The 60,948-nt window shown below is 39.3% G+C and overlaps 1 protein-coding gene and 1 non-coding gene across 7 annotated transcripts; both read right to left on the bottom strand.

Moving 5' to 3' along the window:
- Positions 1–293: 293 nt before the first annotated feature.
- MATR3 (matrin 3) lies at positions 294–38,949 on the bottom strand. 6 transcript variants are annotated; one of them, XM_061151420.1, is made up of 18 exons: positions 38,887–38,942; positions 37,677–37,715; positions 36,132–36,217; positions 35,282–35,362; positions 15,159–16,250; positions 10,305–10,366; positions 9,196–9,237; positions 8,752–8,864; positions 8,452–8,504; positions 7,893–8,018; positions 7,248–7,373; positions 6,892–7,059; positions 5,992–6,123; positions 5,286–5,329; positions 4,806–5,181; positions 3,015–3,381; positions 2,434–2,555; positions 294–1,357 (listed from the first exon to the last, which is right to left on the bottom strand). In XM_061151420.1, the coding sequence occupies exons 5-18, from the start codon at positions 16,068–16,070 to the stop codon at positions 1,307–1,309; spliced, it is 2,694 nt and encodes an 897-aa protein (XP_061007403.1). In that variant the 5' UTR covers positions 16,071–16,250; positions 35,282–35,362; positions 36,132–36,217; positions 37,677–37,715; positions 38,887–38,942; the 3' UTR covers positions 294–1,306. The 6 variants fall into 6 exon arrangements, with proteins under 6 accessions (XP_061007403.1, XP_061007408.1, XP_061007406.1 ...); XM_061151425.1 differs by lacking the exon at positions 15,159–16,250 and adding an exon at positions 26,106–26,369 and having other exon boundaries at positions 38,887–38,941; XM_061151423.1 differs by having other exon boundaries at positions 3,015–3,237; positions 38,887–38,940.
- On the bottom strand, positions 35,430–35,629 carry LOC133063007 (small nucleolar RNA SNORA74). Its single transcript, XR_009694321.1, has one exon. It is a non-coding gene; the product is annotated as a small nucleolar RNA SNORA74 (small nucleolar RNA).
- Positions 38,950–60,948: the final 21,999 nt, after the last annotated feature.

The following is a 60,948-nucleotide window of genomic DNA, read 5'->3' as shown; positions in this document are numbered from 1 at the left end:
TTAGACATGTCTAAACATGAGCTTTTGTCGTTTGTCACCCTTAGCATTTTGAACTCCTAAGGTCTGAAAAAACTGTAACTAGTCCAATTTTTAGTTATGTAACAGGAACAAGAAATCCACCAGCACCAAAAGCTTTAAAACTCAGATTTTTAGTAGTAGTTTTTAGAACAGTCTAGATTAAAAATGGAATAATTTGTTAAAGCATGCAAGAAAGTGTAACAGTAAATAAAAACCACAACTGTGACAAATATATTGGTTAACACCTCAAACATGTATAACCAATGAACATGGCCTAAGTTTTTGTTTTTTATTGGTACTCACTTAAGAAACTTGAATCCACAGATATAAGCAGTATATAACCAGAAAGTTACAAGTAAACACAGATTATACATGCAAATTTCTGTTCACAAAGGTCACATATGCAAGTATATGAATTAGAAGCGTGCGTCTAAGATTATGGCCAAACTGTTTTTAAAATGCAGAAATGTAAAATTACATCTTGAAAATACAAAGAGATGGTCTACACACTTCAAAAATCAAATGTTGCTTATACCAGATGATGTATGACAGCTACAGGATTCAAGTGACAAGCAATAAGGTCTCAAGAAATTAATACTGGTCAAAGAGAAGGGGAATATTTTTACATTTCACTGAAAATACATTGACTTCTAGAATATGAAATCTAGCAGGAACTTGGGGAAAAAATTACAAAATCTAAAGCCAATTACTTAATATTTCTTATTACCTAAACAACAACATGACATTGAAAGAAAACTGCACCTGCATTTTAATTACCAATCTCACATTAGTGAAGTTCTCCAAAAATGAAACAAAACCAAAAATGCTTCAAACTCCAAATGAAAAGTCTGCAAGGCTCAGATTAAAATGTGGAATGTTTCAGATGAAAGTAATAAAAATACAATTGGTTTTGTTCTTTATTGAATGGAATCAAAAGTTTTGACATATCTTTGAAGCTTGGAACTACTCAATTTCATCTCTCTGAATGCTTCTACATATTCTTCTTAGTGGTGCAAGTGTCTTTAGCATACGAAGTCAGTCTCTACAAAGTATTTCTGTCTGTTACCATTTTGATAAAACAAAAACAATTCTTCATTAACTTAACCGTATATGTATTTTTGCTATAACACTTAACACATGAACAGACATCTATTATCTATTATTTTTCCACTAAAACAAAAGAGTACAATAGTTTTCTTCTAACTATCAGTATTGTATTTAAAAAAGGTTAACATTTAAAAACAAAGAACCATTATTTTCTTTGAAATCATTAAGCTTCTTGCACATCTCAAACTTCCTTCTTCTGCCTGCGTTCCTCTGCCAATTTATTCAGAAATTTCTGAAAAGAAAAGAAAAAGTTACAAGGATTAAGTCACCTTAGTGAAACATAACAAATGGATTAACTACAAAACAAAATATTCTAATTGAAGTTTAGGGACCTCAGTCTAATTTAACTATAACCTTGTCAATATTTGTACGATCCAGTTATTCTAATCAAGCAGGTATAAAACTAAACTGGACACCACAGTAAGGCATGGGAAAAGAAACAGTAAAATATGAAAAAGTTACTTCAATGTGCAATTAAGACTAACTTACAAAGATGAGAAAACAAAGACCAAAATACGCACATAGAATAACTGCTGCTACCCCCCAAGAACTTAAGATTAGTTAAATGACATGTATTTAATTCAATGCCCCTTCTTCTAAGACAAAAGGACAAAATATTATTAAATTCCTGCTACCACTGAAAATAACCACTGTCCTTAATACTCTAGCAGCTTTGTATTATAAATCAGTATCATCTTTTTTAACTCCTACTTTCAAGTTCTCCCTCATCTATTTCAATACTTGGTCCTTAAGCCACTAACTAAAACACCAAACTTCGAAATATCCAAACAGAAATTTGTTATTCTTTATTATGTTGTGCTTTATTAATTTTTCCTTTTACCTGTATATCCTTTTGGTCATAAAACTTCACTGAAGTGTCATTATTAATAAAATAATAATTTAAAGTCAATGTAAAAATCATTAAGCATAAAGGGATATGGCACTTTAAAGTTGAAAAAGGCTTTGTAGTATTTCACTGGACTTTCAGGCCTCCAGTATTTTCCAAATTAGAGAAATTACAGTCTAATAATCATTTGAGAATACTCAAATAACTCTTAATTATACAACAGAATTTGTAAAAGTTTAAATCTATAAATTTTGAAATTATTGAATTATCATTTAGTTAAGCATATATTCTAGAAAGAGGTTTGGCAGATCTTTCCAGAGTTCATCAAACTGCTCAAGGCCCATCAATAAAGAATGTTATCAGGATAAAGCGTGCTGGGTCCACAGATGGTACTGGTCCATAAACTTACGTGACTTGTTAGTTTTCACAAAAGAACTCTCCTCTTTTAGATTCAGCCTTACCTTTAATTTCTGATAATGAGGAAGGCTGCTGCAATGAGTATTCTTTGCAACTTCTTCATTTGTATAAAAGAGTGAACACAGCTTACAGTAAAACCCTGTTTTAGGTATCACATAGTCTATACCTAGAACACAAACATACATTCTTACAAATTCAGTAAACTGAAGGTTTTAATAGTGTTCTCAAATCTTTTTTTCCTGTCAATATAATTTGAATGAGTTAACAATTGTGACATGTCCAATATAGCCTACACTAAAACAAAGCAAAAACCATGACATCGTTAATAGCTTGTATTTAATTGATGTTTAAGGGCCCACACCTAATCGTTCTCTTAAAAATGTTGAAATAGAACGGTGAACAAAACAAAAAGCAATGTGAAATTCTCAGAAAATTTTATGAGGAGAAAAAAGAACATATTATGGAATGGTAACGAAAAGAGGAAAAAAGAATGCTTCAAGTAAGATTTACAAATTGTTCTACATAGAACTTCATGTTATCAGAGTTTATGTAAGACCAATTTAAAAATATCTTATAGTAAGAGTTCGGGGAGGGTGAGGGGGAATAACAAAGCCTTAAATCTCACCAACAGGAACATTGGGTTGATATGGTCCAATTCTATACTCATCTGGGATTGTATAGTCCTCCTTGTTTTCATCACTTTGGCCATCTGCGTTTTCACTTGTATCTTTGTTGGGGTCATCAGCATTCTCAGCAGATTCAGCACCTGGCTCTGTATTTTCCTCATTTTTAATTCCATTTTCCAACGCTGCTTCATTTTCTTGGTCAAGTTCCTCGATCTTGTCCACCTTAATTTCAACCAAACCATCATCATTTTTGTCACCAGATTTAAATGCCATGCCCGATTTACGAAGTTTCTGAAGTTCCGAATCTTCCTCATCACCAACCTCATCTAGAGTGACAAAACCTTCCATATTCCCTGGGAAACGACGCTGTTAAGAAAGACAAATTTACTCTGCAACAATTATCCTGCAGTATCCCTTCCATTTGCTTTACTTGAAGGGAAAGGGATAGCGTCTTTGCCTTCATTTTCTCAAAAAAAAAAAAAAAAAAAAGTGTCTTTTCTTTCTCTCCCCCCAAATTTACTAGTCTTAAAAAAAAAAAAAAAAACTTAGCTTGTTTTAAAACTAAGTAATCGAAGGCTTCCCTTATAAAAGAGCAGAAAATAAATATGAGGACATTTATACCCTACTTTGAGACTTATTATGCTGTAAGATAATCAGAGAGCTGATTTCATGAAGTATCAATACATTGAATGATGTCCTTCAAAGAAGGTATCTTATGGTGCAACTCTTTTTATCACTGTGGTTTAAAAATCAAGCTCTGGAACATAACTGCTTAGATTTAATTTTTGGCTCTGCCACTTGTAAGCAGTATGACCACAATCTACTTAATTTTAACATGACTCAATTTCCTCATTCATGAAATATGGATAACAAGCATCTGTGGCATAAGGTTATTGTAAGAATCAGTTAAGTAGCACACACAAAGAGATTAGGAAAATTGATGGCACATAATAAATGCTCAATAATTATCAGCTCTTAAGAGCACAAACATAGTACTACATAACTATCATCTATTTCAGCCAGAAAAAGAACTTCAAGGCTAACTTATTTGACCAAGCCATCAAAATTTAGAGGTAAATATTAAGTTTTCTGGTAGCTGAGTCTATCTTAGAAGGAATGAATGAAAGAGGATTATAATAATCTCATTTCAAGACATTTACCTTATAGGGTTCTAAAGGCATTGTAATGCCCTAATCTTTAATGGAGATAGTCAAGTACACCATGGGTCTTCTGATTTACTATTCTTTTACCATGTATGTATTTTTATATTGCTATTTGCCTTACTTTAATATGTGACATGTGCTCTGGGAAAAAATGTTTTAAAACCCATTAAGTATCTAATCAAGGTTACATTTCTATAATAGGAAAATTCCTTAAGTTCTATCATTTTTGACATAACATTTTAAGTGTCCTGGGTCAGTCACCCCTGGGTCAGGTCAGTTAACTTACTGTAAAATCCATACCCCATGTTTAAAAAAACAAGCTGGACTATAATATAAAGGCTGCCTACTACTATTTACACACTACCACTACCAAACAGAATCATATATAGCTTTAAGTCTTTCTCCTTTGTTACTAAAAAGTTCTCTTTGTGAACTGACATTTTCCTACTGCAGTTTAGTCCTATTCAATCTATGTATTGCAGAGTTTAGATTTCAATTTTTTTTAGTGATTCCTATCTATTTCTTCCTAATATAAGTGACTAATTCTATTAAATGTGACCCTAAGATAAATAATTTGAAACACTGATCTAGTTTTCTACCGAAACAAGTCAACATAAAACCTTTTACCTTCTTAAGCTTTTTCTTTGCAGCTCCAGAAGCACTGGCATTTCCATCTTTTTTCACAGCTTTGTCTGAAGGGTCTTTTTTCCCATCAGATGCCACATCCCCTAAATTAGCAAGATCTGTTTCATCTCCCACTGAACTGCCACTTTCTAGCAGTGCTGCTGCTTCTTCTTCATCTACAAGTAGCTCATCTTCAGATTCAAGAAGCATGTTAGGCTCTTGTTCTGCCTGGTCATCCTTTGTATCTTTTTCACCATCTTCACCTGACTTCTCTTCTTGTTCTTTACCTTCAGCAGTACTTTCAGTCTTCTGGGAACCATCTGTTTTGGATTTCTTATCACTTGGAGATTCTTTGCCATCTGGAGAGTAAGATCTTTTCCTGAAACCAAAACATACACCTGAATTAATTCTACTGAGTTAGAAAACAAAGATTTAACATACTAGCGAATACAGAGACACACACACACACACAAAATGAATTACCGGGATTTATCTTTTTTGAGTAAGTCAATGCCTCTGTTGGGAATCTAAAAGACAAAATTTTGCCAGTTACATAGATGTATTATTAGACTTTGTAGAGTATTTAATTATCCAGTTAACTAATAAATGATGACCATCCTTTCTATATCAACTAACCTTATTTAAACCATACCTAAGACTGTAAGCTGCCCTAAAGTTATTAATTCATTACAACCAACATTTCAAGGGAAGTGAATAGTAAGTTTGTTGACAAAGCTTTTCAAATAAAACCTTAAGTAAAACAGATAAAAACAAAGATACTTTATACAGACATCAGTTTAAAAACTTCTGTATTAATGAAGACCAGAAAAAGAGAAAAGATTACTCTCTTTCAATAACTAAATCCTATATATGTATTAATTATTTACTTATTTCTGGTCATGCTGGGTCTTTGTTGCTGCGCTCTGGCTTTCTCCAGTTGCAGTGAGCAGGGCTACACTTCGTTGAAGTGCTTGGACCTCTCACTGTTACAGAGCATGGCTAGAGCGCGGCTCAGTAGTTGTGCACAGAAGGGATCTTCCCAGATCAGGGATTAAACCTATGTCCCCCACACCACCAGGGAAGTTCCTAAATCCTATATTCTCAGCATGTAAAAATGCTAATAAAAATGTCATGGCTTGAAAAGCATGAAAATAAGCTTTATAAAGAACCTGAATCAAACACTACATACCCTGAGGACCAATTTTTTGTATTTTTCAGACAGGTCAACTTTTACACATCTCCCTTGAAACCAAAGGGCCTTTTTCAAACAGTGGTCAACCATTGCCATTGCATCTTCTCTGGTTTCCATCTCAATAAAGGCCTGGGGCAAGAAAAAAAAGAACAAAAAATTAATTAAAAAGGAAAAGTTTGGAAGGATACTCATGAAGCTACAAAAAGGTTAACAAAGAAAAGATGCTCTACTTATCATTAATTTTAAAAATGAAATATAAACATGAAATAACTTAATCCATCTATTAATTAAATTCACATAATTTTGAAAAGTCTGTAATATCCAGTGTTTATAAAGTTCTTACAATGCTAGTATACGAGTACTATTTTTTGAAGAGCATTTGGCACCGCCAAAGAAAAGAAAGCAAGTATCAGGATCCACCACTTCAATTCTGAAATTGTATCCTTCAATTATATGCATAAATTCACACGCCACAAAATCCACAGCAGCATTAATGGCACAGCCAAAAAAACTAGCATCTCTAATATCCATTAATTAAAGAAATTAAATTCATCACAGTTTACTCAATGGAATCCTGTGTGAAGTGGAAAGTAAGTTTAATATAATCCCATTTGAAGTAAAGGGGAAAAGTATACTTATATACACAAAGGAAGATCTTTGGAAGCAAACTCTGGAAATAATATTAGCCAAACTAGAGAAAAAGATCTTTACTTTCCACTTTATTTTCTCAATATTCTTGAATATCTACTATGACTTTATGATAAGAAAGAACCAATCCACTTGGATTGGCTGCCAAATTACTCCCCTACCCCCTCACTAAAAATGAGGATGTTATAAAACAAAAACTTAAAAAACTTTGAGAAATAATCTTTTTCAAAACTTCTACATGTATATTACCTGACTTTTCATCCTCATCAGTATATAATTCTTTATTTTCCCATAAGGCTCAGCAAGCTTGAGGACAGCACTGTCAGAATAGCCAGAATGAGGTAAGTTGCTGAGATGTATCACCCGTCCAAGCTCTTGTTTTTGATCAAACTTCTGGTCTGGCTTCCCTTCAGGTTTCTTTAATACACAGGAGGGGAAAAAAAAAAAAAAACAGAGGAAATCAAATGTTAGTAAGTATGTCATAATTATTAGTCAAGATTATCCTAGATATTAGCAACAATTTTAAATAGCTGTAAGTCAGTAAATAGTAAAATGAATACATTAAATAACTGGTGATACCAATCTGGAAAAATAGAGATTATTACCTTTATTCTCTTATACTTCTGGGATAAATGAACTCTCACTGGCTTGCCAAATACTAATGCTGGGGTGGTTGTATAATAATCCACTGCAGCCTGAGCATCTTCCGTGGTTGCCATTTCAATAAATGCCTAAAATTGAAAAATATATATATTAACATTTTCAAAAAACAACCCAATTCCACACTGTCCAAAGTCTTTCCAAAAATATTTAATCATTAAATAGATATTTCTATTTTCAAGAACCTGAGAGAAAAATAAAATCTCTAATTTCCTATTTTATTAAAGATCATCTCAGACTATTACTTTCATGACACTATCATTTATTATGCCTACTGAATTTGACACAATAATTTGGCACCATTTGGGTAAAAGTTTGAAATGTTTTTCCAAATAATTATGTTTCTATAGTTCTTACTATAGCAGTAGTATAATAAAGACAATGTAACTGCTTAAGAATCCCAATTTCTAAAGTTACTAATAATCTATTAGTACTAGAATTTATTATTGATTAGCTCAACTATTGGCCCTTTCCATCATTACATCCCACATTGATGATTTAAGCTAACATTCTTTTTTCTAATACAAAATAATGTATTCTCTTTAGGATATACTTTAGTGATGAATAAATACTACACACTTAACTCATACCTCATTAATTTTATTTAGAATAAGATGATTTGAAATAACTCCAAATGGTTCCACCAGTTGTAATAGTTGATATCTCAAGTTTTTCCCTCGCTGGAAATCCATGATGTGAACAACTCGGCTAGTTTCCTATTCATTAGTAAAAAACCAAGTTAGTAAATAAATTTCTTTAGAATCAATACAAAACAGTAAAATATTAAATCTTTTATAATCTACAGTCAATCAGAACAAATTAAGCAAGTATTTAAAATATGTCACTGGGACAAGCCTCATAGTTTCAGAAAAGAATGTCTGCACTGATACTTAAATCAACTAGTTATATAATTAGATGGCAAACTTAACTTTGAATCAAGGTGAAATCTCTAGACTATGGACATATGAAAACGAAGTTTTAACTCTTATCAGAACCACATATAAAGCCTACTGGTTTTCAAACTAAAGAAATCTTTCTATAATAAGGACTACAACAGATTCAATTAGCAAGGATTCAAGTCAAATTACGTTTCCCCAAAGAACTAATAAATACAGCTAATACAGTAAAAGCAAGAGCTTTATTACTGACCACTCTGCCTTTCTGCATGTGTCTTGGTCCTTGCAGGTTTCCGTTTCCAGCACCTTTATGGGGAAAAAAATATTTTCAGTCTTAAACTTAAGTATACTTGCCCTACCAGGCTATTTTAAATGAAAACCAGACATCTCTCCAACAAGCAAAAGGACATTACAAATATATGAGTATCATGTATTCTCATGCAAATGTCATCTTCGAGTTACATTTCAATGACACTTCTTTTGCCTAAAATCATTGCATTTAATCTTTATGATAAAGGCTCTTAGGGAAAGGTAACATGAATTTCATAATCACCCAGATTTCCTCTTGGTCCAACTGCTGGTCCCCCAAGATGAAATGATGGGGGTGGAGGTCCCAGAATTCCCGGTGCTGGGTTTGTAGATTGCTGCAACATGAATGGATCACCCCTGGGAATGTGAAAACATAAAATACAAAGTATGAGAAAGAGGTCCATCGAAAATAACTAAAATTTACTGCTAAACACTCCTTGTGTGACTATGATTTCAATATATATTTGGGGGCATTTATGCATGAAGTAACTAGGGGAAAATCTATAATAAAAAAATAAAAATTACTACATAAAATAGTTTCTAAAAACTATTTCACCCATGGTGACTTTTAACAAACTCATATTAAATAAAGAAATTAAGAAAATATTGTTATGAAATGTGAAAAATTTAACCTGAATTCCTTACATTGATCTCCTTTACAAACAATAGCTTAAAAAATTTAACTTACATTGTGTGTCCTGTATCAGTGTCAGGATTCCATTCTGGGTAGCTTTAAAAAGATCAGAAAATTAACTTTAAAATAAAACTGCTCTTTTCACAAAGTAGCCTTGTTTGGCCTTTAAAATAGATTTATTAGTAAAGTTATACAGCAGTGTATGTGTTAGAAATATTACAGTTTAAAACATGTCATACAGATACTTCCAAAGGAAAACTTCAAATTAATCCAAATGAAGGAGAATTAACTTGTTCTGTACTGCTTAAAAATTTTAAGTAATGTAAATTGCAATTAAAATACCTCCCTTATCTGTTTTTTTGTTTTTTTTTTTTTTGGGGGGGGAGGTGTCAGGAAGAGTCACACGACTTGTGGGATCTTAGTTCCCTGACCAAAGATTGAACCCTGCCTGGCCCATGGCACTGAAAAAGTGCATGGAGTCCTAACTACTGAGCCTCCAGGCATTCCCTATATTTAATTCACAAAGAGAAGAAGTGCTACATGAGGGAATGGAAATATGGGTTATATAGGGAAACAAAGATTGACCACAGATATTTTTTCCTCCAACATTAAAAACAAAGAGCAGAGCTGAGTTCTGGCACTAGACAGAAAGGATAGCCATAGCACGGTGTATGTGAAAATGGCCACCCCAGTGAACAATGGGTTTCACGTTGTTTAGGTAGGGAGATTCTTTACAAATTCTATTCTAGCAGCTTAAACTCCATCACAAGTGTCTCAAAAGCAAAAAATACATCCTGAAGGGTTTTGCTTGAAAACTTGTTACTTCTAGTATAACTTCCCCCTTTTCTTCAAGGAAAATAAATACTTTCTTTATTCTTAGAGCACATATTATTGTTACTGAAAATGCTCTTATGAATCTACTGTATGTATCAATGGCGATCTTTAGGTCTCTTAAAAATTCTTTCAATTTTAAATAACAAGGTACCACTACCACTCCATCTAATATTCCATGTATAATTCCAGACCTAAACATTGCTGGACAGTGTCAACTATTCAGTAATAACAATGTGGATATTACAAGTAAAGGATGAATTCCCCGAAACCAATCAATGGCTGTTTCTGACACAGTTAACTGATGCTTTAAAGGTATTTCAAACTCCTACATTTCAAGAAGAAGCTGGCATCGACGACTGTGACTTGCTCCATTGATATGTTGACTCCACTCCTGTAGCAAAGTAAATTAGTAGAATTAACAAAACTAAGATTTCTTTTCAACCATTCAAACTCTAGGATGTTAATCTATATGTCTATATGCAATTATCATAAACTGAACACCTGACCATTCACTAACCACACTTATTTAAAACCATTTCTCTGAATCCTTGTAGCTTCATCCTGCCCTCAAATACGCCATGCACATTCTTGGAAAAACTGGTAACTTGGTTAACAAACTAACAGACCTGACAGGGAAAAGATAAGAGTTAATAAAGATGAAGAGTAGTAACTGACTTTGAGATCAGTAGGCATATTAATTTCTGCTGTAGACAAAACTGAAGTTTTATTCACATATTATTAGAATTGCTTTCACAGAACTCTGATAAAATATCCATGCTTATATCACTTTTTAAGAAAATGTATACTGTAAGTATGAATAATTAGTTAAAAAGAGTATATTTAGTTTCATCCAGCCTTTGAGGTATGTTGCAAGTGTACTATATAGCCACAGAAAGCGAAGTCGATTCAACAGGAGTGACTTTTCTAGGAAACAGTCCCCAATTTATCAAAAAAACCTAAGCTCCCATTGTATTTCCCCAAATTAGAGAAGTAAATTTCAGGAATGTCCATTTCTAAATTTTAGGAAGGAAAACATTTTATTTCTTCAATATTTGATTTATGATTATTTTAAATTTTGAAGGGATTACTTTTTCCTTTACTTTATCCAAATAAACTATCCTTTCTTTAAAAATCCACATGTAAATGATTAGCATTTTAGGCAATATAAGAGGAGTTAGGAAAAGTAGGCTTTGCTGCCAGACTGCTTAGGTTCAATTCCCAAGGTACCTACTAGATGTGAATCCTTGGTACAAGTTATTTAAAAACACTGTGCTTCAGTATCTTTCTAGGGTTTTGTGGAAAGTAAATGAATAATAAAGGTAACCTGTTTATTGGAACATTGCCGGGCACATAACAAGTGCTAATAAGAAGAAACTTTTTAATTAAAAAGGAAGAAAAGCAACTATTATTACACTGCTTATAAAGCTATCTTGTTTTACAATCCCCACTTTACAAGTATTATTGTTTCACAAATTCTCACAAAATAAGGCAACTTTTCCAAGACTCATACTACCTGAAACATTAGAAAGTCCTTAAGAGGGAGTCTCACTTAGAGCTGAATTAAAGGAACCAAATTATAAGAGATACCATTCTGAAGTTTTAAAAAGTTAATTTATAAATGGAATCTAATTTTTAAAAACCTACAGCTTGAGTGTTTACACACATTTCTTTGCCCTACTAAAATTAACTGAAATTCTGTGAATGAGGTAAAATGGAACATTTCAACAGAATGGTACTGCTAAGAACTTGGGGAGCTATCTTTCAAAGTTAGACTGTCTTTATGGCTAACAGTTAAGGAACTGGAAGAGATCTGTCCAGCTGGCTCTATAACCAAATGTTTGGGGTATAAAAACTTTCTATTTGCAAAGCAACAGACCACTGACTTGTTGGAAGCCACTTTAAAAATGGCTGTAATCAAGAGGCACCACAGGCAAAGTTCACAAAATTCAGAAGCAGGATTAAACAAATATGTTAACCAAGAATTTTAAAGAAAACTATTCAGATTTAAAATATCCTTGAGAAACAGTGTGTTCAGAGAGGAGTAAAAGTTACCCTACTAGGCATGCTTCTAATTAATAGGAGATGGTAAGGCTATCTAGTAGACGAGAAGTTATTTATATCCAATCCCCCATGATCTTTAAGGGTTCAAACTTTTGAAAGTGTGGCTGGTCTTACAAAGTACTAGAAGGAAAACCAAGATCAAAGAATCAATTATACCTCCCACACCCACCCATTATTAATCTGCTCTACCATAATGGGTTTTTAAAAAAATCTGTATCCTTGGATTCTACATTGAGGCAACACTCAGATTAATAAAGAATAAGGATTCACTTTTTGAATTCAGAAGTTCTACAGGAAAAACTACATTCACCTTAATGTCATTGAGATACCTAAATTATATAAAGAAAGGATAATTTGGAAAAGCACATGTGGAATGGCAAAATGAAGTTAAGAATAACTTAAGGGCTTCTAGAAAACTAAAAAGAAAAACATGAACTGAAGTGACAAGACAGCAGAAGGGCTGTAGTGGCCAGTTTTCTTTAAGTGAAAGGAATTTTGAGGCAAGTTTGAGGCTGTGTAGAAAAGCAACTTGACGTTCTAAAATGACCTAGAAAGAAATAAAAGCAACATCATCACTGAACGTTACTTAAAATATCAAAAATAATGTCAGATGTTTTTCCCCTAAAAGACTATTCATAGTAAGAAGAAGTTTTGATCATGTAAGTTATTTAATGTTACCACTAAGTGAAAAGAACAGATTTTCCAAGTTATGCAGCAATACCAGAGAGCAGGATTAAATGTTTTAAAAATTTTCATTATCTACTTTCACAAGAATTTTCTCTAAACTCAGTGATTCTATATCAGCTATAAATTAAAAAGATCCCTACCAAAAGTGAGCATTTATTTTTTCAATACTGAAGACACCTAGAAAACATTAGCTAAATTAAGGTAACTATATTAAGAGAATCCAGGTGTTAAAACTTCTTACAATCGGTACAATTTACAAATACTACAAATTTTGAAAATCAAAGGGCCTCTAAATTTCTAAATTTGCTAGAATACATGCATTTTTGCAGATTAAAAGTATCTTTTTACTAGGTAAGGTGCCTTACTCTTGAATACAAAGTTTCAAATATTCAAAAATGTTCTTTGGCCAATTTAGATCCATTTACTATCATTATTTATTAACTGTTCAGGAACTAGAAGGTAGTAACATCTGGTTAGAAAATAATAATACACAAAAATAGAAACTTTTTCTGATTCAAGTCCTTCTTGATTTCCTTTTGTGTTCCTTTACCGAATTGTTTTCCTATATGTAAGTGGCAACATTAAGTTACTGCTCAGTCAGGATGGAGAGACTTCCAACAGCAGCTTTTATTTTTGGATGACTCCAGTAGCAAAGATTAAGTCCCTTAAGATCATTTTCATTTGAGAAACTGTAACTAGCTATCTTCCTTGGAATTTAGAGAACCTATCTGAGAATATTTCTCATACTGTCATTTCTGCAAGCAGGCAAGAAGTAACAGAAAATATCTGGAGTCACCAAAATTTAATGGATCTTTTCATTAAATCATTTCATACCAGATCTAAACCTTGAAGTTGAATACTGAACAAAAACTAAATTCTATGATATACTAACTGTATCCAATAAATCTGAAAACAGGAAACACCAAAATACCTAATTCCCTAACTTTTATGAGTTTGTGGTTCCATGTCTTACATTAAAATTAATCTATGAATGTAAATTTACCATTTGAAATTATTTTGACATGGATTGAAGAATATTCCTTGTGTACTTAAACTATTACTTCAGAAGATTTTTGTACTATAGATATATATACATGTATTTTTAGCTAGAAATCACTCTTTAAAAAGATATTTTTCAAAATACTCTATAAATTCAAACAATATAAGAAGTCTCTTAATTATCTCAGACAAAAATATTGAGATCTAAACACAGAAAAGGGATTGAATGGTAAGACTTTTAAAAAGATTAAAAACAAAATCTCTAATGATTTACATGATTTAGTTTACTCAAAAATCAACTCACTTAAAAATGCATTTAAAGGGATAGATATGTAAAGAAAATGACCTTTCCAGATGTTACTGTGAAGAAAAAACCCTGTAATAGCAACCATCAAATCAGTTTCATGGCAGCAACATGTTCCAATTAAGTACAGCACATCAGGAAAAATGGATGGTCAGATTACAGATCAAGCTAGTGGACTGCTATAATGCTGACTTTAAGTCAACTGCACTGTATTTTGTTTTGGGAAAAAAACAGTGCGAATGATTAGCATTGAAAATGTTGAAAGAGAAAGGACAATATATTTAAAAGGGCATTTTGAAAAAGTTCCCATTTTGCCAGATGTGATAATTAAAGCAAAGGAGAATTAGATTTTTTTTCTTCAAATGAATATACCAGAAGTCTAAGTCAGAAAAAGAATATGCTTATGAGGAACACAGAACAGGATACTGCAGTAGGTGATTTTCCCAAGTCTCTAAAGGGATAGATGCAATATGGGATAATAAAAAGTGAGTTTTGAAGTATGTTTAAGAAAGTTGTGGAAAAGGAGAAAAAAAAATGATGAAAAATTTCAGTTACAGCATGAGAGTTTGTGTCAAAGGGAAATTAAAAAAGAAGAATGAACTAATCTAAAATATGAAATATACTGAAACAAAGACCAGGGCTCTACATTAACTCTTTCCCTGTAGCCACAGATAAGGAAAAAAAGAGAATTGTTCAAGAATGTATCTTTACTACATACGAATCAGTAATTAAGACAGATGGAGAGCTGATTATCTAGCATCCTGAATGGCAGAGCACATTGACTGCAAAAAAACAGAAAAATACTTAAAACAGTTCAACAAAGCAGACAAAAAAACCTGCTTAAATATATGATTAAGAAGAACATATTGATGCCAAAAACCAACAAGATAATTCCAGTGGATGACAGCTTTGTGGCCAGAAGTAATCTATGCAGATTATATTAATGTAAAGCCCTGGTTTAAAATGCTCAAAAACAATTACCTTCCAAATAAAGTAAGTGTTCTCAAAAGTATAAAAATTCTTGATCAACTCAATGTCATCAGACTACAGATTCAGAATACAAGATATAAGTAAATACAGAATAGGCACTACAATGTAAAAGAAATTAGAAGTATCTGTTGCATTAACTCACCTTATTAGAATGAACTGGCAAATCACATATAGAGCACAGATGGGGATAACCCTTCGGTAAGAGTCCATGGAAGTCTTCAATATTGCTACTTGGAGGAGCGCCCCTCTTTTTCTCAAAGAGAGATCTCTCTTGTAAGGGGCCAGGACCACGTCCCATTCTCTCATACTCACTGTCAAATTTATGATAGTTATGCGAGGTCTCACCAAAAAAAGAATCATCCCTACACCTTTCTCCATCTCTTAATCTGTCATCTTCATAATCCATTCTGTCATAATAACCAGATTCTTGAGAACGACTTCCATGGTCATAATCAAGCACTGGGTTGAGACTAGGACCACGATCATCAAAACTATCTCTTCTAAAGTGCCTTTTTTCTTCCCAATCGTCCCTAGGTACTCTGTATGGTGGCTCCCGTGTAGCAGATCTGCCATCTCTACCATAACTCAATGTAGGGCCTTCTTCAGTTCTCCTCCTTTTAAGCTGCAGAAGGATTTGGGGCAAATTCTCAGGAGTAATCTTGTCCTCTGGATAACGACTCAGTTCATCTAAGTCTCTAGCAGACAGACCAAAGCTGGCCAAAATGTTACTGGCCTGGTCTGCATCTCCACGGTGTTGAGAAGACAAAGGGAGCGGACCTCTACTTCCAATGTTAAATATAGACTGCAAATTATGGGAAGAAGTACTAGCAGAAGACAGTGCACTATGAGCTCCTTGTTGATTCAATGAAGAACTCATTCCAAGATTCATTAAACTAGCAAGGCGTGCAGTACCCTGGTTCATCCTTCCAAGAGATGCTGGCATACTTAAAGACTGGGTAGCAGCAGCAAGAAGGCCTATTCCTGCTGCAGACAGGTCACGCCCATGACCCTGTGAGTCCCTACCGAGAGATGACTGCTGGAATGACTTGGACATTGTAGAACTATCTCTTGTCTAGTTTATAGATTAAAAAAAAAAAAAATTTTTTTAAAGATGGCCAAAAAGAAAGCTCAACTAGAAAACTAGGTTAACTTTGCTTCAAAAAATGGTAACGCCAAGAAAAAGGATCAATAAGGACTGTAGAATCTTCTTCAAGCTGAGAACCAGCAGACAACTCTGTAGAAAAATAAGCAATTTTAGTCATAAATCCCTTTAAGTAGATGCCGTTTTTTTTTTTTAGAAAAAAAAAAAAAAAAAACTTATGCATCATGTTGATTTAAAAAAAAACATTTAAGATCTCAAACTTACAAGGAATTACATAACTTAAACAGATTTCAGATGTATGCAGAGCTTGCATATACTTAAAAAGTAGTCTTTCATGCTAAAGTTTAACTATTAAAGGGAATTTCATACTGAATTTAAAAACATTTCAATTGAAGGGTCAGATGTCTGAATATATCAAAATTTCAATAAAAATATAGATGGGTCTCTTCTTTTAGAAGAAAAATACACCCTATAATATGATGCTTAAGTTCCAGAAGACTAAAAACAAAACAAAAAAACCAAGGTCAGCAAGTCAAAGATGAATCAGTTGTATTGTTTTAGAAAATGAGACCTATTAACACTATCAGAAAGAACCAAGTAAAATCACAAGTAACGAAGCTTAAGTGTCAAGTACCTAGAATAAGATCTAAGACCAAACACTACAGTTGAGATCTTTATGCAGCAAAATCAAATTGAGGTAAAGACAGATGTGAAGAAAAATAAGTGACTTCCTACAGTTTACAGATTTCTGCACAAATTTAAGCCAAATAATTAACTGCCTTATTCTGCATCCTCTATCAGGCAGTTGCTTATTTCATTTCTAATCTTAAAAGGTAAGGAGAATCAAATATGGTCAGTACAGAAACAGGAGACTCCCCAAGAACAACCACAAGTACAGGAAGTATAGGTGATTTAAAAGAAGTGAAACTCCCCAAGGTAGTAGCCATGAACATTCTTTAATGCTCAGAGCTATAACACCTCTAGAGCTCAAAACAGGTGAAAATGAAACAAGATCTTGCTTACACAGATTTCTGTAAACACAGATTCTTTCACAAGAATAGCCCCATCATCCAGAAAATTTAAATTCTGAATACAATCCCTCAAGATGTGTTTCCTCCAAGATGTGATAGTAACTAAATTACTTTCATTTTTATTTTGTTATTTTACCTCAAAAGTTTTTACATAAGAATTCACAAAGCATTTACGAATGATCTCATAAAGTATTAAATGACGTACGTAACTGTCCCTGGTGAAACAATTTTATAATCACAATTACACACAGAAGTTTAACAAGTCTTAAACTGTTTGCTACATAATTCTACTATGTAGAGGCACTGCTCAGTTAACTCATAAGTTTGATCACCCACATACCTAAGCACTTAGTTTAAAACATTAAACTTTATCAACATAAAAACCAGGCAATAATTAATAGTTACAAGTCAATTATGGGACCAACTCCACCAATGACAGATTAAAGTAAGAAAACATTGGACAAAAACAGCAGAAGAACTATAAAAAAAAGTTGCAGGCAAGACTTAGTTAGATTTTACAAAAAGATGTAACAAAGTTAAAAAGACACAGAAATGCTATCAAAGGTGACTGGAATTACAAATGTTTTTGCACACCAAGAAAGATGAATTTGAGAAAAGACACCAAAGAAACTAGTTCCAGATGAGATCCATTACATAAACTACTTAGACCTTAAGATTAATAAAGATAAGAGTAAGTGAACATCATTGGATGAAGGATTCTCTGATATGACTTTTAAATACCACACAGAATGGTGGTTAAAATACTGTTGAAACATTTGTAGCACCCTCTTATGCTTTCATACATTGTTAAAAACAAAAACAAAAAACTATTAAGAGGGTTTTTTGAAATCAAAATTTCAAAGTATCTAAGTTACTATTAATTGCAGCTTTGCCCTTCATTTGGGAGTCAAAGCTTTGTATACTGAAAAGCCAGCCTTTCAAAAGAACTATTCTTTCCCTTTAGGGAAATTATACTATGGCATTATGATCATGTGTAAATTTTTAACATTGATATTTTAAGGAAATGATTGTTGAATTACAGAGATCTCAATTACTTTTCTTTGCAACATATATGAATGGTGGAGTTGCAAAAAGGAAAGGTTAAGAGAAGTAAAGGTAAAAGGTGATAACCTTAAGACAAAACAGAAAATGGATGTCAGAAAAACTAAGAAAAAGAGAAAGACAACCATGTAAATCCCATGACAACTTGTAATTTAAGAATAACTTTAATATTTTTGTGACTCAGTTTCAACTTCAGTCCCACACAGACATGAGAGTAGCAGTACTGAAAAAGAACTTAAGTCAAACTTTTGATTGAAACAAATTTCTTAAAAATTGTCTATCAGAACAAATAAAGAGAAAATACGACAAGATAGCACTGATGCAAGAACATTTATTAAAAAGTTCCTTTAGTATCTCATTTTTGGTCAATGAACATAAGATGAACAAGGCACTTTAAAGGCTCTAAGTGAGACCTACTGACTGAAACCATCACAATACTGAGAGATTTACTAAGTTATTAAAGTGTTTTTTAAAAAAAACTAGCTTCTTTTACTGTATGTTTTTTCTCCATAAAGCTGCATTTTCACAGAGTAATAAAGTTTGAAAATAGTTCCTTGGAGATAACTAATCTAAAATGTAATGTTAAAATCCGATTTACCCATTTAACTTTATACAATACAGACTCTTTCACTTCCAAAAAAAAAAAAAAAAGTGTCTCCACCCTCCCCCATCAGAAAACATTAGAAAAGAAACTTAAAAAAAAAAAAAAAAAAGAAAGAAACTAAGTAGGCTTCACAAATGCCGTTTAACTATAGCCTGATGGTCTGATATTCAAATTCTAAACGAACAAAGTGCATGATATAAATTCTATTAAATATGTTAGCTTCACATTCAACATCCGAATATGTATGGTTAAGAAATAAGCTTCAGTTAATAATATTCAACAGCCACATTCCACAAATCTGATATCCTTTATTTTCTTCAATAATTAGAAGAAATGGAATACTAAAACATTTTAGAAAACAAATGAAAGCTAAACACACACAAAATTCACAGAGAACACAGTGTTCCGTATCCAAATTTCCTGTGTAAAATAAACATTATCTATTAGTCTATTATGTATTCATTATTTCAGAGGGTTACTTAGCAGGAAATAAAATGAGCATAAGAATACTTTAGTTCTTTAAAAGATGACATAGAAGAAACCTTCAGTCTGAACTTAAAAACACTATGTTTTAAAGGTATCTAATACCACCATATGGATCTTTATACTTTTTGTGTGAAATAAATCACTTTTTAAAATAACTGATTTTAAGATAGTATAATCATAAAGGCATGCAGAGATACTTAGGAAAGAAATATCCACATGTTGACATAATAACCTTTTAATCTCATATAAAAATTGAACATACAACAGCTAGAAAACAGCTTCTGAATTGTAACACAAATGGTGCAAGAAATTTTGAGATTTTCCCATCTCTATCAAGGTCAAACACCTTTGTGATTTAACTTATTCATGTGAAAATATGCCAAATCTACACAGCAACCAACAATACCAATACATTAAAAATGTCCTAACCATGTCACCAACAGATGGCAGGGATAGTTCACTAATTTAAGGATGTACTTGACTAATTAATCTCCAACTGAAGTACAGGGTACTTCAATTGAAGTAAATATTCCTTAAAGTTCCTCACTTATTAACCTTATAATGGCTTTATAAATAACTTTTCAACATAGCTTCCATTTTAGAGTATTAAATAAATCTTCATCTTAATGTTAGCTTACATCACTCTTTTTCTACCATATTTTATAATTTGTATTTCATTTAAGGTTTTTTTTAAAATAAACTGAAGTAGAACTGATTTATACTACTATATGAGCTTCAGGTGTACCACACAGGATTCAGTATTTTTGCATATTACACTCCATTGTAAGATAATACAAGATAACAGCTATTATCTCCTGTGCTATGTGATATGTAATTGTTGCTTATCTAGCTCTATTAACTTTGTATACACCAATGTGCCTCACCACACAACAAAGAAAAACTATAAAGTACAATGCCCAAGAAGGCTGAAAAAAAAAAGAATTAATATTCCGAAGTGCTTTAAAACTATTGGTGTCAATTCATATTACTGATCTGGATTCAACTTCTAACCCACTTCTTAATCCTTAGGTTAACAGCAGATTCAGTTGCTAAAAAATCTTCATGGAAATCCATGGAAAAGATTCCTATTATTCAGACTTGAAACATTTTTCTTCTTCCTAAGTTTTTTCCCTAGTGACTTTAAGTAAATTCATACTACAGGAAAGAAAGTTACTCCATTTAACTGACAATTTTGACTCTTCATCTGACCCACGACACTAACCTAAAAGCAAATCTGTGGTTTTCCTCAAGGCATCATTCTGCACCCTTATGATATTCCCCTCTGCTTCATGATCTGCTCTCTTGGTTTCCACAAACATTTGTACAACTATTTGATTTGATATAAGTTGAGATTTTTTTAGAGCCCAAACGCCTGGATTTGAAAACCAGCTCTTCCACAGAATAGCTGCATGAACCTGGGCAAATTAATTAACATCTGGGTTTATCCCCTCGTATGTAAAATGGAAATAAAAATAAAATCCATTTCACAGGGCCTGGCATATGGTAAGCACCACAGTCATCATCTGCTTTATGCACTCCGATCCTCACAACCAATGAGAAAACAAACTAGAAGTAAAAGGACTGACCTAGAGACATAAACACCTTTCACTTGTACTGGACTATTTCATGTATCAACTATAATGTCTCATCCAATTCTATTCAAAGCCAGATTTAAAACCTGAAGGTTGTTACCAAGTCAGAAGTCAGCTTTAAAAGACTACAAACCTAAAACATCACTCATCATTCTACTCTGTTCAAAAACATACTACTCCCTACTACTTACCACATGAAGTCCACAGTATGGTTTTCAATGCCTTTCATATATATTGGTTGCATCCTACCTCTCTAAACCTATTTCCTGGCACATGCCAACACCTTAACAGAAAGTTAATTTTATGAGCCATTACACAGACTGCTCAGTACTTGTCCAAACATATTAGCTAGAATGTGTCTCTCCTTTCTCCATTTAATACTAGCAATTCTCTTAAGGTCCAACCCCCCCCCCCTCACATCACGTATTTTACAAATCAGTGGATATAAATGCCAAAGGTCAGAAACAACTTCAATAAAACCTTAGATATCTATTTCCAATGATTCTTCCTTCCCTTATGGAGTCTCTTGTTTTTAAGTCCTACCACTTAACAGACATGTATCTTTTCAGTGTTAATTTTACTTTTCTTAATTTTATACAAATGGGCTTAATATATATATAGCGCTTATTTAAAACTAATTTACACATGAATTAAAACTACATTTTCACTGTTATATAGATACCATTACGGCATACATACTTATCTGTTTTTCAGAAAATGAACATTTAGACTGTTTATAATTTCCGGTCATTACCAAGAATGCTGTTAATGAGTATTTCTTGGTCTCCTGATGCTTCAGTGTAAAATTCCCTCCTCCACTGTGCTTCTCAAGAATATCATAACCCACATAAGGGTACATAATTAAGCATTAAAATTGTTCTATTGCTTCACACCTTTTCACAGTGAGAATGTTTTAAGTACAAATGTTTGTCTTTGCTATTACTGTTCCTTTCCCAACTACTCTGTGAGTCAGGTGTTCAAACACTTGACTTTAAACTTTCACATATGTTATAAAAGCTCTTCTATCAGTGACTGTACCAAAGAGAGATGTTTAATATCCTAGTAATTTCCAGAGGGAAAAACCCATACAAATCACCTTTAAAGACCAGAGAATTATCTATTTCATTAACAACCAATGATACTACAAATCAATGGATCTTCCCTGTAGCTCAGACAGTAAAGAATCTGCTAGCAATGCAGGAGACCTGGGTTCAATCCCTGGGTTGGGAAGATCCCCTGGAGAAGGTAATGGCAATCCATTCTTGCCTGGATAATCCCATGGACAGAAGATTCTGTAACCAGAGGAGGGCTACAGTCCATGGGGTTGCCAAGAGTCGGACAAGACCGAGCGACCAACACTACTACTACTAGAAATCAAAGATCCTACTGAGATTGTATTATCAATACACTCCTTTCCAACTTGCATTTACTGCTCACCATGACATCTTCTATTGACATTCTCCTCCTCTTTGCTCTTCTTACCCAGCAGCTATTCCAATGGCAACAGCTGGGAAGACCTATGATCCCACCCCCCACCATGGGAACCCTCTTTGGTCTCCTATTAACCTGTTTCTGCCTTAAGACAGGCACTAATAACCACAAGCTATTGGTACTCTATAAAAGAAAGGCAGAGATTTGTCATTTAAAAAACTTTCCAGAAAGAGAGCAAGTTTCTATATTAATTAGTCTTAAGTTCTGGAATAGTTTTTTAAAATCTTGAAATTTTTTAAAAATTTAAAGTAATTTTTAAAATTTTTAAATAAAAAATTTACACGTAAGTTTTCATTGCTACTACATATCAATTTCAATGTCAGAGACTCCTGAGTCTTTTTTAGATAAACATTAGGGCTTGACCATTGGAGAAGGAAATGGCAACCCACTTCAGTGTTCTTTCCTGGAAAATCCCAAGGACGGGGGAGCCTGGGGAGCTGCCGTCTATGGGGTCGCACAGAGTCGGACACGACTGAAGCCACTTAGCAGCAGCAGGGCTTGACCTACAACTGGGAAAATCAATCACATGGAGATTGCAACACATCAAAGGTACTGCAACCATTCAGACCTGCCACCTAATAAATTATATTCGGGTCAGGAGAGACAACACAGCACTTCATCATGTAACTTCTATTGTAGCTTATGGTCAATACGATATGCAACAAATCAAAAGCTAAAGTACTTTAAAAGGCTTCACATCCACAGTTATCTCAATCCACTGGGCTTCTATGCTCTATTTTTTACTATCCACTAAAAGAGTTTTCCTATTTAAAAACCTTTTATTAAAACAAACAAACAAACAAACTTTTATCAAACATTCCAGAACCCTTGACCTAATGCTCCGATGAGAAGACCCCCTACATAGTTAGGAATTTTAAATTAAAGCAATTTCATGGACAGCGTTAACCTTGGAAAAACCACATATATAAAAAAATTGCAAAACTACACTGTCCACAACCCTTCCACGTCACTAACCATGCATACCTCAATCAGGTATACTGAGAAGCTACTGCCACAGTGTGGGACAATTTTAATGCAATTCTAACTAAAAGTAGTACATAAAAACAAAGCATGGACTTTTTTTTTTTTAAAAAGCATGGACTTTTAACTAGAAGATTTGCTAAGAACACCACTTAACAAACCATTGTCCAATTAGTTCTTTGATTTCGATCATTTATAAACAGCTAATGACAGCAGTTCATAGTGTAATTATTAGTCCTATCAATATTAATTTTATGTGAGAATGCCTTCAGATTCCTGTGTACCTACACATAATAATAACAAGAATATCTTACACAAGTACTTCTTTTTGTCACATTTGAAAACTGCACTTCAGATTTCAAGAAGCTGGCTCATTTCCATCTCAATACCCCTTAAACACAGGTGAGAGCCTAAAAAAAAAAAAGTGAGATTCTGGTCTTTTCAGCAGTTCTAACATTTACAAAAAATGTTTCACTTTTCTCATTACAAAATAAGTGTAACGTCTTGTGGAAATTTCAGGGGAAAAAAAAAAGGAGGAGGAAATACAAATGACCCACAAAGCCAACATTCAGGGATATTTTTTACGCTTATTTACATGATCCTTCAAAAACAACAAAAGTCATCAAATGTGCTATCAGCAGAGTTTTATTACACTTTCTCCCCAATTAGTACTATAGTCCACTATAATTTCCCCATCGTTACTCTTAAAATACTTCTAAATAGCTGTATAGATTATCACTTGATGGCCACACTATAATTAGAAGATCTCCAAATGTTGAATCCTTTGGATTTTTAATATGCTTAGTAACCAACATTAACATATATGTACACATACATTTGACACACTATTCCCTTATTTACAGGATAAATTCCTGTAAGCGTAGTTCTTCCATTTTAAGCCTATTTATTGTAACATGCAGAGGCTGAATCAAGTATCTAATCAAAACGTAAGCGTTCTAAACACTGGCTTCATTGCCATTGGTTACCTACATATAACAAGCAGTTCCTTAGACTTAAATTCTTTCTATAAAATTGGGAATTCGAGCTACTTGTTATTTCTAAAATCATGAAAGATTTTTTCTTTGCATTCTTCAGTTGTTAAAATGTCTTTATGTATCACTGACTTGTAATAAAAATTAGTATTTACACTTCCCTAAAAGCATTAGTAAAATTAGGATGTTTAAAGATTTCTTTAACATAAAGAATGCTTAGGTCAAGAGTAGTTAAATACTTTCGGATTAGTTCAAAATGTTACGTAAAAGCAACTCCACTTACACACAGCTAAGAAGAGAGATCCGAATTCTTGATTTCTAAAACAATACTACACAATTATGTCGCTAGACTCCGATGATCGAGCCATTTAGTTTTTAAAAGGTAATTCTGAACACGTATGAATATAGCCTAAAATATAGTTTCTGCCCGCAGAGTACAACTGTTTAAATTTACCTGGGAGAAAACTGTTTTGTCGACTATCTAAAAATCTTAAACCAAGCTCTGTTCAACGCGCAGAACGCAGCATCAACGCAAAATCTCATGACTACGGCCTGGGAAATCAACAACTCCCACTTTCCAGCGCTCGTGAAAGACTAGAATTTTGGAATCGCCATAACCGTTCTAGAAATATCTGGCTGGAAAACTGTAACTGATCCAATACGACTATTACACAGAATAGCGCCACAGAGCAGGATAAATACCTAGGAGATACTACTCCACTGTATTTGGGAAAAGTCTTTGTATAACACAGAACGTGGCACAGCGCTGGCAATTAAAAGAACAACGATGCCGCGACTACACCAGGCTACTCGAAACCCTTTGTCTGGAAACCGGAAGGTCCCCAGACCACACCATCCTCTCTAGAGAAGCCTAGACTGATAATATTTTAAAAAAGAGCAAAGGAATGTGAGGTGACTCTAAACAAGAACAAATCTCCTTCGCAGCATACTGCAGAAGGCTTTATTCACGACGCAACACGATGAACAAGCGTTAACGTTTCATTTTTCGGCCATTTTTACGCGATGGCGGGGGGAGGGGGTATTGCTTCTGAGGTCCGGCTAAAATCGCGCGCGCCTGTGTGTGGGCGGGGGACAGGAGTATTAGGGGGCGCTATGAAACGATGGGCGAGAAAAGGAGCGAAGGCCGCGACACCAAAAGACGCTGCTCAAACGGCTAAGCTTTTCGGAGTCTACGAAATCCTCCATTTTGGGGAACGTTTTCAGGCACAAAAGCGGGGGGGGGGGGGCAAATATATCTGGGGCTGGTGTTAGCTTAACTATCCTCCCCAAACAGCAGGCCACCCCCCTCATGGTTAGTCGGTCCCTCAGGCCTCGAGCGCTCCTCCCTTTCCCTCAGAGCGGCAGCCCGCGTGTAACGGGCTCGTCGTCCCGCCCCCGCCCACAGCCAGCCCGGAACGCAGGAAGCTCGGCCGATCAGCTGCCCTCGGCGCGCCCCGACTCTGCCTCCGCACCCTGGGCCCTTGGCTGGCCGCCTGTCTAACTCCGGGACCGCTCACCTCCGCCGCCCGAGAAGGCTGGTTGCGCCGCCACTGCGCTCCTAACATGGCGGCCGCCGATCAGGCGGCTCACATACGCAGCGCGGAGGGAGGCAGAGCGGGCGAGCGGGAGCGAGCAAGAAAGGCGCGCCGCCGGCTCCCCGCGGCCCCTGTTGCAGTCGCTGCCTCCTCCCGGCGGACGCGGAGAGCCCCCGGCCACCCCACCCCGATTCTTACCCGCTTCACGCCTACCTTGAAGAAAGGGAGAGGGAAAACGAGAGGTACCTCTCTCCAAGCGAGCGGGACGCGGAGGCTCCCACAATGCCCCGCAGCAACGGCGCTGGTAAGAGGTGGCAGCAGAGGCAGCAGCCGAAGAACAAACCCACTCTCGCGAGAACTCGCCCCAAACCACCTCGGGTCCCGTTTCTGCGCGCGCCAGGCCCCTCCCCCGGCCCGGTGCGCGCACGCCGTTCGCGCCTTCAGCGGCGTTCGTTGTTCTCTGATCTTGTAGCTCGCCTATGGGCGGGAAATGGAGAGCAATAGGTTACAGAGTTCGAGTCTCACTCCCCACAAAGGATTTTTTTTCCCGACTCTTCCATATTGTTTGGTGCAAAATTTAAATAAGGTATGCGTTAGAAGTGCGTCGCAGGATTCCCTGACTTCGACCCTCTCTGGTATTCTCTGATAAATTGCGGAGAAGTGGTAGTTCGGGGCAGGAAGTGGAGACAGATACTATTTTGAATGGTTTTAATTTCAGAAATTTTATGCAGCTCACAGAGGAAGATAGCGAAAACCCATTCCACTGAAAAGACCACCCCCGCCATTTGGTGAATTTGAATTTGAATGTAGAACACTCTTCAAGTACCCCATGAACAAAGAAATACAGCACATGTGAAAATCCTGAGAAATTGTATAGATAAGGATGGAGGAAAGGCCACTTCCCTGGGCTTTGAAGTTTAAATGCAGAGGGACAGACAGGCACCTGACGTCTGAGGTAAGTTAGTGAATAGAAGTCAGATTAATAGCCCTCAAAATTTTAAATCTTGAGTATGCTGAACCATTCTGGGTCCACTGTGAAGATAGTGGACGGGGCAAAAATGAACAGCAGACCTGTATAAAATTTTCGAAATCATTTAAGACAAAAAGCAAGACTTGATGGGATATGGAAGATGGAGAAGTCTCATGTAAGAATGACAACTGTTTAGCAGTGCTATTGAGAATGGGCGGTGGGGGCAGTAAGGCTTCAGTTTGGCATCAGCTTTAAAGGAGTTATATTTATTGACCTTGATCTTAGGAGAAAAGGGTGTGGGTTAGTGACAAATTCGAGTTAATATAAGTGAAGGAGAATTAAGAGATGAGCTGGAGATAGTATGGTAAAAAGAGAAACCTTAGGACCAAGCCTTGAGAAACTAATCTGGTAGTTAAATAGCAAGAGACCACGTTGATGGGGGAAAAAAGTAGAGGGGAAGGTACAGAAATTGTACTGCCTTGATAGCCAAAGTACTCAAAAGACTAAACGATCAACAGGGTCTAATGCTACCAAGAGGTCAAGACTAGGACTAAAAACATCTACAAAAGATTTGGCAACAGGGACTTCCAGTTCAGTGGGAGAGGATGTCAGATGGGAGGTGCTTAGTATATGGAAAGTGTAAAACAAACTACCAAATGCAGAGTAACTGGCTATGATAAGAAAGCAGGGTTGGGGAAGATTTGATTTACTATGGGAGAATTTTGGGCAATTAAAATGTTTGCAGAAGAGTTATATTAGGAAAGGATTGGTTGGGAAAGGCAGCAAGAGAAGGAAAGATTCATATTGGCCATTACTCAACAGATGAGATCTAGAGGAGACATCCCTTTCCTTTAATAGGTACGGAGAGGATGGTGCTAAATTTTCATTAGGAATTAATCAGGTGACTTAAGTTTTCTGTGACTAAGCCATCTATGGGAAGGGCTAGAGTTACATGAAGGAAAAATTTTAAATAGCCGTTGTGAATGAAGAGTGGAACTGTAATCCCACATCTCCATTATGTTGCATGCTTTTCTACAGGCTTTGAGAAGGCATTTGGTAGAATATATCAAGAGCTGGGGCATCCCTAAGGCCACTGCATAGTTAACTTTGGAATGAAATTTGTGAGTGAATATTGGGTCCTCCTTCACTTCTACTCTATGAGTCTTTGATTTCAACTGATTTTGGCTAAGACTTCACTTTATGTTCTCCCCAGATCTTAGATGAAAACAGCTCTGCTTTTCTGGATTCAGAAACATGAATGCATGCTTATTTCAGATATACACTTACCATGCTTTTGTACAGGCTATTAATGCAATTTGGTGATTACACAAAGAAGGAAGGCAAACTTTTTCAATTGAGTAATTATTTATTGAGGATCTGCTCAGAAGGTCAACAGCAAAAAGACACACTGGAAACCAAAGGTAATACAAGATTTCAGTCGTCAAATGCCTATTTCATGATGGATGGTTCGATCCCTGGGTCGGGAAAATTCCCTGGAGAAGGGCATGGCAGCCCATTCCAGTATTCTTGCCTGGAGAATCCCATGGACAGAGGAGCCTGGCGGGCTACGGTCCACAGGGTCACGAAGAGTCAGACATGACTAAAGCAACTGAGCATGCATGCACACATACAATGATGGATAAGGCAGATTATCAGCTTTTGAGAATCCCAGTCTGATGAAGACTGGACAAGGAGGCTGGCCTCAAGATGGGCCTGGCTATGAGAAGAGATGGATCAAGAGTTCTATTCACATTTGGGTTTCTATTTCACATTTGGGAGTGGGCGTGGTACACCAGTGATGACAGAGGCTACAAAGCAAAACTTTCTGCTAAGACTTTGAAAGGTTTTTTAAGTGACAAGTTTGGAATGAAACTTTAAACACCAGGATACAATCTCCATAAAGCTAATGAGTATCTTTCTAAAGTTTTGAGCGGAGGAGTTGGTTGAGGACATATATTTTCACACCACACAATCACTAAGCAGCTGATAATATAATTTTAAGAGTAAAGTACCTTTACTCTTATTTTACATAAGAGATTAAGAAGCTTGCCTAGCTAGGATTTGAAGTCAGTTCTAAATAAATCCAAACCAAGAGCATTTGAGCATTATATTAGACTGCCTTCAGCAAGGCTGTGGTCTCCTGGCTGTTATGCCCAATGTCCGAATCCCCCAGCGGGAAAAGAGAGGACCTCCACGACAATGCAACAAGCAAAGGAAGGGAAATTTATTGCTGACTCGAGTCAGGGCCCCTGCTGCAACCAACGCAGTGGTGCAAAGTCAGAAAGCCCTGAGCCCCAGTTTCCACACACATTTATAGGGTGCTCAATTTCAAACATAAGCAGTGGGTAGTTAGCGCAAGCGGATTGGTTACATGTTTGCGGAGCAATTTCATTGGTCAAACACACTTTTAAAACTTTCGCGAGCGCGGGAATTTCCAGGGGACTCTTCCAGAGGCATACTGGGTGCGTGCTGATTGGCTAGCCTCTGGTGGCCTGTTGGAGGAGGAGAATCACCCCACCCTTAGGCCCACTCCTAGCTCAGGGCGCCTGTCATGGCACTAGTCTTGACAGTCTCACACTGGCAGTTCACCATCTACTTTTTAAATAGAGATAATGCCCTGGAGGGGCTTCCCTGGTGGCTCAGTGGTGAAGAATCTGCTTGCAATGCAGGTGACCAGGGTTCAATCCCTGGATTGGGAAGATCCCCTGGAGGAGAGCATGGCAACCCACTCCAGTACTCTTGCCTGGAGAATTCCATGGACAGAGGAGCCTAGTGGGCTACAGTCCATAGAGCCACTCAGAGTTGGACATGACTAAAGCGACTAAGCAGCAGCAGCAAGGTTCTAGAACCAGGTCATTTAAAAACTTTAGGCTATTTAAAAAACAGAAAACTGTTAACTAGCAGCTCTTTCAGCAGTTGCAAGGGAGGGGAAATGGGCTTAAAAGATTTTGGGGAATTTCCTGGTGGTCCAGTAATTACAGAACTCCATGCTTCCACTGCAGGGGTCCTGGGTTTGATCCCTGGAGGGAGGATCCCTGGTCAGGGAGATTCCACAAGCCATACAACGCGGACAAAAATAAATTTAAAAATTGGCGGGAGTTTTTGAATAAGGAATACATGTAATAAAATTCAAAGCACACACAGAAGTTTTCTCCAACTGCTATTCCCTTAAAGGCAACCACCATCAACCATGTGTATTTTAAGGATTTCAAATAGTTAAGCACGATTACATCTTCAGGACTTCCCTGTAGCTCAAATGGTAAAGAATCTGCCTGCAGTGCAGGAGATGGGTCAGAAAGATCCTCTGGAGAAGGAACAGCAATCCACTCCAGTATTCTTGCCTGGAGAATCCCATGGACAGAGAAGTCTGTGGGGTCGCAGAGTCAGACACAACTGAGCGACTAACACACATACATGTTATATCTTTATAGAGTCCACTAGCAAATGATTTGGAAACCGACATATTTGTTTCCATGATTTTTTTCAAAATTTAACAAAACCAAACCAGCACTCTTACTATCCTTACTTGCCAGGGTATTGTTAAAAAGTAGGATACACCTATGACCTTACTCTATATTGGGTACATAATGACACACTGATACTAATATTTACCAGTTGAAGCTCTCTAGTCAGCTATTGGTATAATTGAGGCTGTTTGACTATATGGGAGTGAGATAAACATTTAAAAACTGGTAAATAATACCTTTTCAAAGGACTGTTAACATGGCATCTGGCTATCTAACTCTGTGGTAGAATATAACACAATGACACATAAAATGGGTGCTCAGTCAGGGAAGGTGCTATCTGAGCTGAGATATAAAAGTATACAAAGTGGAAATGGAAGATGGAATCAGAAAGGGAAACAGCATGTGCAGAGACTGAAGAAACCAACGTGGTCAGAAAGAAATCTGAAGGTGGTAAACATGACTGTGTCGTGTTCATCACATATCACCAATGTCTAGCATAGCATTCAGTTAATAAAAGCTGTAAAACTATTAAAAGGGTATGAGTTAAATGACTAATCTTCTGACAAGCTGAGCAAATAGCATAGGTTATCATCACTTCCTCAACCCTGGATGTATTATACGTACAAATAAGAGTGAGGTTAGGGCCCAAAAAAACTAAAAATGAACAGTTCCCTGGATGAACAGATCATGATTGGGCTCTACTATACAGGGGCAAGAAATGTAAGCTCAGTGTACTAGTATAGTGCCATTGGAATAGGGGCAGCATGGGTCGCACAGAAAACTCTCCAGGAGTGGCCAGCATATTGTAACCATTAGCTCCTGGAGTTCTCATCTAGCGAATTACAACTGAGAATAAGAAGAGGAAGTTCTACCATCTGCCATTCTGATGAAGTCCAGGTTCTATCTAACTCACAGGCTGTGTGCCTTGGGGATTTGTCTACTTTCCTTCAACTCATTGAAGTTGGGCCTACACTAGGGCCTGGGCTTGGCTCCTCCCTTCTCCCACCAGCTGATACAAAATTCCATCCTGAGCTCACAGTAATCAGTCATTTGGGGACTACAGCATCTACTATAAAAGACAACAGGCTCAATCACTATTCTAAATGAAAGAATAAAGGCTATAACTAAGGCATTTTGAGTATTAAAGACAACCTACAGAATGTAAGAAGATATTTGCAAATGATGCTATGGACAAGAGCTTAATTTGAAAACACATGAACAGCTCATACAACGCAGTATTAAAAAAAATAAAAAATGGGCGGAAGGGAGGGGAGATCGGGATGGGGAACACATGTAAGTCCATGGCTGATTCATGTCAGTGTATGGCAAAAACCACTACAACACTGTAAAGTAATTAGCCTCCAACTAATAAATGGAAAAAAAAAATGGGCAGAAGATCAAGGAAGTCTAAGAAGCTGTCACAGCCAAGAGAAGCCTAAAGAGACATGATGACTAAATATCCTCAATGGGATCCTGGAACAGATAAAGGACATTAGGTGAAAAATAAGGAAATGTGAATAAAGCATGAACTTTAGTCAATTAATAACACATGTACTATACTAATATGTTACTATTAGGAGAAACTGGGTGCAGGGTACATGGGATTTCTTTGTACTATCTTCATAGCTTTTCTGTACATCTACCAACTATTCTAAAATGAAATTTCAAGGTCCATTTTATCACCTCTTCCCAGGTAGTAAAGTTACCCTTAAAAAGCAGTATAAAATGTTCTTACACTCTAAAGGGCTTGTAATGGAGAATACGGATAGCCAAAGTAACAGGGTCTCCTTTGAATCAGGCCTTAGGATCCTAAATTGACAAATCTGACCTAGCAAGTGGGCTCATTAGGTGTTCCTAAATAACTGTAAAGAGCAAGGTGTTGCTAAACAGACACTGTAAATATTAGAGTTGTTAATTCAGTGAAATTGTTTTTCAAGAGAATATTACTGAATTGACAGGTCTATTAACTGAAGCTGTTCATAAAGCCCTAATTAAGCAAAAAGATTCAGAGGAGCCATTGTCACTCTTTTAGGTTCTTAATTAGTTGCTCTAACCAGGTTGTTTTCCTTAGTGTGAATTCCTAGGCCCTGAGCCACCTTTTTGTGTCTCTTTGGGGCCTGCAGAATTTATTTCTCTGGGGTTTTGTTTTCCTGATTAAAATTTGAAATGTAATCCAAAATTTCATTGCAAAACTCACTGATGATAGTTTTTTCCAACCTTGAATGAAAGGAAATAAATCATTGACAGGTGACAGACTCAATACTTGGGGCCCCCTACTCATTCTGCTTTAATTTTCCTTTCTTAATATGGTATAGGTCCTGAACTTGAGCAGCTCAATGAAAAGGGGCACTTGTGTTTACTAATTGCTAGCTATAGCAGGAGGTGGCAGCTTGGATATTTACAGACCAATATCTGCCAGTTCGATTTCAGTTTTCACTGCAGCATGGGAAAAGGGTGATGAAGAAAGAGAAGGCATGGATTTAAAGCTACTTTGAAATGTTACTTCATCTTAGACTCACCAGGAAAAAAAAAAAACTCAAGCCAACAGGGAGTAGTAGGTGACTAATTAACTTCACTTATCAAGTAGGAAATCCCATTAAATTATTTTAATGTGCATGATTAAGCCACTGAAACCTCTGGGGGTACTGAATACAGGCATAAACACCAAATGAATTTTCCTTTTTCAAGTAGCAACATAGGGGCCTCCCCCGCACCTGGGTAGCTTTACCATGCTCAGGAAAGCCATCTATATTCTAATAACTTGAGATTCCAGATTTTAAAACCTGGATTTAAAAATAAATAAATAAAGGAAAAAAAATAAAAAATAAATAAAACCTGGATTTTTTTTTTCCTGGCTATTCTTTTTTTGTTTTTATGACATAATCATTATTTTTTTTTATTCAAAGCTAGGTTTTAATTGAAGGATAATTGCTTTACAGAATTTTGTTTTGAAAGAATTGTTTTCTTTCAAACCTCAACACGAATCAGCCATAGGTGTATATATATATATATATCCCTTCCCTTTGAACCTCCCTCCCCATCCCACTCCTCTAGGTTGATACAGAGCCCAGTTTGAGTTTCCTGAGTCATACAGCAAATTCCCGTTGGCTATCTTAAACATGGTAATATAAGTATCCATGCTACTCTTTCCATACATCTCACTCTCTCCTCCCCTCTCCCCATGTCCATGAGTCTGTCCTCTATGTCTGTTTCTCCATTGCTGCCCTGTAAATAAATTCTTCAGTACCATTTTTCTAGATTCCATATATATGTATTAAAACGTGATATTTATCTTTCTTCTGGCTATTCTTGATATATAAAAATTTCCTCTTTCCTTAGGGACCATTTCTCCTTCACTACTAGGACTGGGTTTGTGATCAGGTTCTGCTGGAAACCAAACACTGCAGTTCTTTCTTAGGACCTCCTTAGGTGTACATTTAAAAAAGAGGACCATTATAAGAAACCCATTCAAAAAGCACATACAACAAACCCCAAACATAAGAAATAAGGACTATCCTACTACTGTACTCTAAAAGCTGAAGAGTTTAATACTATGTGGTAAAAGCTTGTTATAAGGCAAAGGTATTGATAACATCTAATTTTTCAGGGACACATGTTGGTACTGGCCCTAAACCTGTTACTAATGAGCTGTAAACTCCCAAGGCCTGAATTTCATTCCCTAAGACAGGGGTTGGTAATTCTGGCCTGCCATCTGTTTTTGAAAGGCCCTCAAGCTTAGAATGGTTGAGGGAAATTTTTTTCCTTCACTGAAAAGTTTATGAAATTTTGATTTCAGTGTTCCTAAATAAAGTTGTATTGGAGCACAGTAGTGCTCATTTGTTGACATATTATCTATGGCTGCTTGTACACTGCAACTGCAGAGTTGAATAGTTGCAACAGATAATAGGTAGTCACTAAGTACTGAGAGGGAGAAATGGATTTTGTCAATTTTAAATCCACATGTATTATGCAGCAGAGCTCTAGAATATGAGGACTTAGTTTAAGTCTTGGGTTTACTTATTTTTAGCTGTTCTGCACCTTAATTCCCTGAGTAGGGATCAAAGCCAGGCCCCCAGCAGTGGAAGCACAGAGTTCTAACCACTGGACTTCCAGGGAATTCCCAAGTCTTGGACTTTAAGCATTCTCCTCTAAAAGTCTAGTTCTCACCACAGTTTTTTCAAATGTTAAGTATTTCTACCTTTTAAGAAAACCTCATGCCTCCTCCTATTTTTCCTTCAGTCTCAAACTCTGGCCATACTCTCAGTGTTTTTGACACCAGATGTGTGGGTCTTGTCACCAGCTGGGTGTCCTGCAGTGTAACTCAATTCTCACACCATCTACACCTAGAAGTAACTTCAGATCTCAGAGGCTAAGGGCACAGTCCCATAAGACTGCCCCTCCTCCACTTCAGATGCCAAACCCAAGTCCAGGTTGTTAACCTGTGCTTCTGACAGAAAGGCTGTAAGTCAGAGCCTTCTCCTTGGGTTTGACTAATTTTTGCTAGAGGGGCTCAAAAGAGCTCAGGAAAACAGCTTACTATTTACTGGTTTACTGCAAAAGGATATGATAAAGGATACAAATGAACATCTAGATGGAAGAGATGCATAAGAGAAGATATGTGGGAAGGGGCATCACTCTCCCAGTACCTCAATGTGTTGTTAGCTAACCTGGAAGTTCTCTGAACGCTATACTAATGGAATTTTTATGGAGGCTTCATCATGATCATTTCCAACCCCTCTCCCCTCTCTGGAGAATGAGTGTGTATCATATGAGTGTGTCTAGAGTCTGTGTCTAGACTGTGTGTAAAAATTCCAGTCCCATTATAACAAAGACTTTCCTATCACCCAGGAAGTTCTAAGGGATTTAGGAGCTCACTGTCAGAAACCAGATTCAAAGACCAAGTATTAGAACAAAAGATGATCCTGGACCTTCAGGACAAAAGGACTACATACATTACTTATTTGGATGTCACAAAGGGCCATCAGACCCCCGAGGTCCCAATGGAGGAAGGTTTCTCACTCAGGCAAAGGCATCTAGGATTCAAAGAGGAAACGAATGACAGGCTGTCCATAAGAAAGGGTCTTTTTCTAATAGAAAAAAACTGTTTGCACCCAGACTAGGACCAACTCCACAGGAGGAGTTACTCCACTCTCAGAGGTGCAAAACGCTGCCCAGAGGTACTCCGCCACAACACCAAAACAGTGCTGAAGTCAGACCTCAATAAAGGCAGTGCTTGCTCTTCCAACAGTGTAACACCATCCGAGGCATCACGTTAGCCTGGACAGCTGACAACTGCTGGATGATTCCTGAAACAGGTTTCTTACTTGTTTCAGAAGGTATCCCCATGAATTGAACATTGACTGCAAAACAGAGGCCTGAAAGCACTGATTGCAGACCCTGCTGTCAAAACCTTGAAACAAATAGGAAACAGGAAACCCTTTCCCATGCCTTACAGTCATTTTATACAACATACATTATATGTTCTTGTATGTATATATGAGAGTTCTTGCCATGTGCTGGGTGCTGTACTTGGGATCTAGGGATTGGAATCTGTGAACAAGGTAAGATACACTATCCTTTCCGTCATGAAATTTACAATCTCCCCTCAGTTTTCTCAGATGTAATGATACACATAATCTCAAAAACCTTCAGACCAAAATCACCAAAAACCTATTCAGCCTTTTTCTGCCCAGAGGCTGAATTTATTAGGGACAAATACAATTGTTTCTGCCTTCCAGCTATTTTCTGATGGGCTCCAACTAACAGGCCTGGCATATGGTCAGAATGAGTAAGGACATTTACCTGATAACGCCACACAGGTAGATGGTCCACTTGCCACTAATTTCCTCTCTTCAGGAGGGCCATGGATGCCCTACTTTTGAGTCATCCTAAAAAGAAAAAGATTTCAGTGTTCAACATCCTAGCTTCTGAGGCTGCTTTTCTGTAGAGATGGCAACAATGCTGTCTGCCATTTATGATTTACCATAATTTTTATATCCTCAGCAATTATTTCCCATTACTTGTCTTTTTTTCTTGCCTGTTACCACTAAAGCTCTCTAGATATCACTTGTATTATGGACCCATGTGTAAAAGGCTGTTCACAATGAACATTTGAGGTATTCACACAAAGCACCCAACATTTAGCTAAGAGAATTCTTTTAAGGGAAAGCCAATCAATAGAACAAAACTAGCTTCGACAAATACTTCTGCCTCCAACATCCTCATCAAGTCCTTCTGTAGAAACTAAGATGTTACTTTTCACTGAAAGCAGCAACTAAGTCTGACCCATTGGATAACCTCCAGCATCACTCTTGCCTAGAATTGAGAAGCATCTCTTCTCAGAAAATTAGCATTCCAAAACAAAATCACTACAAAGGGGACTCAATTACTGCTCCAAAAGAGGCAATAACTCTGCTTACTCCTGAAAATCAGTAAAGTGAAAGTCACTCAGTCGTGTCTCTCTCTCTTTGCAACCCCATGGTCTATACAGTCCATGGAATTCTCCAGGCCAGAATACTGGAGTGGGTAGCCTTTGCCTTCTCCAGGGGATCTTCCCAACCCAGGGATCGAATCCAGGTCTCCCGCATAGCACGCGGATTCTTTACCAGCTGAGCCACAAGGGAAGATACCAACAAAAATCAGTAAGGTACCAAAAATCAGTAAGATACCAACAAAAAGTAGAAATCTGTCAACCTGAAGTAGAAATTAGTATTGCTGTAGCTAGGCCTAGTATTTGGAGCCCCTCAGTTAATTGCTACTTTTATATTCTATTGATGAGATAAAGAATCCTCATCATTTTAAAGCAAATTCACATCTATATTCCTTGTAAGGTATGGCATTCTCACAGGTAACTACAGTTATAAAATCCTTCTACAAAGGGATTATCCTGAGTAGCTCTGTGTTGGTAGAGGAGTGGGAGCTATGAACTTTGATTTCAGTGAAATCTGCAAAAATCCCATGGCCCTCTTTGAGCACTCGGTAGACTAAAAAAAAAAAAAAAAAAAAAAACTCAACTTTTTCTCTCTATTTATATATCCCTCTATTTCTTCTGTTTCCAAGGTATGATTCAAAGAACTTCATACTAGTCAAACCTGTCAGACCAGAACCATTCTCCACGTTAGGTTTCTCCCTGCAAAGGCACATGCTTGCAGATTTAACCTCCATGGAAAAACATTTATGCTGGCATCCTGGTATAGTTAACAACAGAGTAGGCATGAACCAGGCCCAGAATGCCAACCAGCTATCGGCTGCTGTTCTCCCAGCAGTGTAACACTTGCCTAGGTACACGGAAACCTAGGCAGCTGCCTACAGCTGGGGCCAAAGGTAGGCTAATGGAGCTGCACTTACCTGGGGCTCCATCTGCTCAAAAGTTCACAGCTGGATGCTCTGCAATCAAAGCACTCCAGGTTAGAGACAGACAACAGTTAGTGAACACTTGTGTGGCGTTCAAGACCCCTACCCTCAAAACTCCCTTAACTTAGTGAGGCCTGAACCACAGAAACAATAGTCAACAATAAAACAGCTTTCCCTTGGTTAGCTTTATTGTCCGTCATTCTTACTTGCATACCACAGCAGTTCAACAGTAGCAAATTAATGGTCTCATCAACAAGTATCAGGAAGCTTGGCTGTCACTCAACAGCCAAATGACAGTGGGCAAATAACCTTTGTACTTGTCTCATTTGTAGAATGGGAGTGTTGTACACAGGGTATTCAGGAGGTTTAAATGGAATATAAATTAAGTGCATAAGATAGTATCTGCTATAGACTGGGAACTTACTCTAAGCAAAGAGATGATGAATACTGGTGAGCAGAAGGGGAACTTATCCTTGGAAAGTAATGGGCACTGAAAATTGGAAAGGCTGGTTGAAACTAGATTGAAAAGGGCCTCAATTATGTGATCCCTTGAACCATAAAAGCAACATTTTAAAAAATAACTGGATGCAGTAACGGATGTTAAAGAAACTGGAGACAGTTAGGTTGTCAATCCTGCCAACGACCCCAACTACTGGTTGAAAACAATAACCAAAATGTTTGCAAAAATGTTAACACTCCTACCCATTCCCCCTTACAATTTACCTTGTTTGTATAAGGTGAAAGTATGTAAGACAATACTTTTTCCCAGCCTTCCTCAAATTTCACCCCAAAACGCTTCCAAACAATTAGAGGAAAAGGAAAATAGAGGGCTCATTGTCAGGTCTAAAAACGAATCTAAAAATAGCCCGTCCCTTTCGGCGCTCGGACAGAAGGAACTCAAGGAGCTCCACCCGACCACGTGTTCCTCACGAACCTTCCCAAGTCCCTGGCCCTGGTGCCTGGGGACCAAGGCTCCCCGACACCGACTCTCGGCAACTCTCCAGGGACAGCAGGGATGGTAGAAAACAGGGGGGATTCTAGGGGTACGATCCCTCAGCATTTCTTCAAGATGCCCTCCAAACCTGGGGTCACTAGGGAACGAGCCCCAGTTTCGTCCCGTGCCTCGGAAGAGGCCTCCCAACCACTGTCTCTCGCCCCTGGCTGGTAAACCTCCAAGGCTTCTCCCCACTTTGCCCTTACTCACCGGCATGTGTCCGGAGCTCAGTAGGGACACTGCAGCCGGGGCAGAGACCGCAAGGGAAAAGGGCAGTCTGGAGCCGAGGGGAGCCCCGCCCCGGGGAGGCTACTGGGCGGGCCCTCGGTGGGCGGGGCCCAGAAACCCCGCCCAGGAAAGCGTTAGGAAAATGGGAGAGCTGTGGTAGAGGTGGGCATACACAGGAGCTAGAACCAAGAAGAGAAAAGATAGAAATCCGAACAAGCGCTACGGTTATTTGACACCCACCTCATTTATACTTACGCGTGGAAAGCGCGCTGGGTTTGAAACTGCTTAAGAGAAAACTTGGTGTGTCCGAGTGGGGCGGTGCTTCCTGTCAGCCCACAGCGAGCGCCGCGGTTCCTCGCACACGTGTGTGGCGCCTTCTGGTTGCTGCAAGCTCAGCCCACGCTTTTTCCACCTCCCACGCAGATCCTCTTCCTGGCTTTCTCCAGCATTTCTGTCACATAGTCAACGGATTGCCCACGCACACAGGTCACCTTGGTTTTTGGGATCTCTCCAGGAGGTTTTCGCCTGGATTATGCTAGTCACTCCTACAGCCTGACCTGCGGGACCACATCCCTGGGGCCCTGCAGTGGGATCTTTAGCTGAGCTGCAGCAGCTGAAGAGTACTGGCTTTCTCTGCCAAGCTTGCCTTCCACCGTGGCACAGTCAGCCAAAGAGGCCATATCTTTGGTCTGGACGGGTTGCCCACCAGGTTATCAGCATTTCTTTTGAACACTAATCCTCCCCTCACTACTTGGAGTCAATATGATTCTCTCCTGCTGAACATTTTGGTGAAGCTGAGGATGAGAAAGGCAAGATCCAGTAGCAGTAATTCCTAAATCCTTTCTATAATTTTCCAAATTCTAAAGCCACTTTGTTCCTAGCATCTCCCTGCCCCCAGCCCCCAGCATCTGGTGGGCTCTGCCCATCTATTGCACCTGGCACCTTTGTCAGGTGAACCCTTGGGAGTAGCCAAAGTCCTTGTCATCTGCCGGCATATTTTATTATCTATTTCCTCAGGTATTTCATAACGGGAAAAAAATGTGCTTCCTATAAACCCAACCCTCGCAGACCTCTGCTGAGAAAGCCCAGAGTCCTACATGATTCCAGGGAAAAATTTCAGGCTCTAAGGATAGCCCTGAAGTGGCAAACACAAATTCTTCCCAGTTTGGATGGAGTTGGACACAGTCTCTGGTAGGAAAAAGGCTTACATAAATACAGTAATTAAAAATGTCACATGATCAGTGGTGGGCTGGTAGGCAGGAGATCTGCTTTGCAGTTAAATAGGAATGTGGCTGAAGACTGCTGCCCTAATCAGTGCCCACATCCAGCTGTCACAGTGTGTTCATAAAGGATGGTTATGAGAGCTATAAAATTGGGCAGATTGGGTGGATAATTGTCCTGCAGAGCTCTGCTAAAGGAGAAATTGCATTGGCATCTCATATATTTTGCTTTCTTTTGTTTCATACACGTAAAATGGAGAAGGCACAGCTACCCTGAGGATTCATGAAAAGGAAAGATGAAGTTTGTGTGAAAGTGTGGATGTGTGCTTTCAGAGCACAGACAGGAAGTAACTGGGAATAGAGAGATACGAGGGCCTTTGGAGACAGAAGGACCAAATGACTTGGAGTCAACTGAATTCACAGATCAGTCCAAGGAGAAGGCAGGATTTGTGTAGAGGGAAGGTCAGTCATTATAAGTAAGGCTGAGAGATGGGCCATGTTCTCTTGTGGTATTGAAAATGGAGTCACCTTTTTAAGGTATAGGCCATTCAGTGTCCTTTTGAGGAAAACCTAAATTATGATTTCTTCATTTTGCAGTTAAAAAGTCCTTTATAGTCTTAATCTACATGCTTTTAAATTCTGAATTCATTTTGGTGAGTTGTATTATGTGGTCTTTTACTTATAGTATCAACTACTTTTTTACATTTTTGTTTGTTTCTTATTCTTGCAAAGATAAAATTGTTAGGAATAATAATGGAATAGAAAAGGGAAAATTTTAGAAAATAAAAAGCAGTCAGATGAAAGGCAAAGGGTTAGAATAGGTCCATTAGCCCCGAGTTTGACCTCATAATTGAAAAGCTGGCCCCAAAGGACGCTAGGTTTCCAAGCTTCTTCTTTTTCTTGTTTGTTTCCAAGCTTCTTGCCTGCCTTTCCCTTTCTCCTTCATTTATCCTCTCCGTCTTCCTTCCTTACTGGACGTGTCTTGCCCTTGAGACTGCTCTTTTCCTCCCTTCTCTGGACAAGAATCACCAGTAGAGAAATATTTAATCATTTGTTCAATTAGTCAATCAGCCAGTCAACATTTACTGAACATCTACCATTTACCAGATCCTGATCAGGTACTATGTGTAAAGTCAGAGGAGTAGAGATTTCAGCCTGCCTAAAGCTTACAATCTAGTGGGGAAGAAAGATAAGTAAAATAAGTATCCTTGAGCATATGTCAGGGGGCAGCTAACCTAGCCTGCGGAATCAGGGAGAGTACTAAAGACGGCAGTATTCTCTCTGGCTAACCGTAAAGGCTTAGAGTAGAAGAGGGATCCCTCCTGCATCCCTGTACCCCTTGCTGCCGCTCTATAATAGCTACCCAAGTTAGAGTGGGGCCCTGTAGTAGTCCTTATTTCTCAAAAGTATATGGGGATTGGCAAGGATATAGAGAAATTGGAACCCTCATACACTGCTGATGGGAATGTGAAATGGTACAGCCGATTTGGAAAACAGCCTGGCAGTTCCTCATAGTATTAAACATAGAGCTACTTTAAGGCTCAACCATTCCACACCTAGGTATATACCCAAGAAAGTGAAAATGCAAATCTACACAAAAATTTGCACACACATGTTCATAGTAGCATTATTCGTTAGGGTTAAAAAGTTGAAACAAACAAACAAAAAAAGTTGAAACAAATGTCATTTAACTGACAAATGAATGAACAAAATGTGGTACGTCTACACAGTGAAATATATTTTGGCCATAAGAAGAAATGAAGTACTAAATCACAGGATACAACCTAAATGAACATTGAAAACATTATGTTAAAGAAGCCAGGCTGAAATGGAGTAGGACCCTATGGTCCTTGTTCCCCAAGTCCTCCATCTGCCCTTAGTCCATGGAAAAACATTTGTTGTTTAGTCCCTAACTCGTGTCTGACTCTTTTGTGACCCTTTGGACCATAGCCCGCCAGGCTCCTCTGTCCTGGAATTCTCCAGGCAAGAATACTGGAGTGGGTTGCCATTTCCTCCTCCAGGGGATCTTCCCAACCCAGGGGTCAAATCTGCATCTCCTGCATTGGCAGGCAGTTCTTTACCACCGAATCAACAGGGAAGCCCAGAAAAACTTAAGCCAAAGAACCAGTTTAATCAGAGAAATGCAAAAACAAAGGAAAACAGTCTAACAAGATTAAATAATAGTTTAGTCCTTAGCATAGTTAAGGACTTTAGTTGCTTCTCAAGGGCATAGATAATATTCTGGGCCATATCCTGTGAGCTGTCTTGTAGATACTGAAACCCCCACCAGGTGGAAGGCGTTAACTATATGATGACCAGATTATAGCCATGACATAAGCTATCACAACTCTGAGAACTGGCCTCAAGGAAATGAGACAACCCGACCATAGAACTGAAGATTAACTGTACCTAAAACAAGATGTCGCTGGTCAGACCACCAATGACCAATTTCAAGATAACTGTCAGAGCTGACTATACTGTTTCTGCACATGGCCCCTTCCCTCTGACTATAACAAGCTCTTGTCTCCTGATTGTTGGAGGTAGAGGGGAATTGGCCTCTGGACAGGTGTCCCTCTGCTCCCCTGGTTACTGGCATCCTGGTTACTAGCATCCCAAATAAAGCAAAGTTTCCACCAACCTGACCTCTTTATTGGCTTTTGAGCAGCAAGCAGATCTCACTTTTGGCTAAAAAACCACAAATTGCTAGGCTTCCCTCATAGCTGAAACGGTAAAGAATCTGCCTGCAGTGCAGGAGACCAGGGTTCGAACCCTGGGTTGGAAAGATCCCCTGGAGGAGGGAATGGCTACCCACTCCAGTATTCCTCCCTGGAGAACTCCATGGACAGAGAAGCCTGGTGGGCTACAGTTCATGGGGTCACAAAGAGTTGGACACAACTGAGCAACTAACACTTTCACTCACTTTCATCACATATTGCTTAATTCCATACATATGAAAGTCCAGGACAGGAAAATCTATAAAGACAGAAAGCAAATCAGAGGTTGCTTAGGTCAAGGGGGAGGGCTGTAGGATAGCTAAAAGTTATGAGGTTTCTTTTTGAGGTGATGAAAATGTCCTAAAATTGTGGTGATGGTTGCACATATCTGTGAATATAATAGAAACCATTGAATTGTATACTTTAAATGAGTGAGTTGTATGGAATGTGAATTATATCTCAATCAAGGGGTTAAAACAACAATAGAAAACATACCTGGGGACCTAAAAGATCTGCAATTCTGATTAAAATAGTGGACCTCACAGTCATTGCCAATTTTAAGGTCTAGAAAGGACTTTTTATTCTGGACCCTGTGGCCTTTCAGAGTTCCTTCCTCAGTAGACAGAGAAAATGCATTAGGGTTGGCAGCACAAACAGATGCAGACGGGTAGACTGTGCATTCTTATATTCCCCCTCCCTAGCTTGCTTCCCTGATAGCTCAGCTGGTAACGAATCTGCCTGCAATGCAGGAGACCCCAGTTCAGTTCGTGGGTTGGGAAGATCCCCTGGAGAAGGGAAAGACTCCCCACTCCAGTATTCTGGCCTGGAGAATTCCATGAACTGTATGGTCCATGGGGTCGCAAAGAGTAGGACAAGACTGAACAACTTTCACTCCCTAGTTTGACTCCCTCATACTATTTTGGTTTAACATTTATAGTGTACCTACTGCATAGAAGGTGTATGGACCTGAAACAGTTAGAGTCTCTTTATTCTTTCCAGTGTCTTAAGTTAAATTTTTAATAGAATATCCTGTATATAAACAGATAAAGGTCTTTAGAAAATAGGCAATGTGGTACAAAGAACAAGTTGCAAGGCATCCTGAGATTCGAGGCTCCCTCTATGGCATGTAGGGAAATATCATGGTGACATCAGCTAGAGCAAGACTAATTCCAAGTCCTTCTTAATTTTGAGCAAGTTCCAAGACTTGGCTCCCTCCTCACATGCTTCCAATCACCCCCTTCATTTGGTTTCTAGACTCAATTAGTTAGTCTATTTCCATACCCCTCATTTTCTCACCAACCCCACCCCCACAGTGTCCAAATTGGCCCTCCAATACTGAAACCATGTGCCGGAAATTCATTAAGCTGAACACATGGGAAATTACAGAGGAGATTTCACTTGTCACTTAGACTCAAATATAGAAAGTAATTTTAAAAGGACAGTGGCAAGAGGCTATTTTTATCTTGCTTGTTTGTGCTGAGTTTTCTTATCTTGCTGTCTCTCATTCTCTTCCTGGCTATCTCTACTCTTCCTTGCTTCTTCTTTAAAAGAAGTGTTGGCCTTTTTAATCTTCATCTTGGTTTCTCTTATTTTGCATTATGGAGTCTTTTGTCTGCCTTTGTCATGCATTTATTCATTCATTCAACAAATATTGAATATCTACCATGTAGCAGGTCCTGTGCTAGGCACTAGTAGAATACAGTGGTGAATAAGACAGACATGGTCCTTACCATTGTGGAGATTACAGTCTAAGGAGGCAGGTGACATCAGGTAGACTGAGTTCAGTCTGGGTCACAGAAAAACTTTCAGGGAGTTATTAGCACCTTTCTAATGCTAAGTTTAACCTGTAGTAAATGGGCCTGTGAAAACAGGCCAGATCCCAGCATGTTTGTGGGGTTAAAGAATATACCAAATTTATTATAAGGAATGCAAGACAATCAAAGACCCAGGTTTCTCTGTGTTATATACAAGCCCTTGGGGTAGAGAGAACATAGATTTGACAGTCAGATGTAGATCTGATTCTGACCCCACCACTTACATATTAGCGGTTTGATCTCTGGACTTTAGTTTCCTCACTTATAAAATGCAAATTGCAATCTCCGCATTTTAGATTACTGTGATGATTAAAAAAGAGAGCATATATAAGGGACCAGGCAGGTGCCCAACGTATTTGCTTCCTTTCCCATTACCTCCTTATCCCATCTTTGAATCTCACAATTACAAAAAAAAAAAAAAAAGTCCAGTCTCTCATTTGGTGGGAAATGAGATTCTTTAGTTGGTATTAACCACCCTTATGGCAGAAAGTGAAGAAGAACTAAAGAACCTCTTAATGAAAGTGAAAGAGGAGAGTGAAAAAGTTGGCTTAAAGCTCAACATTCAGAAAACTAAGATCATGGCATCTGGTCCCATCATTTCATGGCAAATAGTTGGGGAAACAGTGGAAATAGTTGCTGACTTTATTTTTCTGGGCTCCAAAATCACTGCAGATGGTGATTGCAGCCATCAAATTAAAAGACACTTACTCCTTGGAAGGAAAGTTATGACCAACCTAGACAGCATATTAAAAAGCAGAGACATTACTTTGCCAACAAAGGTCCGTCTAGTCAAGACTATGGTTTTTCCAGTGGTCATGTATGGATGTGAGAGTTGGACCATAAACAAAGCTGAGCGCTGAAGAATTGATGCTTTTGAACTGTGGTGTTGGAGAAGACTCTTGAGAGTCCCTTGGACTGCAAGGAGATCCAACCAGTCCATCCTAAAGCAGATCAGTCCTGGGTGTTCATTGGAAGGACTGATGTTGAAGCTGAAACTCCAATACTTTGGCCACCTCATGCAAAGAGTTGACTCATTGGAAAAGACCCTGATGCTGGGAAAGATTGAGGGCAGGAGGAGAAGGGGACAACAGAGGATGAGATGGTTGGATGGCTTTACCAGCTCGATGGACATGGGTTTGGGTGGACTCTGGGAGTTGGTGATGGACAGGGAGGCCTGATGTGCTGAGGTTCATGGGGTCGCAAAGAGTTGGACACGACTGAGCAACTGAACTGAACTGAACTGAACTGAAACCAGTTGTATACCCAGAAAAATTGATTACTACAAAGTGCACTATACATACAATTTATGACAGATTACTTCCTTATTCTGGGGTAATGAAAAGGCAATAAAAATAATGAAATTATACAAAAAGACTGAAATAAGGTGTAACAAAGAACTTGACTGTGAGGGCTGGAAATGTAAGTGGATGCCTGGGACAGCTACAGAATCTTTTTTTCTGAAAGTATCTCTTTAGACTGGGCTGGGGAAGGCTGCTCCAGAGGTAAACCTGCTAATCTCTTCATGTCCCATTTAACCTAGGGAATCTTTTCAAGAGAAATTGCAGTTCTTCTTCCTTTTCCAAGCCAGACATGCTCTGGGAAGATGAATGCTGCCAGAAGGCTTATTGCTCACAAGGAAAGGAAAAATGGCAGCTGCCATTTCAGGCACTTAATAAGTACACCAAATTGAGAAGCTGTTGATTTGGTTTACCTGATTCCTCCTCCCTGATAAAGAAGAAATCTCTTCAATCAGAGGTTCTTTGAAACTGGAAAGGAAGCCAGAGCTCTAACTGCGGAAATTGGCAGAGGCAGCACTCAAAGGAATAAGCCTGGCTCAGCAGGCAGCACCAGGATTCCTGGATTCGCTCCCCCGCCCGCACCCACGGGAAATTTCAGGTTGCCTTTGTTCTGCTGAGTTCTTTTCAAAGGACATTATTTTAGCTGTCCTTTCCTCCCTTTACCACCATTTTCCTTCTTCCTTCTTTTCCTTATTCTCGCTGCTTTCCTTCCCTCCTCTCTCGTGCCTCCTCCATTTCGTTTTCTTCATTCCTCCTCCCCCAAGTCTCCATATCAGCTGTTGGATCTCATCGCCTGCCCCGCTGGGATTTCGATTCCAAAAACTTTAGAATTCCTTCTTGGTCTAAAGTAACACTGTTAAGCTGCTAACAAAGGCGATGCTCTGTATATTTAGAGAGCAAGCGTCCCCCCAAGTGTAGTCAGGTGCACTCTGGGAAAACCTTTCATGCAGAAGGGCTTTCAGAGCCTTTCATGTGCTAATAAATTGTGAATGTCCATAGAGTTGGGGAGTTGGGGGCGCTTAGAATACTGGAATTCATTTTCCCAAACCTCTTGATCTTTTATTTTATTTTTTTTCCTCCACAGAGCATATCCTGGGGCAGGTGGTCTTTGAAACACATTTCAGAGACACTTAGATTTTTAAAAAATGCTGTAACATTCATTATCATTTGATTTTTACAACTACCCTATGATAGGACAGGGAAATTATAATATACTTATTTTATAAATAAGTAAAACTGAGGCTCAGAGAGATTACATGCCTGGCTCATAGTAACATAGCTAACCAGCAAGCAACAGAAAGCTAGGTCTTCTTATTTATGGGCATACTCTGTCTGCACTGCCTTGTGCATGCTTAGTCACTCAGTTGTGTCTGACTCTTTTCAACCCTTTTTGAACTGTAGCTTGCCGGGTTCCTCTGTCCATGGCATTTTTTCATGCAAGAATACTAGAGTGGGTTGCTATTTCCTTCTGCAGGGGATCTTCCTGACCCAGGGATCAAACACAGTTCTTCTGTGTCTCCTACATTGCAGGCAAATTCTTCACCCACTGAGCCATTGGGGATTTACAAATATACAAAGTATAAAGTTAAATAGGTTACTGAAAGGATAAGAAGAGAACATCAAGATGTCATGGTTGTTGCTGTTTAGCATGTCGGACTGTTTTGTGACCCCATAGTCCACTAAGTCTCCTCTGTCCATTGGTTTTCCCAGGCAAGAATACTGGAGTAGTTTGCCATTTCCTGTACTGTGTTTAAATATAATATATACATCACATCAACATATGGCATATAACATATAACATCTAAAAGACATACATACTATAATTGGTTAATTAGGGCATTCATTTTCCGCATTCAACTAAATATGTATTGCTCAACTATTACAATGTGTTTATCACCATTTCAGTTGCTGGGGACAGAGCAGTGACCAAAAGAGACAAAAACACAAATTCTTGCCTTCATGGAGCTTACATTCAAGTGGTGGAGATAGAAGTTATAAATATGTAAAATATATTTTATTATCTATGTTACATAATACATATATATGTGCTTTATAATCATAAAGAAAGAAAAAGTGAAAATGAAGTCTCTCAGTTATATCCGACTCTTTGAGACCCCATGGATTGTAGGCTACCAGGCTTCTCCATCCATGGGATTTTAATCATAAAGGCTAAGAATAAAAATAAAGTAGAATGAAAGATAGACAAATGTGGGAGTTGCCAATAAGGGGTGCAGGGGGTCAAGGAATGCTATACTGAAAACCTTACATCTGAATAAAGACCTGAAAGAGATAAATAAGTGACCATGCAGAGGTTTAGCATGGTTTATGAGGGTTCTCCAGCAGATATGAAAGCAAGTTCAAAGAGTCTCAGACAGGAGTGAGCCTAGGGTGAGGGTGAGTGGAGAGAATGGGGTGGTAGGAGATGAAGTTAGAGAAACTGAAGGATTGGAGTCCTGATGCCAGCTCTTACAAGGAAATGAAGTGATATAATGCAGATGATATGTCATATGACAGGTATATTATACTATATGACAGCTGTGTTCTGTTACTACATAACAAATTACCTCCAAACTTTAAGAATTTCAAACAGCAAAAGTTAATCTCACAGAGTTTCTGAATTGGGAGTAGCTCAATTGAACTGGCTCAGAGTCACCCATGAGACTATAGTCAGGCTGTCCACTAGCGCTTCTGTCATCTTAAGGCTTGCCTGAGGCTGGAGGATCTGCTTCCAAGCTCAGTAACAGGGCTGCTGACAAGAAGCCCCAAGTTCCCTCCCATGAACCTCTCCATGGGGCTGTTTACTATGTAGTAATTGGCTTCCACCAGAGAGAAAGTAACCTAGGGGGAAGCCACAGTATCTTTTATGGTCTAATCCTTAAAGTTACATACCATTACTTCTGTTATATTTCTTGATTGCATGATAAATCCTGGTACTATGTGGGAGAGGACTGTGAGTATGTGAATATCAAGAGATGGGGGTCCTTGGGGATCACCTTGGAGGCCGGCTACTATAACTAGTTTGAGGAAGAAAACGTCCTTAAAATAATCATTACTTCAACAAATATGTGGCAGATATTAGCATATGGCTTCTAAAATACTGGTGCTCACAGCCCTATCTGGGTTGAGGCCTGAACAGGGGCAATACAGAGCAGGAGCTTCAGAAACCCACTGTGAGTCTGAAGATCTTACTTCATCCTCCTGTAGGAGGATGTTTCTTTTCATCAAAGCCCCACTTCCTCTAGGCCTGGCCTCATTATTTCATTCATCTAATTAACAGAACATGGACTAATCTTAGTTAAACCTGCAAAGAAAAAAAATATGCTTTAAGGAAAGCAGTAGAACTTCAAAGGCAGGCTAGGACCTCTCTGGGCAATTTAACCTTGAGATGACACTGGACTTTTATGAAGACACACCTACTCTGCCACATCCTCCTGTACCTTCATGTGAAGTCTTCTTACCTGGTCTAAAAAGACTGATGACAGGGAAGAGAGTATTTGCTCAGTCCCTGAGGCCCAGTATTGAGTCTGTTCAGAGACAAAGACAGGGCTCTCCTGAGACCCAGACGTGTTCCCTGCTGACTCCTGCCATGTTCAGTTTTGGCTGTGCAGAGTTCAGCCAGTTTCCTCAGTTGAGCAGCAGATGGCATCGCAGCCTCAGGAGCGAGCGTCGCAGACTGCTGGCAAGAGCAGCAGCACAATTAAGAACTCAGACTCCTGCGTGGCATCTGGGAGTTCCTGGGGTGGGGGCCTCTGCCTCCCCAGCTCCAAGCTCAGGAAATTTTTGCTCTGTGCCTGCAGATTAGGATATAGTCAGGCTGGTATCTCAGTGAGCAGAGCCTGAAGCCCCCAGTTAGGAAACAGATGGTGAATGCAGGGTCTTTTCTATGATCTTTTCTGAAAAAGATGAAAATCAGAGGTTGCTGTGCTCAGAGCAACTGTGTTTTTCCATCACCGCCTATCTTTTGCTTGTCAGGGTGTGCACAGAGTATATATATCTTGGTTTGGGGGCTAATGGGTCCTTGGCAGAAGGCTCCTGGGATGATCAGATGGGGCAAAAGACAGTTGAGGGATCAGAGGTTTCGGGAAAGCATCTCAGGAATCCCAGGGGCTCAAAATTGAATCTTTCCCCCACAGTGACCTGAATGAGAAGCTAAGCTTTCTCCTAGCAACGCAGGGAGGGATCAGTCCTGCAGGCCTTCTGTTTATGCTTGTCTCCTTCCCTCTCCCTGTATTTCTGACTCCCCCTCCTCCACCTCTCTGTTCCACTTTTTCTGTCCTTCCTTTTTCCTCTGTCATCTCTGTCCATTGATGTCTTTCCCTCTGCGGATCTCCTTCTTTCTCTGCTCCAGGATAGAGAGGAAAGCCAGTTACCAAACTGCTCTGGCAGAGTGCTAGTAAGTATGGGGCTGCAACACCATTGCCTGTCCTTAAAGGCTGGGACCCTCTCCACTTGGCCCAACCTCCCTCTTTCCCTTCCTCCTGGCTTCTGCTGCTGCTGCTGCTTCATGGCTGATCCCAAGGAAACCTGGAAAAAGGGAGATCCAGAGGTCACCAAGAGAACATATTCCCCTCCCTCAGAGCCTATGCTCCATGCTTTGTAACTGTGGAGAGGAAAGTCCTCAGGGCTTCCCAGTAGGACTGGAATCCACTCAACCTCCTGTTCACTAGTTACCCATATATGCCACTAGAGTATGAACTTGACAGCAGGGCCTGTCTATCTTGTTCACTGCTGTATCCAAAGTGTCTAGTATATATATATACATTTTTTTTTTTTTTCACTTTACTTGATTGCACCAGGTTTTAGTTGTGGAATGCCCAGATCTAGTTTCCCAAACAGGGATAGATTGTGATATGAGCCAAATGGGATGCCAGGGGGCAAGATGGGTACAAAAAAAGATAGGAAGAGATGTGAGTAAAGAGGGCTGAGAAGAAGAGGAGTGAGTTCCAACCTGTGTAGAATTCTTCAATGGCTTCCATGGCCTATGAGACAAAATTCTCCACCAGTGCTACTTCCTGCCTACCTGTCCTGCTCTATCTCCACTATTTCCAACCTCACTTAACATGATTAAACATGACACACACTACCTATGAGTCCCAGAACATACCAGGTTTTTAAAACTTTTACATGAGCTATTCTTCTGGAGAGAAATGACTTCATACCAAATAGCAGGACGTTTTGGGAGATCTGGAGGCTTACCCTAGGAAGGTACCTAGGGTAAGTCTGTTGTGGGAGAGGCATGGTCACTAAGGGAGGGAGGAGCAGGTAAAGATAACATGGCTCACGTAAGAGGCATTTGACCATGTACATAGGTGAGATAGGGGTGGGCAGGCCGGTAGGCATGCTTGGTAGTGAACCTAAGGCTGGAGATGAGGGAAAGGGGAAGGGTTTAGGGGAGTCCCAGCACAGACCTAGTCTTCCTCCCTCTCCCTTTTCTCTTTCCTTTTTCCCTTTAGAGTTCATATTCCATGGAAGGAATTGCAAGAACTAGGAGTATTACCTGGGACTTTCTTGTTTCTGTTACAAGCTAAGGCCTAGGACACAAAGATTCCATTACCATACTATTTGAAAAGTGCCTTATGAAGATTTATGTGAAGGAAAATAGGAGCCTGGAGACACAAGTAGCTAACCCAGGCCCCAGGAAGGATTTGCAGAAGAGGGGAGCAGGGCAGCGGGGCCTGGGGCAAAGGAGTAGGTTATCAAATGCAAAAAGGTTTCCAGGTGGTAGGCACAGCTTCTGCCTGGTCCCTGTGGAAGATAAACACATTCTTCATCCCTCCCCTTTCCTCCGGCTCCAGAATTGAATTTTGCACTTTTTTCTTCCAGCCCACTCTTAGAATCATTGGTTGTTAGAGCCAAAGAAAAATTCTTGGTGACTTGTAGGTCATCCCAGTCTTTAGAATTTTTTGGTGAGGAAACAGACCCAGAGGGAGGAAGAGCTTGTCTAAGGGATCTCAGTGGATGAGGAAGTTTGACTTAGAAATCAGGGTTTCACACTCATCTCTGTTCACATTTCCTGATGCCATATTGCCCTCATCTTCCACCCTGAACCTCAGGGGAAGATTTTTTTTTTTTCCAGGTAAGGACAAAGAGAAGGAATTTTTACCTAATCCTTTATTATCCAGTAGTAGTATCTACAACAACTATCCTTCACTGAGCATTTGCTGTGTGTCAGGCACGGTTCTAGGTGCTAGGGATGTAGATTTCAATTGCATGTAATGCATATGCTGGTGTAGAGACAAGTTAAACAACCTGTTCTGTAGTAAGGACTATGAAGAAAATTAAGGCCAGAAAGGGGGTAGAGTGTGACTATAAGGAGACCTTTAGATTAGGGCATGTATTAGTTATCTGTTGTTGCATAATGAATTGCTCTGAAACTTAGAGGTTTAAAGCAACAATAAACATTTATTATCTCTCACAGTTTCTGAGGTTCAGGAGTGGCTAATCTGGGTAGTTTGGGCTCAGGTTCTCTTTTAAAGCTGCACTCAAGGGGTCAGTCAGGACTGCAGTGAATGAAGCCTTGACTAGGGCTGGAGGATCTTCCAAGATGGCTTCTCACACGGCTTTGGCTGGAGGCCTCTGTTGTTTGCCACTTGGCCCTCACTGTTTAAGTATCCCCATGGCATGACAGTGTGTGAGTCAAGGAAGAGAGCAATGAGGAAGCCACTTTTTATGCTGCAATAATTTTAGATTTAGAGACACGTTGCAGAGATGGTACAGAGAGTTCCCATATACACTTTATCCAAGCTCCTCTAACATTACTATCTTATATAACCATGGTACATTTGTCAAAACTTAGAAATTGACATTGGTACACTACTATTAGCTAAACTATAGACTTTATTCAGATATCACCAGTTTTTCCATCAATGTCCTTTTTTCCATTCTAGGATCCAATCCAGGATGACACGTTGCACTTAGTCATCACGTTCCTTTAGTCCCCTTTGATCAGTGACAGTTTCTCAGTCTTTGTTTTTCATGACCTTGAGAATTCCAAAAGTACTAATGAAGTATTTTGTGAAATGTCCCTCAGTTTGGGTTTGTCTGGTGTTTCCTCCTGATCAGACTAGGGCAATCATAATGCCTTTTATGACTTTATTTTAGCAGTCACACACTGTTAGGCCATATTCTGTTCTTCAGAAGCAGTCACTAAGTTGGGACCAACATTCAGAGGGAGGAGAACTGAGTTCTACTCCTTGAAGGGAAGAGTATTGGATGATTTGTAGGTATATTTAAAAATTACCACAGGGATGGGGTGGAGAGGACTTCTCTGGTGGTCCAGTGGTTAAGGCTTCACACTCCCAAGACAGGGGGCATGGGTTCGATCCCTGGTTGGGGCAGTAAGATCCCATATACCACATGGCAAGCCCCCCACCCCCACAAAAAAAAATCATGGGAGTCAGGAAAGGCCTCTATGAAAAAGTGACACTTGAGTAGACTTGAAATCAGCAAGAGAGCAAACCATGGACACATCAGGATAAAGTTTTGTAGGGCTTCCCTGGTGGTTCAGTGGTAAAGAATCCATCTGCCAATATGGGAGACATGGGTTTGATTCCTGATCCTGGAAAACCCCACATGCCAGGGGTCAACTAAGCCAGCCACAACTACTGAGCCTGTGTTCCAGAGCCTGGGAGCTACAACTACTGAAGCCCTTGTACCCTAGAGCCTGTGCTCCACAACAAGAGAGGCCACCACAATAAGAAGTTTGTGCACAGCAAACAGAGCGGCTCCCACTTGCCACAGCTAGAGAAAGGCCTTCGCAGCAACAAAGACCCAGCACCGCCAAAAATTAAAACCAAAAAGCACTTTGCAGGCAGAGAGGATAGCCAATTCGAAGGGCCTGAGGCAGGAGTGTATGCAGCAATGTTTGAGGAATGTCAGGAAGCCAGTGTGGTTTATCAGGAGAGAATAAGGGGGATAATGGTAGGGCAGGAGGTCATAAACTTTGAGGCCCGGAGTTAGGGAGGTAATAGAGGGCCCTGTGGAATTACAGAACTATATAATCCTATACTAGGGATTTTGGACTTTATGCTGAGTAAAATGGGGACATTCATTAAAGGGTTTTGAGCAGAGGAGTAACATGATTTTAAAAGGCTCTCTGGCTGCTGTGTGAATAGACTATAGGTATCATATGAGGAAGAACTCAGTGTTCTAGAAGGAGGCTCTTTCCATAGTCCAGGTGAGAGATAATGCTTATTGTCTCATTGAATCCTTAACTCAAGGGCCATTATAGGATTAAATGAGATAACATATTTAGGGTGCTTGGCACACAGTAGGTGCTAAGCATAACAAAGTCCAAGGAACAGCAGTATCTAGAGGGAGTAAATAAGTGAGTATCTTTGGGTCTGGACAACGTGCTTCTTATATGTCCAACATGTAGCCAGCCTCTAGGGATGCAAAGGAGAAAAAGCTGAGTTTTTGAGGCACTCAGAATCCTGTGCATTGGACATTTCTCCAAGAGATAATCCCAATTCGAACTGTCAAGCTGAGTTGACACAGGGGGGTTACGGTGGTCCTTCAAGGAATGCCTGATTTGAGGAAAGTACCCAAAGACTCATCTGACACAACTTCTGCCCCTGTCATCTGTAGTCTACTCACTGAGAAGCCAGGCTTCAGACTCAGGGCTGTTGGAATCTTCAGGCCCACTTTCCCAACCACTCTAATATATTGAAATGGAATAGGACCCTATGGTCCTTCCCCTTAAGACTTTTGCCGGCATATTGTCCTTGGAAAAACTAGCCAAGGAATAAGTTTAATCAGAGAAATGAGAAAATGTGTAAGCAAAGGAAAACAGTCAAACAAGACCAAATAATAGTTTAGTCATTAAACAAAGTCAAGGACCTTTAGTTCCTCTTCAAGGGCTATAGATAATATTCCAAGCCATATTCCTCTGAGCTGTATTGTAGATATTGAAACCCCCACAAGGTGGAAGATGTTAACTCCATCATGACCAGACTGTAGCCATGGCATATGTTTCCATGATTCCAAGAATTGCCCTCAAAAAAAATGGAACAAATGGACTCTGGAACTGAAGATTAACTGTACTTAAAATAATCAAGATGATGCTAATCAGACTACTGCATGACCAATTTCAGGATGCCTAACCCTAACTGACTTGACTGTACTGTTTCTGCATGTAGCCCCCTCCCTCCGCCTAAAAAGCTCTTGCCCACTGATTGTCAGTGAGGTAAGTTTCACTTTGGACAACAGGAGTCTGGGCCCACCCTTGGCTGGAAGCCTCTGAAATAAAGCAAACTTTTTTTTCCACCAGCCTTGCCTCTTCATTGGCTTTAGAGTGGTGAGTAGCTGAATTCCACTTTTGGTAACAATATTGTCAGCCATGTAGTGACATGGTTCTCCGAAACTTAACCCGTGGCCTTGCTGGTTATGTTAGGGGAAGCACACTGACTGAAACTGCCCACCCTGGCCAGGCACTGTAGTAACCATTTGCATGAGTTGTTTTATGACAGGAGATCCTGATAAGGAATACGGAACTAATAAGACACCACCAACCGGAAGAGTTCGGGAAAGGTCAAAAGGAAACACCGCGTGTCTATCCACTTCCCAGAATCCCTCTTGCTAGCATCCATCTTGGCTGAGAGATGCGTGCGCCACCAGGAAAGACTCTGAATTAGAATGATTGGCCAAAGACCACCCAGAAACTAATCCCATCACCATAAAACCCAAGACTGCGAGCCACGCGGCAGAGCAGTTCTCCTGGGTTCCCTTACCTACTGCTCTCCACCCGGGTGCCCTTTCCCAATAAAATCTCTTGCTTTGTCAGCATGTCTCTCCTCGGACAATTCACTTCCGAGTGTTAGACAAGAGCCCAGTTTCGGGCCCTGGAAGGGGTCCCCCTTCCTGCAACAGTTACATCCTGGGCAGAACCTGCTATGCAATGGGTTGAGGAGTTTTCAAAACCCAAAGAGAGAGGGAAAGCCAGGCTTATTATCCTTTGATTGATATTTACTGCAAGTAACACTTAAATAACACACAGAGTGGGAGAGGAAATAGGTATGTATTGGTTATGGGACTCCTATGGTTAAGGCTTTGATGAGGCGTCTCTGGATGAGGATGTGGGAATGTCAGTGTTATGATCCTGAGACCCCTCTCCCACAGGTCCACCAGCACTTGTTAAAAAAACTGCCTCATTTTTTTTTTTTTAAGTTTCTGGCCATTTTATTTTTTATTTTTATTTTTTAATTTTTTCATTTATTTTTATTAGTTGAAGGCTAATTACTTTACAATATTGTAGTGGCTTTTGTCATACATTGACATGAATCAGCCATGGATTTACATGTATTCCCCACCCCAATCCCCCCTCCCACCTCCCTCTCTACCCGATCCCTCTGGGTCTTCCCAGTGCACCAGGCCCGAGCACTTGTCTCATGCATCCAACCTGGGCTGGTGATCTGTTTCACCCTAGATAATATACATGTTTCAATGCTGTTCTCTCGAAACATCCCACCCTCGCCTTCTCCCACAGAGTCCAAAAGTCTGTTCTGTACATCTGTGTCTCTTTTTCTGTTTTGCATATAGGGTTATCATTACCATCTTTCTAAATTCCATATATATGTGTTAGTATACTGTAATGGTCTTTATCTTTCTGGCTTACTTCACTCTGTATAATGGGCTCCAGTTTCATCCATCTCATTAGAACTGATTCAAATGAATTCTTTTTAATGGCTGAGTAATATTCCATTGTGTGTATGTACCACAGCTTCCTTATTCATTCGTCTGCTGATGGGCATCTAGGTTGCTTCCCTGTCCTGGCTATTATAAACAGTGTTGCGATGAACATTGGGGTGCACGTGTCTCTTTCAGATCTGGTTTCCTCAGTGTGTATGCCCAGAAGTGGGATTGCTGGGTCATATGGCAGTTCTATTTCCAGTTTTTTAAGAAATCTCCACACTGTTCTCCAGAGCAGCTGTACTAGTTTGCATTCCCACCAACAATGTAAGAGGGTTCCCTTTTCTCCACACCCTCTCCAGCATTTATTGCTTGTAGACTTTTGGATAGCAGCCATCCTGACTGGCGTGTAATGGACCTCATTGTGGTTTTGATTTGCATTTCTCTGATAATGAGTGATATTGAGCATCTTTTCATGTGTTTGTTAGCCATCTGTATGTCTTCTTTGGAGAAATGTCTGTTTAGTTCTTTGGCCCATTTTTTGATTGGGTCATTTATTTTTCTGGAATTGAGCTTCAGGAGTTGCTTGTATATTTTTGAGATTAATCCTTTGTCTGTTGTTTCATTTGCTATTATTTTCTCCCAATCTGAGGGCTGTCTTTTCACCTTGCTTATAGTTTCCTTTGTTGTGCAAAAGCTTTTAAGTTTCATTAGGTCCCTCTGCCCATTTTAAAGTTGGAGAAAAGTACCCTCTATTAGAAGAAGGCTTTGGCACAAGACTGAACTTCCACTTGGCCTTTGAAATCATCAATTTGTAGTTCTTTGGATGAGCTTTCTCTCAAAGAGAAAAAAAGAAGCATGGAAGCAAAAAGAACAAGAATGAGAGTGAGACAGAAATTGAGGAGGATACAATTAGAGGAAATAGAATGAATCATGGGACAGGAAGGGGCAGATCATTTGAGGGAAGTTACAAAGAAGAAGACCGCTGAAGACAAGAGAGAAGAACACACACTTCTTCCTTCCTAAAGACAGGTCAGCTAATAACAGCCCCCTTCATGTCTGCAGTGATAGAGCATCTTGGGCACTCGCCCTCAGATCCCCCTTGTCATCATCACCCTGCACATAGAACAGGGACTTGTCATCATCACCCTGCATGGAGGGCAGGGAGGCACTCACTCTCCAGGAGCTCCCTATCCTTTGTTCCTTCATCCCTTCAACATGTAGTTAATGAGAACCTACTGTGCATCATCAGAAACTGCTCAAAATGTTTGGGATACAGGTGTGAATAAGGCAATCAGCACACAAGTGAGTTAATACGTTCATTGTAGATAGTGGTCAATACTGTGAAGACAATGAAACAGGATTACAGGATGGGGTGTGTTGAAGATGGAGTGTGTTGACAAATAAGGTGTTGTCATCTGTCATCCCACTCAAGATGCAATGGGGATAATAGGAGTGTTTTCACTGGGTTTCTGTAAGGGAATTAATACAAGAAGCACTTAGCACGGTGCCTGGCACAGAATGAACTCTCATCTCTTATCCTGTTGTGGGCAGGGCCTGTTTCACAGATAGGCCTATTTCTCAGAAATATTGTTACCTTCGTTGGATTGTCTTTCCCTGAAGGAAAGGACTGTCATCTACTTGTTTTCTGCTCGGTAGAAAATGCCTGGTGTATAGTCAGTCAATGTTTGTTGGACAGAAAAATAAATTCCCATTTTACCAATAAACAAACTGAAGAAGCTGAGAACTTAGGGGATTAAAATCATCCACCTCAGTTAGTGGCAAAGCAGGGACTGAAATCCAACCCTCTTAATCAGAAGGACTCCAGGGATTCTTTGAGCCCAATCCTCATGCCCCTAGAAGCCCACCTGTTCTCTTATATAGGGGGATGGAGAGTGGTGGGATGTGACAAGAAGAGGCTCAGAGAGGTCTTCTATGACACCTTAAGTGGACTTAAAAGGAGTCCTGTGCCCTGAGACTCTCCTTCTTCCATCCTCTCTTGACTAGCTACAAAGGTGAGAGCCACCCAAAAGACCCAAGTCTTTCTCACTCCACTACTGTGGACTGCTCCCCAGCAGCCAGCCACATGGCACAGAATCACTCCATCCCTTTTGCCATGAAACCCTTCACTGCTGAGATGACTTTCCTTCTGTCCTTTCTTGCTTCCTTTTTCCAGCTTGCCCAGATCTCTCCCTTTCTCTCCATCTCTAACCCTCTCACTCATTCCTCTCTTTCCAGAGCTCCAATCTTCCTCCCTCCCTTTCCATTTTCCCCTCCTTTCCCTCCTCTCTTCATAATAGCCATGCTCTTTCCTCCCAAAACTGAAGGGCAGGAGTGGAGTAAAACAAATCGCTGTCAACAAAGTACATTTGCACTGTATTCATCCCCAAGCTGAGAAGATTTATCAGGGTCTCTCACTCCGCACTGTTATGTAAATGTGGTAATCCAGTGGAAATATGATATCAGAGGAGTCTGAGGATAAAGTCACCATTAAAACTATCAATTACCCACCTGGGCTTGGGTTTAGTTAACTCACTCACTGCCTTGCCTGCCTCCTTGCCTTTCCTCCTCTGGGAGGAAAACTTGACATGTGACAACAGCTTACAGAAAATGCTTCCTGCCTCCTCGGGTCTCTGGAGGTCATCTGGAGAATCAAATGTTTGTAAAGTGCCTGAGAAATTATGAAGTGCTACACAATTCAAGGGTGTTATTATTTCTGTTGTCACGCGGGCCGTCTCTGTGCCCCTTCAGTGTGGCAGGTGTCTAATGTCTGCAAGCCTGGGATAACCCCATGCTTGAGTGTCTGTTGCCTCCTTCTGTTGGCTGCACCTATAAACGATGCACTTTCTTTGCTCTCTAAGTAGCCCTTGAGCACTCCTGAAACATATAGATGTTTGTTTGTCCTGGAAGTTTAATAGGAAGAAGGTAAGCTCCTGAGGGAGATGAGAATCCTAGAAGTAGCTCTCCATATTCCCACCTCTCAGTAGTGGAGAGTGGGGCAAGTCCACAGAGGCAATGGGAATAGGAAGGGAGGCTAAGGTCAAAGCTCTTAGCCCCAACAAGACCTCAGGGCAGCTGTACGGAGAACCTCAGGATTATGTATGCTCCCCTACATTACTGAGAGGCTGTGCTCAAGGAGACCTACATTGCCCTCTGTTCCCAAAACAGGCAGAAAAGCCTGGTGGTTAAGGGTCTGGATTTGAGTCCCAGTGTGCTATTTGCCAAATTAGTTCTCCTCACTTCTCTCATTTGCAAAACGGCAATGATAATAGTATCTGCCTCATAGGGTTGTGGCGAGGAATAGATGAGAAAACTTATGAAGTCCTTAGGAGGTAGTAAAATAATCTTGTTGTTGTTTTAAGTGTTGCTCAGAATGCTTTCTACATCATGGGCAAGTCCCCTCAAAGGCCTGCTCATGAGGTTATAGCTCTTACTTGGCTATTTCCCCTGATGAAAGACCCCTAAGTCTGTGTTGTGCTTGCTTCCCTAGAGATCAAGCTGTTTCATTCCCGCTCCGCCCAGCCCTGGGGGCTGGAGTTTAGGGACTAGAGGAGGGATGGAAAGGCAGCAGGAGTTTTGGGGGAGGTGGGTGTCTCTTACATAGAAACATCAAGAGTCAGAGCTGAAAGTAGAAGAGGTGGCGGGGGTGGGGGGAGGAGGGAAGAAGATAGGATGTCTCTAAGCTGCCAGAATCCGGATGGGACTGCAGCTCTAGGGCCCAGGCACTTCCTGCCACCCCCAGTCTTGGGGATGAGTCACTGGAGGGAGGAGTGATGGAGGCATCACGCTCTGCCCACAGTGCATCGGGATGTTCCGAAAAAGAGGGCTGGTGGGAGGGAAAAGGAGATCCAGAGGCTTAGGGGCTGAGAGGAGCTGGAAACAGGGGAGAGGGGAGGAGCTCCTGAGGGTCAGCTACCTCTTACAAGTCCAGGGAGGCGGGCGCCACCTTCTCTCTCATGTGCCAGCTTCATTGACCATCCTGGCCACAAATAGTCTCTGTGTGTGTTAGTTTGACTCTATCCAGTTTCCTTCTCCACAGGGCTTGGGTGAGGTGGGGGGAGGGTGTACTTCACATCCTCTTGGTACCACCACCCCTTGGTACCCAGGGGTGCATGCATCACTTTCCCACCTGGCCAAATCTTTACATCTCCTCTGCTTTATTTATTTATATTTATTAAATTTTATTATTTTACATTGGAGTATTGGAGTATGATTGATTAACAATACTGTATTAGTTAGAAGTATATAGCACAGAGATTATATGAGATTATATCAGTTATATTCATACAAGTATCCATTCTTTTCCAAATTCTGTTCTCGTTTAGGTTATAACTGAATATTGATCTGAGTTCCCTGTGCCATACAGGAGGTC

Source organism: Dama dama, chromosome 9 (assembly GCF_033118175.1).
Source record: "Dama dama isolate Ldn47 chromosome 9, ASM3311817v1, whole genome shotgun sequence".
NCBI classification, from domain to species: domain Eukaryota; kingdom Metazoa; phylum Chordata; class Mammalia; order Artiodactyla; family Cervidae; genus Dama; species Dama dama.
The sequence above is the reverse complement of the archived record's forward strand: the minus strand, read 5'-3'. Positions and strand labels throughout refer to the sequence as shown.

Excerpts from the sequence above, each read along its gene's own strand:
- MATR3 (XM_061151420.1), bottom strand. The coding sequence starts at position 16,070 with ATGTCCAAGTCATTCCAGCAGTCATCTCTCGGTAGGGACTCACAGGGT. Across the intron at positions 6,124-6,891 it reads TGATGAGGATGAAAAGTCAG|GCCTTTATTGAGATGGAAAC; the intron begins GTAATATACATG and ends TTCTTGCCCCAG. Across the intron at positions 3,382-4,805 it reads CAAAGAAAAAGCTTAAGAAG|CGTCGTTTCCCAGGGAATAT; the intron begins GTAAAAGGTTTT and ends CTTTCTTAACAG.